Source organism: Pleurodeles waltl, chromosome 12, assembly GCF_031143425.1.
Source record: "Pleurodeles waltl isolate 20211129_DDA chromosome 12, aPleWal1.hap1.20221129, whole genome shotgun sequence".
NCBI classification, from domain to species: Eukaryota; Metazoa; Chordata; class Amphibia; order Caudata; family Salamandridae; genus Pleurodeles; species Pleurodeles waltl.
In genome coordinates, this window is record NC_090451.1 from 229,055,859 (window position 1) to 229,127,947 (window position 72,089).

The 72,089-nt window shown below is 48.5% G+C and overlaps 1 long non-coding RNA gene across 1 annotated transcript; it reads right to left on the bottom strand.

The window, feature by feature from the left end:
- Positions 1-8,960: 8,960 nt before the first annotated feature.
- Positions 8,961-57,968, bottom strand: LOC138267946 (uncharacterized). The gene is made up of 3 exons (XR_011199895.1): positions 57,674-57,968; positions 11,787-11,912; positions 8,961-10,741 (listed from the first exon to the last, which is right to left on the bottom strand). It is a non-coding gene; the product is annotated as an uncharacterized lncRNA (long non-coding RNA).
- Between the last annotated feature and the right edge of the window lie 14,121 nt (positions 57,969-72,089).

A 72,089-nucleotide genomic window follows, 5' to 3' on the forward strand; every position in this document is an offset into this window, starting at 1 on the left:
CTGTGGAGTGTGGGATTAGAGGCTGAGGCGGGGGACAGATGCAGTGCTTGATTGTCTTGAAGAGCATTCTGCTCTGTTGGCAGCTTCATTGATGGTGTTGGTATTAGGTGTGGGTGAAATATTCTGCTATGCCAGCGGAGTTCGAAGAATTCAGGAACTCTACGCTATGCGTGTAACACAAAGTCCCTGCTAAATTCTGCCATCTGGCGGGTAGTGGAATTTTATTTCCATTTGGACGGAGAGGAGTTGTTGTTTAGGTGCGCACTGGCAAGTGCAATGAGATTTGATGGCCAAAAGCGAGTGCACATGAGATTTGCTGGCCGCTCACAAGGCTTCCAGTCATCACTGAGCCTTTCGGTGCTATTTTGTGTCACACATGAGAGATTTTCTACTTACGAAGCAGCTAAATCTACTTGAAATGGCGTTTTCGAGTGAATTGTACTCCAACAGACCGTTCAGGTTGTTTTTTTACTGTGAAAAGCATTTTTAATACTTTATGAGTTTTTCAACAGGAAGGAAGTGACCCAGAGACTCCAAATTCCTGGTTATTATTTTGCATTTAATTTTCTACCCTTTGTAAGGGAAAAGGGTTGAACAGCTCAGTACATGTTCTCCATGTTTGTTAAATTTGCACCGTTGATTTATTTTACTCTGTGGACAAGTCTGCCCACAAGCTGTCAAGCTAGTACTAGCCATAGGTATGTGAAATAACTGTTTCTTAGGTATACGTTGTTTTAAAACATAATTTAGGCCACTGATGGCATTGGATTGAATTAAAAATTATGGATTAATTTTGAATTTTATGTTTTTTTCTCCAAAAAGTGTATGTTGGTGGGGTAATATTTGATGCTTCAAGAGGATGTATATTGTTGTAAAATTTGTATAGTTTACCTAATTTTCGTTTTTGATATTGCTGAATTAATGGTACTATTTTCTTCATTGTTATTACCATGCCCCCTTTGTCTGGCCAGTGTGTGTGTTTGCCATATGCCACTATTTGACTTTGTCTTTTCTCCATGCCATGTGACCACGGACTATTTAGTGTAGTCAGTGCCCCTAGGCCTACATGTGTTCATTGATATCCATGCACCCTTGTTTGTTGTTTGACCATGAGCCTAATGGCCATTTTGTATAGCCAGTCAGTGTGCTTTTGCCATAGAGCTGCATATATCCTTTGTTCTCTGATGACTCCTTGCTTTCTTTTGTTGTTGTTTGACCATGTGGATGGCGGCCAGTTTGTGCAGCCAGCTAGTGTGCTTTTAACATAGCCCTGCATGCGTTCTTTGTTTTCCATACCTCCTTGGTTGTTGTTGTTGTTTGACCATGCGACCAACAGCAATTTTGTGCAGCCAGCCAGCATGCTTTGCTTTTGCCATAGGCCTGCATGTGTACTTCTTTGTTGTCCATGCCTTCTTGCTTGTTGTTTGACCATGTGGCTGGTGGCTATTTTGTGCAGCCAGCCAGTGTGCTTTTGCCTTATGCCTGCATGTGTTCTTTTATATCAGCTTAATTAATATGCTTGAGGATCATTGTGGTATATGTCTGAACAATATTTAATAATGCATTTTTTCCATTGTTCGCATGCACCTCTTTGCCTCCTAAATCCCAGTGAGTCCCTCATATTCCCCTAGTACACCACAATTATTTTTTTATTTATTTATTTATGTTTATATATATTTTTTTTTATTTTGTAATTATTTGCTTTTTATTTATTTTTTTCATTTTCTCAAATGATCTTTCTTTTATTTTCCCTCCATCCAACCCCCTGCCTGCCATAGGGGCCTGTCGCACATCAGCATTCCTTTTTTAAAGATTGTCATTACTCATTTTCTCCTGGACTCCCTGCCTGCAGTAGGCGCACAGCCACACACACACCCACAATCATTTTTTAAGGATAATTCAATTTTCCCCTGGACCTCCCTGCCTGACATAGGCACACACCAGCATTTATTTTTTAAGGATTATTCCATCTTGCCCTGGGCCTCCTTGCCTGCCATAGGTGCACTGCCCACCAGCATTCATTTTTCAAAGATTGTTCCCCTGGAACCTCCTGCCTGCCACAGATGCCTCCACTTAGATGTACGTAAAAAAAAAAACATTACATCTGTATGTTGTTATCCTGATTGAAAATGAAATATGTTTTGGTGGTGTGGTTTGACTTAAATGGATACACTAACCACACTAAATTATATTGCCTGTACTATGAATAATAAAAAGAAAACTGCAAAAATGTCACGTTTCACTAAATGCTTTTATTGCTTGTTTGCTTTTGGGTGAACAAGACCCACAAAGTGCCCCCAGAAAGAAAACCGACACATAGTGATGTGACCACAACACGTGAATCCTTCAGTCTCTTCCGCTTGTGCAGCTAAGTTCCACTGTCAACTGACAGAACTTGAAGATGGCGTCAAAGAAAGGTGCTGCCAAGAAAGTGGCCAGTGAGGAAGAGAAGAAGAAGCTGATTTCCACCACTTGTGTGCCACCCCAAATCTTTTTCAGGAAATGTGTGCCTGCCGCACAGTCATCCAGCCAGCAAGCTGAGAGCAGCACTCCCTCATCAATGGTACCACCCCAATCTAAGCCCAAAGCCATGTCTCTCAGTGAGGCAGCCACTGCAATCATGGTGATCAGTGAGTCTGAATTAGAGTTGTCTCAACCGCAAATTAGTACCCAATCATCACAGGAAACTGAGCAAAGTGGACAAAAGGAGGAGGAGCAGCTAGCGATAATAGATCTTCCTGAAGTAGGAGTAGAACGGGAGGTTGAGCTTCCTGCTGAGCAGGATGTATCTGTTCTTGAACCATTGGCTTCCCGATCTCCAGCAAGAAAAAGAAACAGTACTCCTCCAACTTGTCTAATCCCCTCTTCTGATGATCATGACATGGATTGGACACAAACTGAGTGAGTCTCGCCGTGAGAGACAAGGGAAAAGTAAATTTATGAAAGTCTTAGAACTATGGAAGAGGAGTAAGAGGACTACGAGTCAGTCATTGTCATGGAAGGTGGCTCACGGGGCATCGACATTATGATTACACCTCCTATTCAACCTGTTCCAAGGGATGTGGAACTGGTACCACCACCACCACCTCCAGCTTCCATATTTTTAAGGCCCATCTGTAGGAAGGTAGCCTCTTTCTAGCCTTGTTACCCCCCACTTTTGGCCTGTTTGTGAGTATATGTCAGGGTGCTTTTACTGTCTCACTGGGATCCTGCTAGCCAGGGCCCAGTGCTCATAGTGAAAACCCTATGTTGCCAGTGTGTTTGATATGTGTCACTGGGATCCTGATAGCCAGGACCCCAGTGCTCATAAGTTTGTGGCCTATATGTGTTCCCTGTGTGGTGCCTAACTGTATCACTGAGGCTCTGCTAACCAGAACCTCAGTGTTTATTCTCTCTCTACTTTTAAAATTGTCACTGCAGGCTAGTGACTAATTTTACCAATTCTCTTTGGCACACTGGTACACCCTTATAATTCCCTTGTATATGGTACCTAGGTACCCAGGGTATTGGGGTTCCAGGAGATCCCTTTCGGCTGCAGCATTTCTTTTGCCACCCATAGAGAGCTCAGACAATTCTTACACAGGACTGCCACTGCAGCCTGAGTGAAATAACGTCCACGTTATTTCACAGCCATTTTACACTGCACTTAAATAACTTATAAGTCACCTATATGTCTAACCATCACTTGGTGAAGGTTAGGTGCAAAGTTACTTAGTGTGAGGGCACCCTGGCACTAGCCAAGGTGCCCCCACATTGTTCAGGGCAATTTTCTCGGACTCTGTGAGTGCAGGGACACCATTACACGTGTGCACTACATATAGGTCAATACCATGGTAACTCTGAACATGGCCATGTAACATGTCTAGGATCATGGAATTGTCATCCCAATACCATTCTGGTATTGGGACAATCCCATGCATCCACGGGTCGCCAGCATAGAGCCCGGGTACTGGCAAACTAACTTTCCGGGGTCTCCACTGCAGCTACTGCTGCTGCCAACCCATCAGACAGGTGCCCCCCTGGGGCCTGGGCAGCCTGGTCCCAGGAAGGCAGAACAAAGGATTTCCTCCGAGAGAGGGTGTTACACCCTCTCCCTTTGGAAATAGGTGTGAAGGGCCTGGGAGGAGTAGCCTCTCCTGGCCTCTGGAAATGCTTTGAAGGGCACAGATGGTGCCCTCCTTGCATAAGCCAGTCTACACCAGTTCAGGGATACCCCCAGCCCTGCTCCGGTGTGAAACTGGACAAACGGGAGCCCAGAGCTCCTCCAGTGTGTCCCAGACCTCTGCCATCTTGGATGCAGAGGTGTAAGGGCACAATGGACAGCTCTGAGTGGCCAGTGCCAGCAGGTGATGTCAGAGACCCCTCCTTATAGGTGCTTACCTTTCTCTGTAGCCAATCCTCCTCTGAGGGCTATTTAGGGTCTCTCCTGTGGGTATCTCACCAGATAACGAATGCAAGAGCTCACCAGAGTTCCTCTGCACTTCCCTCTTCGACTTCTGCCAAGGATCAACCGCTGACTGCTCCAGGACGCCTGCATAACCGCAACAAAGTAGCAAGAAGACTACCAGCAACATTGTAGTGCCTCATCCTGCCGGCTTTCTCGACTGTTTCCTTGTGGTGCATGCTCTGAGGGCTGTCTGCCTTCACCCTGCACTGGAAGCCACAAAGAAATCTCCCGTGGGTCGACGGAATCTTCCCCCTGCTAACGCAGGCACCAAACTTCTGCATCACCGGTCCTCTGGGTCCCCTCTCATCCTGACGAGCTGGGTCCAAGTGTCTTCGACAGTCCAGTGGCCCTTCTGTCCAATTTTGGTGGAGGTAAGTCCTTGCCTCCCCACGCCAGACAGTAATCCTGTGTACTGCGTGAACTGCAGCTGCTCGGGCTTCTGTGCACTTTTGCAAGACTTCCTTCGTGCACAACCTAGCCCAGGTCCCCAGCACTCCGTCCTGCATTGCCCAACTCGCTGAGTTGGACTCCGACGTCGTGGGACCCTCTTTTGTGACTCTGAGTTGACCGCTGTCCTCAGATCTTCTGAGTGCCTGTTCAGGTACTTCTGCGGGTGCTACCTGCTTCTGCATGGGCTCTCTGTGTTGCTGAGCGCCCCCTCTGTCTCCTCCTCCAAGGGGCGACACCCTGGTCCTTCCTGGTCCCCAGCAGCACCCAAAAACCTCAACTGCAACTCTTGCAGCTAGCAAGGCTTGTTTATGATCTTTCTGCTTGGAAACAACTCTGCATCCTTCAGCATGGCAAGGGACATCTTCTGACCAAAAGAGAAGTTCCTGGCACCTTCCGTTGTTGCAGAATCTTCGGCTTCTTCCACCCAGAGGCAGCCCTTTTGCACCTTCATCCGGGATTTAGTGGGCTCCTGCTCCCCCCTGGACACTTGCATGACTCTTGGACTTGGTCCCCTTCCTTTACAGGTCCTCAGGTCCTCAGGTCCAGGAATCCGTCTTCAGTGTTTTGCAGTCATTTGTTGTCCTTGCAGAATCCCCTATCTCTACTTTACTGTCTTTCTGGGGTAGTAGGGTAACTTTACTCCTACTTTTCAGGGTGTATATCCTCCGAGATACGTTTGGCATATTGACACTAAAATAAAGTACCTTTATTTTTTAGTAACTCTGAGTATTGTGTTTTCTTATGATATAGTGCTATATGATATAAGTGGTATAGTAGGAGCTTTGCATGTCTCCTAGTTCAGCCTATGCTGCTCTGCTATGGCTACCTCTATCAGCCTAAGCTGCTAGTACACCTCTAATCTACTAATAAGGGATAGCTGGTCCTGGCACAAGGTGTAAGTACCACAAGGTATCCACTATAAGCCAGGCCAGCCTCCTACACCATCTGAGACCTGCATCCATCACTACCTCAGCTGAAGTACGCACTGCAGAGAGGCAATTGTCAACACACCTACCTACCTCCAGTTCTGTGGGCATTGGCAGTGGTATCAGTGGCCCACTAAAAACGTTCTCCTACTCAGTTTGCAACATCTTTACGATTAGCAAGCAGGAGGATTACATTGCAAAATGCTCCATTTACCATGTGAGTTTTCATCGAGGTAAGCCTGGTTCACATTATATTACTGGAGGCCAAACAACCCATATGAAAAAAACATCACGCAATCCAGTCAGAAGAGCACCTTAGACAAATTGCTGCAGGTGGTGGTGGTGATGAGAGAGGGGAATCAGCTCTGATCACAATGGGAGGTGAAGGTGATGAGCAAGAAGAGGGTGACAGCTTTATGCAAAGCTGCCCTGACCCCAACAGTGCACCAGCAACCTCAAAATGGAGCATAGAGTGACAGTCTCAGGATGAACATTGAGTCTACCAACTCCTAGTTGTCTGAAGTCGCTTGCATCAGTGGCACCAGAAAATAAAAAATCTATGCTACTATTACAGGCATGTTTTTGGCAGGAGGGGTCCTACGAACGCAACCACCCAATGGCACAATTGTGCAATGGGAAGCTGGCTAAAGTGTTAGCGTTGGACCTCTTCCTTTTTTCTTTTGTGGTAGGAGTGGGATTTTTAGAATTTGTGGCAGTCATCTGCCCGAAATGGAAGGTTCCCAATCTGACCTATTTTGCCAGAGCTGCTGTTTCAGTGCTCCATCACGATGCGCTTCAATTGGTTGGACAAGCTTTGCAGCAGAGTGTCATTCACACTATCCACCTGATGACAGAGATGTGGACCAGATGTCAAGCAACTGATTACATGTGTATCACTGCACACTGGATCTCTTTTGTTGGGGTTAGGCAACAGCTTTCTACAGGTCTCAGCACTGAAGAAACTTTTAAGGGCACTTGCCATGGAGAAATCCCATACAGCTGCAAACATCTTGGTGTTTGAATGGCTGCAACCCAGAGGTTCCAAAATTGGATTCGTTGCCACAGTCAGTGGCTGTGATATACAGTTAAGGCCATGGCAGATTGTGGCTAATTCAGGGTCCTGTGTTTGGCACGTTCCATCAACCTGTTTGTGCAGGACTTTCTCAAAAGAAAAACATAGTCTGCAACATACTGACAATCTGCAGAAGAATCTGCACCCATTTCAGCCATTCGTTTAAAGCCTTGAAGCAGTTGAGGATCATTCCACATGCTAATAGAGTACCCGTTAAAGCCCTCATACAGGAGGTGCCAACACGTTGGAACTCGACCTATTACATGTTGTAACATCTGTTTCAGCAGTACACATCGACTATGCCATTCAAAGAGGAGGGGATGCAGTTGGGAAAAGCATGACCATGGATGTGGACAAATGGGGCCTAGCCAAATGCCTGACACAAATGCTACTTCCTTTTGAGGTTTTCACACAGGAAGTCAGCAAGGAAGATAGTACGATGGTCCAAGCTATCCCGTTGTTGCAGCCGCTACAGGACAAGTTACAAACGGTCTCACAATGATTTGCAGGTGTAAATGAGAACCCAGAAGAACATGCCTTGGTGAGAGCTTAATTCTGCACTTGGCTGAAATACAAGGCTGCAAAAAGACACTGTGTTGTCCAAAGAGTACAATTCTGCCACAATCTTTCCAAGAAGAATGCAGATGCACAACCAAATTTGGCAATACAGTATCATTTTTCTTTTAACAATTATAATATGTAGAACTGGGTGGGTTCACTTCACTCCTCCATAATTTGTATTTTTCAAACCTAGATAACAGAACATTTAGATATATCTAAAAATAACTTGGGGCTCAGGGGCTGAAGGACTGCTTGCAATTCATTTAAATGAATGGGGTCAGACTCATTCCTTCATTTTCTTCCACAACTCATTGGTGAGTATGTGCGGCTCATCGCCCTGATGAATATTGTGGTTGTGTTTGTCTTTGTCACATCTTTCCACAAATCTTGTTTCCCATCCACTTATCAAACCCCTAACCCTCTTCCCCTGGGCTATGTGATTTGTTGAGATGTGAATTAATTTACACCATAAATGGATCACACACTAGTTGGGGCGGATTTGGTGAAAGCGACACCAACTCACTGCAAGATCTTCTATTACCTGAACAGTAGCCCACACTCTCCCCACATACCCAACCACGCTTAAAAAGATCCATATTTTTGATGTAAAAGAGCATCATTCAGGCGCTTAATCTTGTCCACTCAAGACTTTGAGTCAATTTTCCTGACTCAAGGATTTCATAACTTTTGTTTTAATTGGATTCCAGGCTCCCAATTTCTCAGAAGTTACTATTGTTTGAATATCAGGTATTCTTTGTTGTGTCATGGTGGTAGTAGCCTGGTCTCAGTCTTTGTAAAGCTATGATATAGAACCTACTAACTGTGTTTTTCTTTCAATTTATTGCCTGTGATGGATAATCCTTATGATTAATCCTACAGTTGGAACTCACCTAGGCGAGAGTGGGAACTTGCTTGTAAAGCCTTCCCTGTTAGGGCACTATCACCACTATTAAGAAGGCACTTAGGAAAACCCTGCAGTAAGGTTTTGGAAGATTTAGAGAGGTAGCACCATCGCTTCATCTATTCATGCAAGAGATCATGGAGTGAAGTGAACTAGTTTAGTTAGTAAGTGTCTACCTTCTACTTCAGATAAGTAATTGTTTATCTAATTTGTTGTAGGCATTGTAGGCAATGGCAGCATACCCCCAATGGTCAATATAGTCATAGAAAGTAGTAGGACAAGGGTATAGTTAACTGGTATATACTTTGAGAAGCAGTTTAAAAAACAGGTTGCACGAAAAGGCAGGAGTGCAAAGTAAACATAAAATACATTAAAACTACTTCAGGCCTAAAGTATGATAGAATAATTTTTCCTTTACTTAACAACCTCTCCACCCTAAAACAGGCCCACCCCTCTCCCCAAACAATATTGCCCCAACCAATGTTCAAAGTAAATGTACAACAAAAATTCCAAAATAAGTCCAAAATGAACTGCCCTTCTCATTTCCCACCCTTTCCACCCACAACAAAAGTCCCTCTCACCAAAACAAAAAATAACAAGCATTTGGATTGCAACAGGGTCTCGCATTTCTCCGAGTTATAGCTATTAGCAGTTGTAAACTCCCAACCGGACTTTTCTTGCCACATTAAATGGAAACAAAGTGAGCGATTGCGCTGCTACAGTTCACTCGTAGTGAAACCTATCGGCATAAGTGCAATTATCTACGTAACCGGCAAATTACAATATAAAATACAAGTAAACATCAAGTTACCCACAGCAAACACAACCAAGAGGTCCTGAAACTACATTCTGCCATTTTACACACAGGATCGCCTCACCACGCCCCGGCGCTTTGTGACCCGATGAGCTGTCTCTTTGGCTGTTGTTTTTACGTTAACCAGCTTGCTATAGCGAGACTCGTGTTTATCTTTGAAGTGCTCAAATTAATGAGTACATGCTTTTCTTTTCTATAGAAGCCTTAATTTGTAAAAGCAGTAAAGTTGTTGTTATAATAATTACCCTTTGTCTGTTTGCACACCTTTGCAAATATGTGGTTAGCACAATCGGTTTCAAAAATACACAAAAACAAAATGCTGGTTTAAAAAAAAAAAAAAAATATCCTGAAGTCTTGCACCCCGGGAAATCTTTGTATTACGAAAAAGTAAAACAAAGTGTACATCGATCACGAAAGCCACATGTAAAACAAAATGCGTCACGGAATAACACAAGATTAGGAATCACACTATGTTCCTGGCATCACAAAAAAAGTTTAGCATTAGACACTTTCAACAAAGCTCTCTATTACTAAATCATAAAGGAATTTCGGGCTGCTTCAACTGGGCTCTCTGAAAGCCTGTCAGAGGTGCACTGAAAAGCCGGGAGCACAGCTTCTGGAGCGGAGGGAAAGGAAGGCACAGACAGCGGAGGAGTGGGCGGCAGAAGTGTAAGTATTCTTTTTTACATTTAGGACCGAAGGGCATGCTATGTTATATATGCCTAGCTCATTACTCCTCTGTCAATTTAACTAAGTATGAAAATGTTACCGAGTGCCGATCCCTTACGACCCCTCCCTGTATTGCCCTTAGTAGAAAAAAAATGGAAAAAAGAGCACGATTGCGCTGCTACAGTTAACTCATAGTGAAACCTATTGGCAAAAGTGTAATTATCTACGTAACCCGCAAAAGTGCAATTAACTATGTAACAGGGTTGATGTCATGCAAAGCGCTCGACTTCTGCCAAGCGAGATCGCGCTGTGAAAAAAAGATTAAAAGTAGTTCACAAACCTGATGGGAAACGGCGAGCCTCGCATGTTTTCAGTACTTGCTCGCTGCGCTCAAGGAGGGCTAACCACCGGAAAAGGCATGACGTATGCATGCCTTCCACTAATGAAAGCAAGCAGATTTCGAAAGACAAGCCCACGAACCAATGAAAGACACTGACGTGACATGGACAGGGCTCCAAGCCCTTTTCTAACTACTAAAGCGACGGAGGCTCAACCCTAAAAAAGGGCTCAAAAGAGGGCATTTTCAAGAAGGGTTTGCAGTTCTCGGTCCTGGGCCTGGAGGCATGCCATCTGAAAGCCCAGCTGTGCCAGCTTGCACAGCATTCAGCATTGGAACTGGCAGCCTGAATGGGGTGAAGAGGCAGCAGTGGTGGTATGGGTGGTTGCCCAGTGGTGCTGGTCATGTTGTTGTCTGGAGGATGGAGGCGCAGGCGGCTGGCTAGGGCAGCAACAAATGCCTCAGCTTCCTCCAGCCATTGATACTCAGCCTGGATGGCATCCAACCTCCTCCACCGCAGCTGGGCTGTTATCTCCTGATGTGTCAGTGGTGGTGAAGGAGTAGCTATATCAAGAAAGAAAAATAATAAAAAAGACTAATTATAAAACAATGCTCTGTGCAAACACTTGATTAAAATTATACAGTGGCACAGTAACAGCACATTGCTGGTCCTCTAGGGCCATTGGATTTTGATGTGATTAGGAGAGTCACAGGGCCATTCTTTACCCACACATGCCTCACAGAAAAGCATTGACTGGTTGAAAGGAATTAAGGCAGAATTACACCAGTTTAAAAAACTGTGTTTTTTTTCTTTTTAAGTATTTCCTGAAAAACTAAATAGACACTTGGGGCCTCATTATGAACATGGTGGTCCAGACCGCCAATGCCGGCGGCGGAAATTACCACCACCGGCATGGCGGTCTGGACCGCCATATAATGAACAAGGGAAGACCGCCACAGGCGGCCCTCCACCACCTCCAGGCTTCTGCCGACAGGCAGCTTGACGATGGTGGATTTCTCTATATGAAAGGGCAGAGCTGCAAGCAGCACCGCCCTCCGGATAGAGAACCCTTGTTCCTCCAGCCTTTCCCTGGCGGTTTCCCCCACCAGGGAAAGGCTGGCAGAAGGAGTGTTCTGGGGCCACCCTGGGGGCCCCTGCACTGCTCATGCACCTGGCATGGGCAGTGCAGGGGCTCCGTGCACAGCCCCGTCGCGCAGGTCACTGCCCGATTTACAGGCAGTGATATGGCCGACAGGTGCTGCTGCACCCACCGCACCGCAGCATTGACGACGGCTCCATGTGGAGCTGTCGGGAATGTCCAGCATTCTGCTGGGCCGGCTGGCAGAAACACTGTTTCCGCCCGCCGGCCCAGTGGAATGTACATTATGTGGCCGGCAGGGTCTTCTAGGGGCTGGCGGTCTATGTGTAGACTGCTAACATGAACACAGCAGGGAATCCTGCTGTGTTCATAATGAGCCCCTTTTTGTGGAAAAATATAAATAAATTACCTCTCATTAATGAGTAAGGTACCATCTACTATGGAGTAAAAGTATTCTTGTTCTGCTAAATTAATGGTAGGGAAATAATAATATTGACAGAACTACTTACTGGGGCCAGCAGATCCATCAGCCACAGGCGCTGGTGGTGGTGGTACTTCCACCTCCTGAAGCATTGCTGATGGCAGCCCCAGATTCACCTGGACTCCCCACCGATGACCTCATCTTGCCCTCGGTGCTGATGTAAGAAATAAAGAAAATAAGAAAAATAGATTAGTGACACAGTTAATCTCCCAGAAAATATTTGGGTAGGCAAAGGCAGTAACATTGTACTTTTCTAAATTAGATCGCCTATAGAGCTAGTATCAAGCTGATCTATTTCGGATTTCCTAAATGTAACCCCTATTCAAAATTTCCTAAATCTAAACTACATTTAGAACTACTAATGCATTGCAACAAATGATCTTTGCTTTTAACCCCCTTTGATGGGCCAACTCAGTCTCCCTTCTCAGTGCATAGATGCATACTATACGTCACTGGGAGATTGCTTGGGACTGTACGAGCTACATAAAGAAACACAGAAGACACAGAGAACGCTAACTCACTGGTATTACTACTCCCCCTATCTGCATAACAGAACAGAGGGGTCTGCATAATTCTTAAATAATCAGTCCAATCGAGTGCTGATGAGTAAAATTAGGTAGTGCCGAGCACCTGGTTTTCTCAAATTGGATCTCATATTATTTGTAACATTATGTAAACTTAACATACCTCTGAGTGTGCGCAGCATGCCACTTGAAAAAATATTAGCATTGTAGAACACAACAAATAAATAATAACTCACTGAGCCCCGCAACCTGGATGCCTAGCAGGCCAAGCAGGTTGTGCTCCTGGGATGTCGGCCCAGCGGTGCATCAACTGCTGCTGGGTGGGCTTCCCCTCCCAGTCCTCTGGTGCAAGCACCAGCTTACCTTCCGCCCCTGCAGCTGATGTTTTCACAGGGCATACTCACTCCCAGGCCTGCCGCCTGCTGCCAGTTTGGAGGGAAGGTGTTGCTGCACGTGAAAAATCAGTGCCACCCCCTCTGCCTCCAAACAAATGGAGTAGTACTGCCACCCTTGGCGGTGCTTGGGACTGCAAGGTGTGCGGCTGTCAGCCGCACTGGTGCCACCACTCCCTCTCACCCTGCCGAGCCATGGCTCTGGGTGCATTGGGTAGGAAAATAAAGAAATAAGAAAAGTAGGAAGGAATTAATAAAAGAAGAAAATAAAAAAGTGAGTAAGTAAAGGGAAAACCAAAAAACGGGACAAAAAGTCACAGAAAAAAAGAAACGTAAAATACACAAACACTGATAAAATAAAGGTAAATGAGGGGTGGATGAGTGGGATAGGGGAGGATTTCAGGGATTTAGAATAGATAGAAATCAGGCTCAGCACCATGCACAGAACAGAGAAAAGCAGGTAAAACAAAATGGCGGTGCACTAGCAATCACCTTTCGCACTCATTTTTCAATGTGGAACATGCTACTAGTATGAAAAAAGCAATGCAAAAGGGCAGCAGAGCATTAACTCTGACTAATCCCGGAGTTGTGCAGAACCTCACAGTTTTTTTGGAACCCCACTGAATTCCATGTAGCAAAACTCTGCAAGTTCCGCCCAGACCTAGTTGGTATAGTACTGATGTGATGAGTTGTCTGCAGGTAAACCGGAGTCTGTTTTCCTTCCATTTTCTTTGTTCTGTGGAAGGGATTTGTTGCTGATGAGCTCTTTGGAATGCCAGGCTGTTGAATGATTTGTCTTGCACTTGTCGTTTTAGTTGGAGCATCGATGTTCAAATGGTTTCCCAGAAACAATTGCTGAAGTCAATTAAAAGGATGTTGACGTTGGATGTGGAGCTTGCAGAATGAGAAATGAGTTCAAACTTTAGGTTCCCGAGAGAATTGTTCGAAACATCTGAAGGTTTAGTGTTCTTTTTGTGTTGACCTCGGTTTCATGGTTAGAAGCTGAACTGTGAGACAGGGATGATTAGAGTGTAGGTCTAGTCCAGAGGATTGGTCCTTGCCTAGAATGGAGTGTGCAATAGTTATCAAAAACCCTTACCATGCCGAAGGTCAATTAGGTACATTTACCTTCTTTTCCCCACCTTGCCCAGTGTAAGCAAAGCTCCGTTTAAATGGCCTGGGGCATCTCAAATATGGTCCACTCCCCAGTGCTCATTAACAAACACTGCTGCGGGGCAACTGTAAGCTGTCATAGGCACCCCCTTCTCTCTCAGTAAAATAATGGTGAAGATCAATCAGGAGGCTAACTTCCACCCTACGGCCCTGTTTGCATTTCTCGAACAGGGTAGCAGGGCAGTCATTCAGAGTGCAGCATGGCAGTTGTTAGATGCTACGGGATACTTACCTTGAGCCCTCGCATACATGGGCATAGGAAGAGCACAAATTAACCTCACACCAACCTATTGTGGAAAGTGGGGGTGTTGTTAAATGTTGTATCCTCTCCCTTGAGCAAGGAGTGGGAGGGTCTAAGGTGTACACCTGCCCTGTGGCAAGATAGTGGTATTGTCAAACCACCTCCCTTAGGCAAAGATGGGAGGAGGAACAAAGATGCACTCCCTTGTCCTAGGACAAAGTGGGAGGTCATCCCACTGAGTGAACTTTAGACTTTGGACATGGTAAGTGTGTGAGGTAATTCTAGTTCCTTTCACCATTAAGCAAAGTGGGAGGTGTTGTACATTACCCATCACACTTGACATAGCATGGGATGTAGGTGGGGGGGGCTAAAATCACCTCCCAACCTTTGACAAGGTGGAGAATGGTGAGGGTGATAACAAGCACCTTAGAACCCTTGTGAAAGGCTGGGAAATTTGTGTTCTCATAACCCCTTGCAGGAGGAGTAGAGCCTAAAAGTATGGTTGGGTGGCTATTACAGTTGGAGGGGGATTATGTGGAAGACAGCTAAAGTTAAGGTAGCCACTATTGCACCCCTGTCGACCCTAACTCAAGTTTAACTTAAATGTGTACAGGAAATATTTGTATATCTGGGAGTCAACAAGATGTGGGCTTGAATCTTTTATAAACACTGCACATATGCATCAGGTTTATTATCTTTGTGTGTAAATGCACCTCGGTGCGTGTCTGTGGTGCATACATACAAACATATCACACAACAACATACAGTAATTACAACAAAAACACAAAAGCAAAAAATCTGCCAAACAATTTTGTAGTCGTTATTGGTCACAATAAGCATGTTATTTAGGTCTGGGTAGACTTAAAACATGGCATGTGAATTCCAGGATGACTGTGAGATGTTCAGTGAGGCATGTGAACTTGAGGAAAGGGTTGCAGAGGAGGAGAGCTAAAATATATATATTTTTTTAATTGTTTATTTATGCATAGAAAAAAAACCACATAACTATGCACCACATTATAGCAGATTCCATTTAAGGGAAATTACAGTCAGCCGACTGGCCAATGTCAGTACCAGCTTGAGCCCCCAACCCGCGTCCACACATTGTGCTCTGACCTAGTAAACATAGAGAAATAAAACATTTATGGTACTAGACTAGGTCGAACCAACCACTGCATACTCAGTAGGTACATTGATTAGCGGCGACAACCACTACAAATTCAGTGCAGTGAATTTCAATACATTAACTATCGAACAAACAGAACACTGTGAGTATAGCGAGCACCAATAGAACAGAAGATAGTGCAACAAGTGCCCATACGACATCGAAGGCATCACACACACGCGAGCAAAGGGGGGGATCCACGGGGGTACAACTGGTTAACAGTCTATTTACAAGTCACGGACGAAGATGAGGAGGAGGTCCACTCATGACGATCCCCACATCAAAAGCCAACCCTGCAGACACACCCACCTTAAAACCCCAGAACCCACAGCTATCCCTCTATAACCCCCACTCATTCCTTGAATGACCTAACTATATCCTGAGTTCAGTAAGTGGAAGCGTCTGTTAAGGGGTCTTCCCCCTCACTCTCTTGCACACCAGATAACTCAATCATGGCATGCGAGAGCTCCAAGTCGCGATCAGCATGCTCATCCGCTCGAACCTTTCGTAGGCGACACTCCTCTGCGGTGGCCCAATCAGCCAAGTCACTCAGCCAAGCAGTGCGCAGCGGGGGATGCGGGCTAGCCCATCGGATCGCAATACGCCTCTTTCGCCAAGATAAGCCCCAGCTGTGCAAATCTATGTGCCATTTTACGACCCTTATTAGGGACAGGGAGCAGGCCCAGCAAACACTGTTTCATTGTTACATGCACTCGCACAGCCGTGACATCCCTCAGTGCCTACACTACCTGACGCCAAAAGGGTTGGACAGCGCTACAGACCCATGCCATATGATCAAATGAAGCTGGCGGCGCCCCACAGCGGCCACAGCTGTCAGGTCTTGAGGGGAGATATTCTATGCAAGCGCTGAGGTGTCAGGTATGCTCTATGCAAGTAATAGAAGTGCGTCAACTTAAATCGGGCATTGCTAGTCACATCCGGCACCAGTGAACAGGCTCTACTCCATTCCCCATCTGTGAACGCCACTCCCAGGTCAGCTTCCCAGCAGCCCCTGCTCCTATGCATCCCAGTTAGCCTGTCACCCTTGAGAGCTTTATAAGTTCGGGACAGGAGACCGCGGTCACCTCCAGGGTCATGAAGAGTCACCAGGAGGCGGAATTCAGCTGGCTCCTCCAGAAATGTCACCCAGATCCCTCTGGCCGTCCGCAAAATGTTCGCATACTGTAGGAACTGCCCCCAACCCACTCCAAACAGGGACTCCACTTCTTGCCTTGTAATAAACGTGCCATTGTGGTATAAGTCACCCGCATTATTACAACCCCCTGCGCGCCACTTTGCAAATCCATCACCTCAGCGGCCTTGACAAAGGGTCGGATCCACCATAATGGAAGCAGGTGTGCGTACGGGGCCCTGCGTAGAACCCGCACAACTGCACTAATAGGAGGCACCCTGCGAACCCTAGAGCCCCCCATTAGTGTATGCCGGAGACGGTCCACACAGAGAAAGCCAGTTAACAATTCCTTTTCCCAACTGGAATTTTCCTCACACCACCGGATTGCATACTGTAGTAACCCCGCTAGGTAATTTAGGTAGTGGCAGTCCTAGTCCCCCACTAGCCAGGTCCAACTTCAGGAGTTCCATGCGGACTCTACATCTTTTGCCCCCCAGACTAGAGATAATAGTAGTCTATCCAGCTGCCGGAGTAATGAAAGAGGAAGCTCACAGAGTGAATTCTGCATAACATACAGGCACCGGGGGAGAACGATCATTTTACTAAGTGCGATTCTACCCATAACCAATAATGGGAGAGAGGTCCAGAACTGAACAGAGGCACGGAGGTTCTCCAGTACACTTCCCATGTTTAAAGTAAATTGCAGTTGTGGGGAGTGCGACTCTTGAATGCCTAAATATGAAAAGGACTCAGTCTCCCAGGACAGGGTAACTCAGGCGCCGCCAACGTTGACAGACCTGCCATTGGGAATAATACAGTTTTGTGCCTATTGATTCGGAGGGCCGATACCTGCCCAAAAATGTCCATCATACCCAACAAGAGGGGGACCGCTCACTCCGGGTCTGTGACATACACTAGGGCATCTTCTGCATACAGTGATATTATATGCGTTCTTGTCCCCACACGGATGCCCCACCTATCCAGCCCAGACCGTAGTTGTATGGCCAGAGGCTCCATAGCCAACTTGAACAGCAGTGGCGACAAGGGGCACCCCTGCAGTGTGCCTCGTTCAATAGTAAAGGACTCTGACAGCTAAAAGATTTCTTAAGTGCTCTTGAAACAATCATCGGCAAGGCCAATGGGCCTCGATTTAATGTGCCAACTCACGTGAACCCAGACATGTATGGCTTATATGCGTTGCGGCTTGTATGCTGTTTATTACATTAATATTCTATGGTCTGATCCAATATGATCAGAGTAATCATAATAAACATGACAGTGGTCCTGTGGGACTAATTTAAATCATTACTCTGCCTCATGAATCGAAGGTAATGAAACATTAAAACGACTACTTGGTGCCAATTGTAATGACAATCATACAATGATTTCCTTAAAGAACATCAAAAACATCTTTTCTCCTTTAAGTAGGATTGCAACTCATATATCAAATATACTGGTGCAATAAATAAAGTGCAGACGATGCAAAACACATATATACAGAGTTGCGTAAACCGCTGAAACAACTCCCAGGAGTAATGTAAATGTTCTAGACAGTGTGGATCCTGCTACCAATTTCACAGGTTATTCCAGTAAGAGACAATCACAATTCAACCAACAATGGATTGTCGACTTTTCGATCTGGACAAGGTAATCTATCTAAAGCACCACAATCATTTTAAGGAGTAAATTCAATTCATAAAAGGTGTACTGAATACACCAACATCCTGGAGCGGAGACGCAGTGGAGAGTGATTACCATGTCTGTTTCAGAATTGGATTCTGGATTACGACTGGTGAATGTACAAAAACAGCACTTTGCCTTGCAGTTACATGGTAGCTATTTCCTTTTTTGTGATAAGGAGTACCTTGATGTCAGTGTATTCAGTGCAGAAAGGCTAAAATTACGCAATATCTTATCCACAAAAATTGAGTTTTTCGTGGAATGGTATTTATTATCAAGAGAAAGATAGGAAGGCAACATGGGGACGTGTAGAGGATGGGGCAAAATGTAGATGAAAAAGTGGAGGAGGCAATGGGGTGGATCTCCCCTTTTAAAATAATAAAGAATTTAATATTCAGTTGCTTTTTCAGTAATCATTTCTCTAGAATGGTTGTGTCAAACTGGTGAAAACCACGATAAAGAAAAATTCATCAAAAAAGATTAGACAAAAAAAGTTTCATCAGAACCACTTTTTTAAATAAGCATTTAATCAGAAAACACACAAATGGCAGAACCTTTTACATGTGAGAGGTTGGTAGACACCTCCCCTTGAAGGATATAGGTGAAGGGGACTGCAATCATGCTGCAAGCACTGGCAGACCCTCAAAACCTGGATAGAAAGGGTAGTCTCTCCTGAAGGTGTTTTTGGGTGTCCTTCTCAACTACAAATGCAAAAAGAACAGATGATGGACAGAATGCTGAAAAATGCAAACATTCACCCGCAGTCACAAAGATCTGGGTTTAATCCATTGTTTTTTTGCTCACCACTCCACCCCAGTTTGGACCCAGCCATGTGCAAATCAGTCTTGACCCTGTTACCCATGGGAACAGTCCAGTCTGAACTGCCAAGCCTGGTCCTCTCTGGACCGGAAACAAGCATCCTGGGACCGGTTTCAGGGTATCCCCCTTCATCAGCCAGGCTAGCTTGAATCCAGTGGTGCAGTAAGCATGGGACCCACGTCTGGGCATACCATTCCCACTTGGGGCGAAAAATGCAAAAAGAACAGATGATGGACGGAATGCTGAACAATGAAAACATTCACCCCCAGTCAAAAAGATCTGGGTTTAATCCATTTTTTTTTTCTCAACTAGAAGGCAACGCTATGAGTCCATATAGCAGAGAAGCTCCACAGTGATCTTGGCTAATTGTCAGGCTTGCTGGGAAGGGGAGGGGGGGAAATCAAAAACACAGCGACTGCACAAAGAAACAACTAACGGCAGGGTAGCATGTTCTTCAGAGCCATGTGAGAACTCCCCATCCAGGCACTGACATATCTATATCTTCTTAAGAATCTGTAGATCAACCATCAAGAAGCTATTAATTTAAATCTACCACACCTGCACGCACATAGAGTTGCTTCAAATCCACATGCTGGACAAAGATGCCTTAAAATATACCACTTGCATACGAGCAATGGATAACTATACATCCCAGCACGATGAAACAAATAGCAATGTACGTCAGTATCCCCATACATTCACACAACGCCCCTCACATATCTATAACAGGATCGAGATGGCCGCTATTCAATATATTTAATCACTAAACAATACATTGTACTCCGAATATGCTGACCACTATCCAGTATGACTGACCTCTAAACAACTGTAAACTTGGCTGCTATAAAAATGGTGGGAAGGTTCTTTACAAATTTACATTAAAATAATAAAATACCCCACTATGGCCCACATTACAAGTGGTCTCTTAATTCCAATGTGGCAGGTAACAAGAGTTGCTGACCCCATCAGAATTGTAAGTTTTTTACTTTGTTAGAAAGCTGCTTTGACCTTTTTCAATAACTTTGCTCTCCTTATGTATCTTATTGTGCATGGTCCGCCCTCATTCTAATTCCTCTTATTCAAAACGAATGACCCCTAGTTTAAATGTATCTTGTTAATGGTTTACCTCTCAACCCTTAGCGTATGATGTATTTTATGTTTTTAACCGGATATCCTAGCTAACATCCCACCAGCTATAGTGCATGAATTCACAAATCTTTTTCTTACTTGACTATGCTTGACTGCTATTAATACAACTTCAAATAAATGTATTTGAACACATGGATTTTTTTGAGAACAGCAGTCTAAAACCAATAACTGCTGAATTAACCACTAGCACCAGGTCCCGGAGAAGTGTGCTGCACACCACAAATTGCTACAGTGCCAGTAAGCGCTATTTAGATGCCCATCCAATAAAATCCAGTCCAATACAGAATAGTACGATACATTGTGAAACTGCAGCTCATGGGCTGTTACGGGATTGAGATGGGGTTAGTGTGTTATACTGGAAAAGCTCAGTGTCCGATCAGGGGTGGTGTACTGAATTTAGGTTAGTACAATTCATTGGAAAGCTGCGTTGTCCTATAGTGGTTATTGTGGTGTACTGAGTGGGTCAGGTAAGGGGTGCATAGCGCTAGGTATTCTGCGAGCCCACGAACGCAGATTGCATGTTTGAAGCGCAGCTGCTACTTCCTCGGTGTGCTTCCGGAAAGCGGGGCTCGGATGTTGAGCTCCATCTCGGAATACAAAGCAGGACGCTAATCTGGCCGCGCTCTTGCTCAGTTAGCAGGGGGCAGGCAAGGTTTGTGTGACAATAGGCAGAGCCAGGGTGTCGGGCACCCTCTATGACCCATTGACGGTGCAGCCACAAGGAGTCGCCCTTTCCCACTGCGAGCCTGGGCTCGAGAAGAGATAAAGCATTATAAAAAGGTTAAAATATGCCACTATTGTGTAAATTGTGGTTTGTGGAAGTGGAACGCTTTCAAGTAATGCGGGATCATCAGCAACAGGATGGAACAGCCTTAATATTATAGGCACGGTGAAGTGGGAGATTTCTGTACTTGACTATGCTTAACATTTCTGAAGCAGCAAATAAGGGCAGGCAAAGGGTGGACCAGGCTTAGAAACGTCTTCACCTTGAACAACAGAAATTGTAGTCCAATCCCTCGTCCCTACCATCTATCAAACAGCAGTGCACATGAAGACACTATTTAAAATTCTCTTGTTTACACAGTTAATGTAATTACTAAAAGTAGACTTACATTCTCCTCATTTAAATGTCTGGTTGTCCACCATCCACGCACAGGAATGTAGGCAATACACTTCCACTGTCTTGTAAGTTTTTCTTGGCACCATCTTATGCCATAACCCAATAAAGGGCCTCAAACATGGATCCATAACAACAAATGCAGAATCTCCTTTTTGGAGTCTGCATTATTTATCTTGTATAATCTCTGATGTTGCTATGATCAAGAGATGTCTGCTGTTGTTGTGCTCGGCCTAAACCTCTCAGTATTTTCCTATATTGCCTATATATGTGGATAGTCATCACTTTAAGCTATTCTTGCTGAAGCAGTGGTCTAGTCTAGCCTTTTAAGGGATTCAGGGTTTGCCTGATTCCACTGCTTAGCAAAAGTAATGCAAATAATGTGGTTTCCTTTTACAGTTTTGCTACTCCAGATTGCATGCAATATCAAGAGAGCCCCCTCTATATTTACAGGAGAATAAACCTTGCCTTAAAATTTTTAATTGTTGTGCAGCCTTTTCTTTCAAATGGCCTTCTACTTACTTTCCATCATCTGCATTCCTCCTCTCTATGAGCACAGCTTACTCTAAGTCACATTGATGTTTCCCTTAATTCCATTATTGTATTTCTGCAAATTGCCCACACTTTGTTTAAAAAATCACAAACTAGTCCTTAAAAAGCTGTACACCTGCAATCTACCAGTAGCTAGTCCCCTGCTGCTCATTGATTTGGACCACCAACCATATCTATGAATTGACACCCTCCCATGCTATGGGTTCTGCCCAACGCTCACTAGTGTACCAGTCCACAGGATTAAAACACCCATCACCAACTGGATAGTCATGGAATAACTGAAGAGATCTACCACATCCCTCTGGCAAATGGAGGACCTTTATTTAGTCCACCACTGCAGGTCCTGCGGAACCACACACTACAACCGCTTCTTTACACCTCACCAATCACAGTCGGAAATAGGATGATACTGCCGAGTCTTTCCCAGCAGATCTCTCCACTATTTCTTCCTCCGACCTATGGAAACTATAAACTGTGCTCCACTTTCACATTTGTTCATTCCTAACACTGCTAAGTGATCCATTCTGTAACAATAACCACAGCGTAGTGTTCATCACACACGACATCAAAACATTTCCCACCTTGGATCAAAAGAGAAACAAAATACTTCCAAACATTCACCCTGAAATTTGTAGGGTGCTACCATGTAGGCAAGCGCATCAGCATCCCCAGCATGCTATATTAATGTTACAATACAATGCAATACATGATATAGGATGAGTGAAATGTCTTATTGGGAGATGCTTGTAGTGTACTGAATGGAGCTGGGATCAGTACATTTAATGGGATATCTGCAGTGTCAGAAAGGGTGCTTTTTGTACTTTACTGAGCGGACCTGGGTTGGTACATATGATGGGAAAGCCGCAATGCCTGATCAGGGGCTGTATCTTGTGCACCTCGTAGAGCTGGGATTGTTACATACAATTGGAAAATAAGAATGCTCCAGTGTGTGATCAGGGGTTATTTGTAGTGTACCAAGAGGAGCTGGGTTGGTATATGTAATGGGAATGCTGCAGTGTGTGATAAGGGGCTGTTTGCAGTGTACTGAGAGGAGCTGGGTTGGTACTACAATGGGAATGCTGCAGTGTGTGATAAGGGGCTGTTTGCAGTGTACTGAGAGGAGCTGTGTTGGCACTACAATGGGAATGCTGCAGTGGGTTAATAAGGGGCTGTTTGTAGTGTACTGAGAGGAGCTGGGTTGGCACTACAATGGGAATGCTGCAGTGTGTAATCGGGTTATTTGTAGTGTACTGACGGGAGCTGGGTTGATACATATGGTAAGAATGCTGCAGTGTGTGATCAGGGGTTATTTGTAGTGTACAGAAAGGAGCTGGGTTGGGACACATAATAGGAATGCTGCAGTGCTTGATCAGGGGTTGTTTGTAGTGTACTGTGGGAGCAGGATTGACACCTGCAAGGGGAATGCTGCAGTGTCTGATAAGGGGTTATTTGTAGTGTACTAAGGGAGCTGAGCTCGCTACTTACCATGGTAATGCTGCAGTGTCTAGATTAGCTAGGGGTTGCGTGACGTCTCTTGTATGGAGCTGGGTTTGGTACATGGACTGGGATCTCTCTGGTATTTGAGCCTGATTGCGAGTTTTGAGTTTCATGATCTGATCATAAAACATACGCGTTGTGTAATCTCTAGGCGCTACGCACTACGATGTAACAGTTGCTCTGCGTAGGTCCGAATTAATGCAGAAACATAGTTTTTAATAGAGGTTTCAAAGAGCAGGTGTTTGTAATAAATGGTAAATAGCAGGTGGGTTGGGTCTGCCGCTCCCTTCCCACGTGACAGCATCGGGAATAGTGCCCTTTCGGGGAAAGCCGCAGAGAGCTCTTGGGACCTGGGCTTCGTCTTTCGGAGGAGCCGTGACCCGCTAAATGCCCCGAGGAAACTGCAGACTGGGCGCTTTTGTTATTTGAGCATCTATGAAGCAACACAAAACGCATGAATTATGAATCAGTTATTAGAGATTCGATACATAACTTTTTTTTTACAAGTTTCCGCAAAAAAGTATCACCCTCCCTATTCTCTTCCCCCCAATCATTAATGTCTGGCTGGAGATGCTGGGGTGATGGATGCGGCGACAGAAAGGGCCTCACACTGCTGACCCTGGTACAATGGCGCGGATCATGTCACGTAAAAGATCCACATGTGCAGTCCCCGCTGTAACTGGAGAGCATGAGATGAAGACATTTTTATTTAAAAAAAAAAAAACACATGAGATTGCACCATAAGCAAGACCTTCACAGGGCGGTGAGGAGAGATGGGAAGCCAAGCCCTGAGGAACATGAGAAAAAGGGGAGACCGAAATACACTCGAGCGAAAAAGCTAGTGTAGTGTGCGTTCAACACTGCTCAGAAAGAACCTGCAATTTCACCTTCACCTGCCTCTGTCTGCCGAACTGTATCTGCACTCAACCATTCGACCTGAAAATCATTCATGCATCCACGTACCTACCTCTTTATCAGTATACCCTTCTGCCTAGTTCCCCATGTACCTGTCTATCGCTTATGAATGAGTGGTTCATTAAGTTGTGGTCCCCTGAGCTTAAATAAAGTCCGACCCCTGGAGTTACATTTCGGTAGGACAAACCTACCAAAAGGTAACTTCCGGAAAGTGCCAGTAAAATATCAGGACATGCGGATTTTGGCGCTGAGGACCAGCATCAAACTCAGCATGTTATGTGCAGGGAGTGAAGTCGGAGCAGATCATTATCGTACTCGATTTTAACATGTGCGATAGCTACGTATCCCCCACCGAGCCGTTCCTAAAGACTGCTTCAACGCCTTCCTATACATCACCTATATATGTCGGGCCTTTCTCCGTCCCTTCTAATATGTCCTTGTCAATTACCCAGGTTGCTGTCTCATTAGTCGCATTTCTGCTTCACATTGTACGTTCGTATCTACAGCACTGGCTGTATCTCCTTAACTTCATTCTTTTCTTTCTCTCCCTTGATTCCTTCCTGTCTTCCTCCTTTCCTTCCTATTCTCTTCCATCCATCCTTCTTTTTCCCTCCGTCGTCCCTTTTCTTTTTTCTTTCTCTCCCGGTGCCTATCCCAACAGTCCTTTCTTCCATTGTATCTTCTTCACCATCGCCTCCCTCCCTTGCTCTAACCTTAAATCCATCTATTGCTTTTAAGATCCTTCCTTGATACCATCCGCTCATATTTATTTTCCTCTCCTCTTTATTGTTCTTCCTCCTGCGCCCTCCATTGTTTCTTAATTTTCTTCTGTCATTATCCCTTTCAAGCCGAATTTACTTACCTATGTGATGTAATATTAGGTTACATGTCATCTAGATCCAGAAGGGGAAGAATGGGACCAAGGAAGGCATTTCAAAACCATAAGATGGAAGAAAGGACCGTTGGTAGAGACACGAGGAGAGAACGAAAGGAAGCAAAAAGGACAAGGCAAGCAAAAGAAATATGATAGGATGGGACTAAGGAAGACATCTTGAAAGCAGTAGATGGACTGATGTTCCTTTATCCTTGCTGCAGCATCCTTATGTGGCATAGTTTCACAATTCTGTTTTAAGTTGATATTCTACACCGGAAGCACATTTTCCTATGACGTTATTTGTCTCCAAAGAGGACCCAGCCGCCGAGAGCGGGTCCGCTCTACACTTTTCAGGGCGCCCTCGGTTAATATTATGAAGTGGCAGCAAGTAGCTGCCGCAGAGAGCCCCCCCAGCCCCTCTTCCTGGAATCCCGCTCCCATCCCACGCAGTCCTGCGAGGCCCCGAGTGTGGAGCGGGTAAATATTTGATTTTTGTGCTGCAGTCGAACATTGCTGTGTCCCTGCATTAATGAAGCCCTCCCACCCCAGAGCTCAGCGCCTCAGCCATCTCAAATATTGTTTTTACAAGTCGATGGAGGTCGGATAGATATGGCTGGCCCGATCCTCTGGTGAATTCTCCTGTAGATAAAGATTACACACGCCAGATTGGCAGGGGTTTAAACAGACTCATTCTTTAACCAAACAAAGAGACGACAATGAAAATACCAGGTCATTTAACTTTTAAAAGAGGCCTGCCACTGTGAGTGAGGGACTCGGATATAAGGGGTCCCTTCTATGGATCTAGGTGGCCGTTCAATCAGGAACTCACATGACCATTTTTGCAACAGATGTGGGAAATGTTTTGAGAGGGAGGGCCATGGCGCAAACAGGGGGTTCCTGAACTCCAATAAGCTCAGGTGGGGATTTTTACCTCGGATGTTTGTGGCATCCTTAGTATTGGACAATAAAATGGAACACCAAGTACATCCCCCTAGCACTTTACATTGAGATTAGCTTCCCAGCGCTGTTCATGCTTTACTCAGAGAGCCCTTGTTTTTGTGACTCAGAACTTAATGCCGAGCCAACACTTTGAGACCCACTGACAAACTACACTACACTTTGTACTACATACACTAGTACTACAGTAATACTACTCATGTACTACAAAATGCTATTCACAAATCGCAGTGTAAGTGAGACCTCCACTTCCAGGTCGTCTACCTCGCATGGAGGCAGAGATCTATACATAAATAAGTCTTCGTTTTAGTAGTAAATGTGGGAGGGCAAGGTGGAGTGGCAGGGAAATGGGGAATGCTTATTCCTAAATGGGAGGGGGGTAGGGAAATTTAAGGAGGCACTTAGGGAGGGACAAGCTAAAACAGACACCCACAAAACAGTAAGTCCATGGCTAATCACAAATTACACTTCTAAAGTTACCTCCAGCACAAAAGTGTCAAAAGAGGTTTAAATGTCTACAGCCAAGCCTTGGCATAAGTCAAGCATAGAATATGGCCGCTCACCGGTCACACAGGACACTCCTATAGAATACATTGAAGGCAGGGAAATAAAATAACCCATAAAACAAATGTAAATTATTTTGAAATTTAAATTTTATAAATATATGTGTGTGTGGCAATATATACACATATATATTTATTACTATTTATGTTAATTTATATAATTATGATTCTAAAGCACCACATACATACTCTCCCTGCCTCATACCTAAAGAGCAAATATGTGATGCCTTGCATTTCGGGTACAGATGGAGGAAAGGATCTGGTTGAAAAGAAATGGAAGGTGGTTTTAATCTGGAAAGGTCAATAGACAACTCTCCCATTGAAGTAAACTGGTAAAAAGGCCCATTCTTTCAATTACAATCTGTTTCTGTCACCAGTGACAGTTCTTCTCAGGCAGGTGAGATGACAGTAGCCCCTCTCAGGAAAGTTTAATCCCCTTTATGTGCCCCTCCAGACCACAGTACCTCGTTTTGGGTCTCAGGCAACTTCACAGAAGGCCATCAGACTGGAGTATATGGTACGCAAGTAACTTCAATAAGTTGCCACCTTCTCAGAAGGAAAAGGCCAAAGCGTAAAAAACCTCCTTGCTGGATGAAGACTTGAGAGGATTGAAGAAAAACGGGAATCTGGAGCCCAATAGTGGAGTTCTTTAGGAGCGAGCAGTCAGAATCAGCAAGGTGAGAGAGTGAGGAAACAAATGAAGGAACACAAATTTGTTGTAATGCACCCTCCAACCAGAATGAGGCTTTTAAATAGTAAAAGATCAGGAAAAGGGAAATTAGACAAAAAAAACAACAAATAACAGGAAACATAATGGATTATAAAGACAGAAAAAACAGGGAGTAACACTCATGATGGAAACTGAAAAATGGAAGTGGACAAGCTGAGGAGTACCCTTAAAAGGCAGCTGCAAGCCCTCAGGCAGGTGATTTAAATGTTGGAGTTGAAGAGAGAAGTAGCAGTAGCCACGAGCGCAGGAGCATGAGAGGAAACAGGCCCAGATGAAATACTCTTCCATCCTGCAGTTGTGGGCTTCACACTGTGTTTTCTGAGACCCATGGTTCTCGGGCGCCTGGTGGCCGAGAAGCCTAAGATGCAAAACATGCAGCTGGACATTTCTGGGTCAACAGTGCTGTACCCCTTTGGGGTAATTTACAGATACAGGGACTTTCGGCCTGTTGCTTTCTTTAGTGTGCCACCTTGCATAACACAAGAAGACTCCCTTTACAATATTCTTCAAATGGCGTTCATTTTTGAGGAAATCACTTATGCCAAAACGATATATTTAATGACTCCTAATACCCAAATCATGACAAAGTTTCTTCTGTATTTTAATGGTAGTGCTTTGGTTATTGTTTCTGCCAGTTAATACGTTTTTAAAAATATTCGCCCTACAGTTGAAAAAGACAGTCCTGCTATGTCAGTTAGAGTTAGTGCCCCCTGGATGAGCAGGAGTACAAACAGGGATATAAATTATTCTATGCATCTTATTAAGGCAGCAGTCCAGGATACCATGCCACACACATCTAGGATGTTGCTCCTACTTGAAGTGAGAAAGGAAAGAGCCATTTGAAATGTGCCACTTTGAAATAGAATCCATAGGTGTCAGTGCCAGGAAGGATAAGGTCTCAGATTCTGAGTGTTCAGGTCTCCTCTTGCCAGACACTGGTTCTAAGCTGGCTACCACTCAAGCCCTTAAAACGACCGGTCAGCAGACTCCTCTCCTTTCCTCATAGGAGAAGGTAAGGTGGTATGGAAAGCTATAAATATTGAATAAACTATGTTTTTTATATATCATATTCTATTTATTCACGTTTTAAAACTAAAATATAGCACAGTGCATCAATCAAAAAGACCTTAAGCACTGATCTTACATGCCAGTATTTGGAAAATATTCAGTCTCTGTTTAGTCATTCTGATTGTCAAAGTACTCCCACCAATGTGCACAAACAACAAAACGTTTGGGGGTATACCGGGGCTTTGTAGATGAGTTCCTCAAACTTTGCTTATTTGGCCAAAGCTCCCAACCATTCTCCCAGCAGTGGTGTAGTTATTGACTTCCAGTGTTTAGCAATGTCTCACTTTGCCACCACATTCCCTACACTCACCAAGGTCTGTTCCGCCCTACTGTTCCAAAGTTGTCCATTATTCCTAGGAAGCCAATCTATAGTGACAGGGACACAGGACTGCCTAATTTCTTTGATACATCGGTGTGGCTTAATGATCAACACTCAATAAGCTATATAAAAGAAAGCCAAGGTGACGTTCCTCCAACTTCTGGACACAATGGAATTGTGTGTGTTCCTGTTCATAAAGGACATAGCCTGGGACTTTGGGTGCAATGTTTCTATCGGAGCACATCCAGGTCTGATTCACATATGGTTGCTCCCTGTCTGGAGTGTCAAAGTAGACTAAAATGATGTACTGGAATTTGTCTGGGCAATTTCCAGTGTCTAAGACTAATTCGAGCATCACAACCGTTTCTCTTTGGTTTTTCTCAATGTGATGCCCTGAATGCAGCATTGTAAGTTTGATCGGTGTGCACCGGTATGAGGTTAGCAATTCACTGGCCATACTACTCAAGCTGCACCTCAATGATGAGGGTCATCAAGGCTACAACTTGTCTGGGATTGCATGTGTTGTCTTTCAGAGCTAATATGGCCTGGCAGTCTGGGCTGGACTGTTGCTACTGTCTGCTATTTTGCATATAGTTAATCTGTGTCTGGAATGGCACAGTGGGTCAAAAAAAGCTTAACTGGAACATGGCCCAAAGTAACTACGAGTAGCTTAGATTAATTCCCGCTTTCCCCTCCATCAGTTTTTGACTCTCTCAGTTACTCCAGCCATTATTGTATCACCGCTATGTGCTACTGTTCCCATCCACCCTTACTCCTACAAACACAGTAGATGTCTGCATCGCATACAGGGTTGTTCTCCATAAGGTTGTACAGCCCTAATGTGCGCAATTCCCTATTAGCCTTGGGAAAGGAGTTTTTGGGGGTGCAAAGATTGTCCCTTTGAATTCCCATGACTCTAGATTTTAACATCACTTTAGGTGCACGCCAATGGAATAGGAAGGATGTATTCCTTAAGGCTTATTTCATGTATATGTGACAGCAACCCCCTTATCTAACTCTCATGTGCTAAAGGTGAAGCTGTGCGAAATTTGTGTCATTTACTTTTGTTTGGTTAGATGAAATTGCACAAACATTATGCAAAATTGCACAAAATGCAAAACCAGTATTTAATAATGTGTTTTAGCAAAAGTAAAAAACATAAGTGGTGTGAACAACAGCCAGTCATGTTCTGGTTTTCATTTTTCCCATCCTGTGGTGCAAATCTTTTTCACGAATGTGGTTTAATTACACTATGTGGCATAACATGAAATTCAAAAAAAGTATGCAAGATTATGCTGGTGAAATTTACTTGGGCCTAGTTAAAAGCACCTGGCCCAAGATCACCTTTTTCGTCTCTTCTGAGATGTGGTTAGTGCTTGTACCCTTTCCTAGACATAGGGGGTCATTATGAACTTGGCAGTCGAGACTGCCATGCCGGCGGAAATTTCTGCCACCGGCATGGCGGTCTCGACCGCCACAGGCGGCCCTCCACCACCGCCAAGCTACTGCCGCCAGGCAGCCGGACGATGGTGGAATTCTTCATCCGACAGGGCAGCACTGCAAGCAGCGCTGCCCTCCGGATAAAGAACCCATGTTTTGCCAGCCAAAGGCTGGCGGAAGGGGTGAACCGGGGCCCAACTGGGGACTCCTGCACTGTCCATGCATTTTGCATGGGCAGTGCAGGGACCCCGGTGCACAGCCCCGTCGCGCAGGTCACTGTCTGATTTACAGGCAGTGATTTGTGCGACGGGTGCTGCTGCACCTACCGAACTGCGGCACTGACGATGGCTCAGTGATGTGAACCTGACAGAGGCATAGTCCGATGATTGCTTTTGTTTGCTCTGTTAAATGTTTGGAATGCTTAGAAGGAAAGTGCACATTTTTGCTAATTATGTTTTAGTTTCTGGTAAAATAAGTGGCTGCATCAGATGAATCATAGGCTTTTCGGCGAAGGAAAGTCTATGCCACCAATACCAGAAGGTTCTAGCAAACTGCCAATTTCAGAACATCAGTATGAGAGAACACCATGGGTGCCACCAATAGCAGAAGGTTCTAGCAAACTGCCAATTTCAGAACACCAGTATGAGAGAAAACCATGGGTGTGTAGCTAGAGGGCAGCAATGATACTGAAATGTACAGAATGTGGGTTCTAGAACTAGGGCTCATTTTCCTCTTGCCTGAGACCTGGTTCGAAAAGAAAATGTCTCACAATGACTGTCAAACTGGACGTTTAAAACATCGGACTGTACTGTGCTAGTGAAGTTCACTCTAAGATTTTAGAAACCGTATACGCAACAGATTGAGTTTGTATAGCTTGTGCCTTTTGTACATTTGTTCAAACCTCCCGAATATTTTTCACACAGACCGTTAATGTGAAATTCACATAAATCCTGTTATTCTGCATTAAAAATGGAAGAAACGTGCGATTTCACCCATCCCTATTTATGACAGGATAGATAATTGTACAATAATGGGAAAGCCAACTTTTAACTACCCATGACCAGCTTATGCCTAAACCCACACACACATATAAAAAACAAAAATAGCTAAAGTGGTTTCCTTGCCTTTTCTTCCTTATGGGCGTTTGGTCGACTGATCCGCAGCAGCTTAGACAGACCGGGTATTAAGCAGTAAACCCTCCCATCACCAAGGCACCCACCTTTTGACAGACAAATCCCGCCTTTCTACAAGTGGTCTGTGTAATAACTCCTGTCATTTTGTGGAATTACCATTACTGGGGTTCTGGTAATTCCAGGGGTGGGGAAATAATGAAATCATGACTTTTTGGGAAATAGCATGAAGAAATTGCACTTGCCATGTAGATTTTGGCATGTCACCCCCTGCCCCCGTATTTCTGTCGGAGACTTCTAATCAGGCGCTGCCCGTCCTTTAGGGTGGAGGGGTCACCCCCCCCCCACCTTTTGCCCCTCATGAAGAGTGTCTGTTAGGCTGAACAAAGGTCAGCCTGACAGACACTCTTCATGTTCAGGTCAGGCAGCCAGGAGCAGACAAGGGCGATTTGTGCAGACTCCTGTCTGCCTGACCTGAACTTTGCTGGGCTGAGGAGGTCACAGCTCCTATGGGCTTGACCTCCTCGGCTCAGCAAAGGTGCCTTGAGGCCCTCCCCTGGGTGATGAGGAAAGCGTCAGCCATTGACTTCGACCTGGGTGCTTCAGGCTTAAGCCCTGAAGCGCCCAGGGCGAGTGTCAATCAGTGACACTTCGTCACAAAGTGGGGTGGGGTCAGCAGTCTCACTGACCCCATCACACTCTGTGACAAAGTTGGCAGCCAATGAGGGAAGGCAGCAGTCCCCGCCCTCCTGGGACCTCCGAGGCTGAAGGTAAGTGTGCATGTGTGAGATCTTTTAAAATGAATGTTTGGTGCGTACGTGCATGTTTGAATGTTATGAGTTAATGGATGTGCGTGCGTGCGTGTGTATGTGATCTTTTAAAATGAATGTTTGGTGTGTGTGTGTATGTTTGAATGTTATGGGTGTTGTTAATGGATGTGCGTGCGTGCGTGTGTGTCTGAAAGAATGAGTGTGTGATCTTTTAAAATGAATGTTTGGTGCGTGCCTGCATGTTAGAATGTTATGAGTCTTGTTAATGGATGTGCGTGTGTGTTTGAAAGAATGAGTGTGTGTGTGTGCTTGGCCCCCTCCCTCCTAAAGCTACCGGCCGCCACTGCTTCTAATCATTGCAACAGGTGGAATCTGCGGTTGAAACTCCACATGGCTTTAGGTGTTCCCATTACAAGAAGATGGGGTCGGTAACAGATTGATTGGACCAAGCTAATTAGAGACTGTGTGGCCAGAATTCCTTCTAGGGTTTGATTTGATTATTGGCTTATGCTGCGACTCTTGAAGGTGGGAATAATTGTGCAATAAGACTAGAGGAGAGGAGCAGATTTCCATGCTGAGCTACAGAGGCCCGCTACATGTGAGTGCTGTGCGCTGTTCACCACCAATTTTCTTTTCAGCTCATTAGTTGTGTGTTGGGGAGAATTGGTTTCGTGAAGCACTAATACTCTGTCATCCTTTTTTAGTTTTGAACAATGCGGTTTATGGTTGTTGAGGATTAAAAACAAGCATATTGTTTTCCTAGGTGTGTACTGGGACCGTTGACCTCAGTTTTCAAGGACATGTGGCTCATGCCCTGACTATCAGTTAACGGACCTCATGGTCCAAGGGGCAAGATGACGGATACATATTAGGCCATCTAAGATTAACAATTGCCCAAAAGAGCTGTGATCAGTTCTGTGAGCATGCACTGTCATCACTCACTAACACGGATCATGTTCCTTTATTTCTATCAGTAGGACTTTAACCCAGTGGAGTAACTCGAAATGATGGCCACCCCTGGAGAATGTGAAGAGGGGCTCCAAGTCTGACATATCTCTCATATTCATTGTCCTTGGGTTGAATAGGGCCCCTCTGAAGGGTTGGGTCCCTGAAGGGCCACAGAGGCTTTCATTACATCCTTTCATTAGCCCTGTCACCAGGACTGTGACTGGCCTCTGTCACTGCACTACACCATACTGTCAACACCTCGATCATCATAACCCTTACCATTATCACATGCAGGCACTGTCTCAAGCACTAGCACTAGTACTGTAGCTTCCATTGTAACTCTGGCTCTAACCAGTACTGCTAACCTTACAGACTTGTCACTCTAGATGTTGTGCTCGCTCACCACAGCACTGTGGTCACCAGCACTTTATCACCACCAGTGGTGCGGCAAGGATACCATGAGACCCCCATGCAAGCAAGACAACTACTGGCAAATGCAATAGGTCTGGCTTTAAAGTGCCAACGAGTGCAACATTCACAAGGAATGTTTAGATACGTTCCATGCAAGAATGCTTTTTACCTTGTTCAAGCCAGACTACTGGCTATGCCAATACAAGGCAAGTAGAAAAATGTATTACTGTCTGTAAAGAATGAATATAACAGAAAATAGAATGTGACGATCCTGGGCACTTTTCAGACGTTAATTTGTCCTTTATGCATTCCAAAAAAGCATATTCTAGAAGGTAGAATGATACAACCATCAGCCAATAGCATGTGGTGAGAGAATTACCACTCTTGTGGAGTCAAAGCCGACTCTGGGTGGAGCCAAAGCCCACACTATATATTTTAAGGAATGAGTAACAATAGGTAAATGGACAACTGAGCTCTTACGCCAGACCTAAAAAATGTCACCCAACCACCACTTCTCCAACCTAGCTCTGGTGGTAACATGTAGCCATACTTGGCCCCGGTGCCCTGCACTTTCTGCACTGTTGACAGCTACGTCCCTAATTTTCGCAAGGAATTCCATCACAAGCGCGCTGCTGGTTTGGCCGCAGTACCTCAGCGGGCTGGAAACACCCGCAGTGTCCCACTTCAGAAGCCACCGCATTATTGAAGCGACAACCTGAGTAAAGGACCCGTCCTCTAGGACATGTCTGGCTCAAACAGCGCTGTAGTGTCGTACCCGTGACGCAACGCTGTTGCGACCACTACCATGTGAGGTTCGTTCAGAGGGGTATCTCGTGATACCACCCCTAGTGCTGTATGTCAATAAAGTGACCCATGTGTCACGTGAGTACAAGTTAATAAAATGGGTGCGGCTGGCGGGCGTGGTTAAGTGTGTGCCTCCGGCCAGCAACACCAGAGCACGCCGGGGCCCTAAGTTAAAAATCACCCTCACGTGTCCGGCCTCTATTTAAAGCGCGCTACAATATAATGGAGCCAGTGCGCCCCTGACACCCTACAACACAACACTGGCAATGAGGGCGCCCTACCGTGTGTCTCCATGACGCGGCTGCCGCTTGCCTTGTCTCGTGGCTTGCGGTCCTCGTGCCCATCCATTGGAGCCGCTGGGCAAGTCTTGCCTCACGATCGACGTGCTGCCGGCACTGAAGTGATAGTGTGCCTCAGCGGTATGAAAGACGTACCCCAGCCTCCAGTAAGCAGCGCGTGTGCAGCGAAGGGCCGGTGAGTCAGATTAGGCCCCACCCACCCCTGTGAAGAAGCTTTTTAAAGGGCCAGCGTCCCAAAAGAATAGTGCTGCCGGTTCTCCATTGTAAAAATGCCCAGTATTGCACCCTGCTGTCCCTTGACTGGCCAGGATCAAGTGCAGAACACAACACAAACTATCTGAACTGTGCAATCAGCTGGTGAAGGGGAGAGAGCAGGTAGACTCTGAAGAAGTAGTGCAGAGCTGGGTCAAAAAAAAAGAAGAAAAAAAGAAGAAACACAAGATGAATACGATACCCCCCATAGAACCATTCATATGGGAGGGTGCCCCATCAGCACAGGCAGCGAGGTGGAAGGACTGGGTTGAGAGAATGCTGCTATTTTTCAAAGCCATGAAAATTGAAAATGCCCAAAAGAGGGCCATGTTACTGCATCTAGGAGGGGGAAGATATATATCGAATATTGAAAACGATTGGTAAAGCAACACCAAAAACACACCTGCCCCTCATCGCAGCCTTTAAAGCCCACTTTGAGCCCATGGTCAACGTCGACTACGAAAGATTCATATACAGGCAAGCCATTGACACGTTCTATATGAGACTCAAAGAACTGGCCATCACGTTCAACTTCCAAGATGAAAACGATAAACTCAGAGGGCACATTATTCAAGGGTGTGCCTCATCAAAATTATGGGAACAAATCATGGAGGAGTCAGGACGGTCCCTAGCGGACATCATGACAATGGGAAGAATAAAAGAACTGTTGAATGTTGAAAGCGAGAGCCTCACTGTTGGATATGGCCCTTTTTGCAGGGTTATCCCCAAACATTTTGCCTTCTTCCTCCTATTTTTTCAGGTCTGTTTTTGCTGGTTTATTGTCTCTGCGCACTTTACCACTGCTAATCAGTGCTAAAGTGCAAGTGCTCCCTATAGAAATTGCGCTGTTGATTGGTTTATCCATGATTGGCATATTTGAATTACTGGTAAGACCCTAGTAAAGTGCACTAGAGGTGCCCAGGGCCTGTACATCAAATCCTACTAGTGGGCCTGCAGCACTGGTTGTGCCACCCACATTAGTAGCCCTGTAAACATGGCTCAGACATGCCACTGCAGTGTCTATGTGTATAGTTTTAAACTGCCAATTCGACTTGGCAAGTGTACCCACTTGCCAGGCCTCAACCTTCCCATTTACTACATGTAAGGCACCCCTAGGTTAGGCCCTAAGTAGTCCCAGGGGCCACTTGCAGTGTATGTTTAAGGTAGGACATACACTAGTGTGTTTTATATGTCCTAACAATGAAATACTGGCAAATTCGGTTTTCACTGTGCAAGGCCTATCTCTCTCATAGGCTAACATGGGGGCTGCCTTAAATATCCTTAAAGTGCAGATTCCCTTTCAGAGTAGATACAAATGTGGAGTTTAGGGTCTCTGAACTCACAATTTAAAAATACATCTTTTAGTGAAGTTGGTTTTTAAATTGGCTGTTTGAAAATACCACTTTTAGAAAGTAGGCATTTTCATGCTTATACCATTCTCTGACTCTGCCTGTTTGTGGATTGTCTGTCTGGGTCAGTTTGACAGTTGGGCTGCTTTGCACCTCTCTAGACAGTGGCACAAAAGGGGGCGGAGGTGTAGCCTGCATCTCCTGATGAGCCATCTGAGCTAGAGAGGAGGTAGGAGTGGTCGTTCACACCTGAAAGGACTGTGCCGGCCCTCACACAATGCAGTCTCCGACCCTCTGGTATGCATCTGGGGCCTGGCCTGGACAAGAAGGATCTTGCAAACACTTGAGACTTTGCTTTGAAGTTTGCCAACTTCAAAGGCAGAACTGGGTATAAGAAGAAGACCCAAAACCCCAGACTTTTAGAATCTTTCTGGAATCAAGAGGAACCTCTGCCCAGGAGAAGAGCTGAAGGAGGACTACTGTCCCTTTGCTGTGTTGCTTTGCTGGACTGGCCTGCAGTTGCTGCTTCTGCCTGAAAAGAGTGCAAAGGGTGAACTTTGCTGTGTGTCCTGCTTGAGAAAATTCTCCAAGGGCTTGGAGTAGAGCTTGCCTCATGTTGGAAGTCTCAGGGACACCAAAGACTTCAGTTTCTTCGACCTGCAGCACTGGGAACTGTGTGTTTTGTGCTGTTTAAGAGGAGGAACCACTGCGATGCCGCTGGCCTGCATCGTGACCTGCCGACGCCACATGGAGTCGCATTGCCCCGCTTCGCACTGTGACCCTGTTCTTCCCGACGCAGTCATCGGACGATTTCACTGAGCCGCTGCTCGCACTGCGACCTGTGGGTCCCGCACTCCGGCATCGCCTGCTCACACTGCAGCCTGGGCATCCCCGATGACGGCGCTCCTGCTGACACCGGCACCACTGCCTGCACCGTGGCCTGTGGACACTGCTCATGAGGTACACGAAGCACCGTCCCATCCCGCACCGCAGCCCCGGTCCACCGACGCCAGCACCATCGACTCCTGTGTCATCACCAGGCATCCTGCCTGCACCGTAGCTTGTGGACACCGCTCATGAGGGTCACGAAGCAGCGTCCCGTCCCGCGCCGCTGGCTTGGGCCTACTGACGACATCGCTTCAGCAACGACGACGACGCTGCCTGCACCGTGACCTGTGGACACTGCACGTCGCACCGCCCCGCTTCACACCGCAGCCCTGGTCTCACCAATGCTGCTGGACGCCGTCACAGAGCCGCTGCCTGCACCGTGACCGGTGGACACCGCACGTCGCATCGTTACAGCTTCGCACTGCAGCCCCAACGCCATCCACGCTGGCGCACCTGACTTCATTAGCCTGGAGTTCGATCTGCAACGCGTGTGACCTCAAGGGCCTGACGACTCCTGCACCGACTCCAGACCCGACACAACGTCAGTGACGCCGCTCTCCGGAGCTCACCGTAAGGATCACGACGCCCTGCAAATCCAAGGTACTGTTTGCGGGTCTTCCTGACACCGTAGCTGGCCTGAACTGTTGGTTTTGTTGATCAGGACGCCGTGATAGCCCCAGTTGGAGCTATTGACTTCAAGGAATTGTAGTTTTGAGTAAATCTTGCAGAATTCATATTTTTCGTATAGTATATTGGATTTTTATCGTATTTGGTCTTGTTTTATATAGATAAATAGTGGCTATTTTTCTAAAACTAGTGTGGTGTCCTTTTGTGGTGTTTTCACTCATTACTGTGTATTATGTGCAAATGCTTTACACATTGCTTCTGAGATAAGCCTGACTGCTCGTGCCAAGCTACCAAGGGGGTGAGCAGGGGTTATCTGAGCAGGTATCTCCCTTATCCTGACTAGAGTGAGGGTCCCTACTTGGACAGGGTACAAACCGACTGCCAACTAGAGACCCCATTTCTAAAATTGGTTGTTAGCGATGAGGATAGGACTTGCATTTGCACTTGACATACAGTGATTGGTGTACACTACTACCATATCGCAGACCATTACGTGCCACATACACTTTTTTGTTTTGATTTTTTTCTCTTTGACCTATTTTTGCTCTTGAGTTCAAGTGAACCCCAACTACATCATGTCTCAATCAAGAGCATATTCAGTTACATCCCAGGATTTGTTTTTTGAGGAGGATAGGTTGGAAACCTATTCCATGAAGGAACTGAAGGCAGTTTGTAAAAACCTCAAAGTTCAGATCAGAGGCCTCACCAAAAAGGAGGAGCTACAGAAGGCGCTGAGGGCCTGGGTAGCAGCCAGAACTGCCAGTGGGCAGTCTGAGGATCCAAATGGAGAGTCTGCTGACACAAATGGAGAGTCTGCTGACAGAAATTCTAGGGAAAATGTACTGAGGGTGCAGGAGCTGCTGGCGGGGGAGGTACCCCCTGTGCCAAGCAGCAGTGGTGGATTAAAAGGACTGACTCCAGAAGAGTTGGAGGACAGGAGAGAAGCCAGGAGGCACCAGACTGAGTTGGAGAGATTAAAAATGGAGGCTCAGAGGGAGCAGAGAGCCATGGAGGAAAGAAAGATGCTTTTGGACCATGAGCTTAAAGTAAAAGACCTGGATGTGAGGAGCAGGTCCAGCCAGGATGGTGGCAGCAATTCCTCAGTGCAGTCAGGCAGAATTGTGCACATTCCTTAAAACATAGGGAGAGAGTACAAGAAGGGAGATGACATACAGAGGTGGTTTCAGGGATATGAGGCGTCCATCCACATGAATGGGGTCCCTGAGAAGAAATGGGGATCAGGTTTGTGGAACCACTTCACAGAGGAGGGGAGGGACACTTTGCTAGCTTTGGGTAAGGGGTACAACCTCACCTACGCTGACATGAAGGAGGCCCTTCTCACTTGGTATGGTCTCACTCCTGACAAGTACCGGGATTAGTTTAGGCAGAGTAAGAAAACTGAGTCCCAGATCTGGTTAGAGTGTGTACATTAGTTTTGCAGAGCACTGGATGGTTGGGTGAAGGGCAGTAATGTGACAGATTTTCAGGGGCTGTACAACTTAATTGCGTGGGAGCACTTGTCTAGTCTGTGTTTTGCAGAGCTGCGCCAGCACTTGACTGATAGTAAGCTGACTGACCTCAGGAAGCTTGCTATGGAGGCGGACCGCTGGGTGAGTACCAGGGTCCACAAGAAGGTTTATGGGGGAGACTCCGCCAAAGATGGGCAGGGTTCCCAGAAGAAGGAGAGGGGAGTCAAGGGAGACGCCGACAGGTCCCAGGATAAGGAGGGAGAAAAAGAGTCCCAGGCCCCTTCTGACAGGAAGGAGGGAGGTTCTGGTAGGCAGTGGCCCAGGGCACCCCATTTTCAACCCCAGTGCTTTGAGTGTTCTCAGTTAGGACACATAAAAGGGGACTCTGTCTGTCCTAAGACAACCCACATTGGTGGCCCCTCTACCGAGGTGGCTAACATGGCCTTAGGGAGAGGTAGCCCCCAGGGGCAGGTCATAGACCATGCCATGATATCCCTTAGTTGGGAGGTTGACTCAGAGGGTGAGTTGGTGATCCCTGAGGATGGGAGTCGTCACTTCAACCAGGTAACAGTGAATGGGGTCCCAGTCACTGCTCTGAGGGACAATGGGGCTAGCCATACAATGATGGTGGAAAGGCTTGTCTCCCCAGAACAGTACACCGGCCAGGTATGTAGGGTGACACCAGCCCATAGGCAGGACTTCTTCCATCCTATGGCCCTGATATCCCTAGAGTGGGGTGTGGAGGTGACCCAGAGGCGGGCCATAGTCAGTCCCCAGATGCCCACAGACTGCCTTCTAGGGAATTCGTTTCCCCAGGTGTCAGGGGAACTGGGCGTGGTGGCCCCCCAGAGGCACCCTCACAGTTCAGTTATCTGGGGGTACCACTCCAAGGTGGAGGGTACTGGATCCCAGCACGACAGACAGGAGGAGGGAGAGCCCACCCCTGTCCTCTGCTCAGCCTGAGGGTACAGGCCCAAGGGTGAGTGACCAGTCTCATGACACCACTCCTAAACTGGTGGGAAGGGAAGTGGAAAAGGGGTGCAAGTCATCTGGGGTTACTGCCTCCCACTTTTTAAAACCACAGAGGCTAGAGACCCTAACATGGCCTGGGTCCTGGCTCTTGACACTGACAGCTATCAGTGGCCTCTGTTGGTAGTTATCCTTGTGGTCAGAGTTTTCCCTGGGAGGGGGACTGAAGTCAGACCCCAGGGGTGGAATGGGCCACATCACACTGTTGGCCCTGGTCTTACAGTCTGCCTACTGGGATGCATCTGTGAGCAAGGTAAGGTTAGGTGCTGCACAGATGGAGTTCTCAGATGAGGAGAAGAGGTCCCCCAAGGTTAGTTCAGTGGGCCCTGAGAGTGTTGACCGAGGGATCAATCTGGGTTCAGAGAGGTGTAGAACTGTCAAGAGCAACTGCAGTAGTGGGCCATTGTTAAGGTTCTATCGCCCTGAGCAGGGAAGTACAGCAAGGTATTGATTGGCCTACCCTGGCTTTAGGCTGGGAGGGTGTTGTGTTGGAAATGGCCCTTTTTGCAGGGTTATCCCCAAACTGTTTGCCTTCTTCCTCCTATTTTTTCAGGTTTGTTTTTGCAGGTTTATTGTCTCTGCGCACTTTACCACTGCTAATCAGTGCTAAAGTGCAAGTGCTACCTGTAGAAATTGTGCTGTTGATTGGTTTATCCATGATTGGCATTTCTGAATTACTGGTAAGTCCCTAGTAAAGTGCACTAGAGGTGCCCAGGGCCTGTAAATCAAATGCTACTAGTGGGCCTGCAGCACTGGTTGTGCCACCCACATTAGTAGCCCTGTAAACATGGCTCAGAACTGCCTCTGCAGTGTCTGTGTGTGCAGTTTTAAACTGCCAATTCGACTTGCCAAGTGTGCCCACTTGCCAGGCCTCAACCTTCCCTTTTACTACATGTAAGGCACCCCTAAGTTAGGCCCTAGGTAGCCCGAGGGGCCGGGTGCACTCTATGTTTAAGGTAGGACATATACTAGTGTGTTTTATATGTCTTAACAGTGAAATACTGCCAAATTTGGTTTTCACTGTGCAAGGCCTATCTCTCTCATAGATTAACACGGGGCTGCCTTAAATATCCTTAGAGTGCAGATTCCCTTTGAGAGTAGATAAAAATGTGGAGTTTAGGGTCTCTGAACTCACAATTTAAATATACATTTTTTAGTGAAGTTGGATTTTAAATTGGCTGTTTGAAAATAACACTTTTAGCAAGTAGGCCTTTTCTTGCTTATACCATTCTGTGACTCAGCCTGTTTGTGGATTGTCTGTCTGGGTCAGTTTGACAGTTGGGCTGCTTTGCACCTCTCTAGACAGTGACACAAAAAGGGGCGGGGTGTAGCCTGCATTTCCTGGTGAGCCATCTGAGCTAGAGAGGAGGGAAGAGTTGTCGTTCACACCTGAAAGGACTGTGCTTGCCCTCACACAATGCAGTCTCCGACCCCCTGCTGTGCGTCTGGGGCCTGGCTTTGGACAAGGAAGGATCTTGCAAACACTTGAGACTTTGCTTTGAAGTTTGCCAACTTCAAAGGCAGAACTGGGTATAAGAAGAAGACCCAAAACCCCAGACTTTCGGAATCTTTCTGGAATCAAGAGGAACCTCTGCCCAGGAGAAGAGCTGAAGGAGGAGTACTATCCCTTTGCTGTGTTGCTTTGATGGACTGGCCTGCAGTTGCTGCTTCTGCCTGAAGAGTACAAAGGGTGAACTTTGCTGTGTGTCCTGCTTGAGAAAATTCTCCAATGGCGTGGAGTAGAGCTTGCCTCCTGTTGGAAGTCTCAGGGACACCAAAGACTTCAATTTCCTCGACCTGCAGCACTGGGAACTGTGTGTTTTGTGCTGTTTAAGAGGAGAAACCACTGCGACGCCACCAACGACGCTGTTGGCCTGCACCGTGACCTGCCAATGCCACACGGAGTCGCATTGCCCCGCTTCTCACCGCAACCCTGGTCTCCCTGACGCCGTCATCGGATGACTTCACTGAGCCGCTGCTCGCACTGCGACCTGTGGGCCCCGCACTCCGGCATCGCCTGCTCATACCGCAGCCTGGGCATCCCCAACGCTGCCGCTCCTGCTGACACTGGCGCCGCTGCCTGCACCGTGGCCTGTGGACACCGCTCGTGAGGTACACAAAGCACTGTCCTATCCTACACCGCAGCTCCGGTCCACCGACACCAGCACCATCGACTCCTGTGTTGTCAGCAGGCATCCTGCCTGCACTGTGGCCTCTGGACACCGCTTGTGAGGGTCACAAAGCCCCGTCCCATCCCGCACCGCTGACTTGGGCCTACCAACGACATGGCTTCGGCAATGACGCCGACGCTGCCTGCACTGTGACCTGTGGACACTGCACATCGCACCGCTCCGCTTCACAGCGCTGCCCTGGTCTCACCGACGCCGCCACCAAGCCGCTGCCTGCACCGTGACTTGCGGACACTGCACGTTGCATCGTCCCGCTTCGCACCGCAGCCCGGACGCCATCCACCCCGGCGCACCTGTCTTCATCAGCCTGGAGTTCGATCTGCAACGCGCGTGACCTCAAGGGCCCGACGACTCCTGCACCGACTCCAGAACCGACACTGCGACGTGGCTCTCCGGAGCTCACTGCGAGAATCACGACGTCCTGCAAATCCAAGGTACTGTTTGTGGGTCTTCCCAACACCGTAGCTGGCCCGCAATGCCGCGGCCGGCCTGAACTGTTGGTTTTGTTGATCACGACGCGGTGATAGCCCAAGGTGGAGCTATCAACTTCAAGGAACTGTAGTTTTGAGTAAATCTTGCAGAATTCATATTTTTCTTACTGTATGTTGGATTTTTATTGTATTTGGTCTTTATATAGATAAATATTGGCTATTTTTCTAAAACTGGTTTGATGTCCTTTCGTGGTGTTTTCACTTATTACTGTGTGTTATGTGCAAATGCTTTACACATTGCTTTTGAGATAAGCCTGACTGCTCGTGCCAAGCTACCAAGGGGGTGAGCAGGGATTATCTGAGCGGGTATCTCCCTTATCCTGACTAGAGTGAGGGTCCCTGCTTGGACAGGGTACAAACCGATTGCCAACTAGAGAACCCATTTCTAATACTCACACATGGAGGCAGCGCTCCAGTGCCCAGTTAAGGTAGAGCAACTTGCCGCAGTTACGCCCATGCCCTATAGATCCAAACCTAAGAAACAAACACTGTTGCAGAGAACATGCGGGCGATGCGGAGGACCGCCATACCCCTTGTCAGGCAGTCCAGCCAAAGGAAAGACGTGCGCAGGATGCGGAAATCAATCAATCAATCAATCAATCACTGCATTTGTAAAGCGCGCTACATACCCGCGAGGGTCTCAAGGCGCTGGGGAGGGGGATGCTACTGGTCGAAGAGCCAGGTCTTGAGGAGTCTTCTGAAGGCCAGCAGGTCCTGGGTCAGTCGTAGGATGGTGGGGAGAGTGTTCCAGGTCTTGGCGGCGAGGTAGGAGAAGGATCTGCTGTCGCCGGTGGTTTTTCGGATGCAGGGGACTGTGGCGAGGGCGAGGTTGGCTGAGCGGAGGCTTCGGGTGGGGGTGTGGAAGCTGAATCGGTTGTTGAGGTAGGTGGGTCCGGTGTTGTGCAGTGCTTTGTGTGCGTGGATCAGGAGCTTGAAGGTGATCCTTTAAGTTAAACCATTTTATTAAAGTATGCCGCCTGACGAAAAGTACACCAACCCAAACCACTGTAAACATAGCCCTCAAAGTTCAAACCCGGGGCAGTGACATGGACGACAATGAAGACGAAACACAAACAGTGCACTCAATCTTCATGGTCAGCGCTGCCGCACAGAAAAACGAGAGACTGCCCAAGTGCAAAGTACTCGTAGCAGGATGTCCGGTAGCTGCTATAGTAGACACTGGAGCATCCATCAATGTTATGGCAGATGCCACGTATTAAAGCTGGCAGACGCGACCATCCCCGACGCCGACCCATATGAGAGTGTTTGCCTATGGACAAGCTCAGCCACTCACCATGAGAGGAAGGTTCCGATCTCCCCTCTGTCATGGACCACACAAGATAGAGGCATATGTGTACATTGCGGAGGAGGGCCAGCGCACACTTCTGGGGTGTCACACGGCTGAAGCTCCAAGCATCGTGACTTTCACAATTGGTGTCTATGTTGAATATCTCAGTAACATTCTCGACTCTTTCCCGCAGGTATTTGAAGGAATAGGGTGCCTCAAAACCAAGGAAATCCCCCTACACATAGATCAGTTGGTTTAACCTGTGGCACAGACGGATTGCCTTCCACCTCAGGCCTCTCGTTGAAAGAGAACTGGAGAAACTGGTGGCTGCAGGCATTATCCAAAAGGTAAAGGGCCAAACGCCATGGGTGTCGCCAATTGTAGTGGCCAGGAAACCAAAACAACCAGGAGAAGTCAGAATCTGCATAGAAGTGAGGTTATCCAATGCCGCAATCAAGAGAGAACATTATTTGACTCCTACCGTTGATGACTTCATTGGGGAACCGAGCGAAGCCTGCTGGTTCTCAAAATTAGACCTTCGGTTGGGGGTATCACCAAGTAGTCTTAGCGGAAGAGTCGAGATACATCACAACTTTCTCAACTCATGTGGGACTTTGCCGCTACCGACGATTACATTTTGGAATTTCCAGCGCTGCAGAAGTCTTTCATAACACCATCCGCGAATTACTAATAGACTTACCTGGAGTCATCGTTAGTGATGACATTTTGATTTATGCCAAAACCATTCCAGAACACCACGCACAACTAAAAAAGGTCCTTCCGCGCATCCATGAATTTGGCCTGACTCTCCACAGAGAAAAATGTGAACTCCTAAAGAACAAACTGCCGTTTTTTGGCTAAGTATTTTCATCAGAGGAAGTTGCTCCTGACTCCGACAAAGTTGCAGACATCAAGAACGCTCCCCCACCCACCAGCGTAACAGAAGTCCGTAGCTTTCTAGGCATGGTGAACTACTGCGGGAGATTCATTAAGGACCTCACTTCCATCACGCAATCATTGAGGGACCTGACTAAAGCCACCACAGCATGGTCATGGGGTCCAGCCCAAGAGAGTGGGTTCCAGGCGACAAACGATGCCTTGTCTGCAGACACCACACGGTGATATTTTCACTCCCGGAGGGACACCAGTGTAGCAGTAGATGCCAGCCTGACAGGGCTAGGAGCAGTACTCCTGCAGAAGCTGCAAGAGGATGAGTGGGCTCCAGTGGCATACGCTAGCAGGTCACTAACGGGCACAGAAATAAGATACTCGCACATCGAACGAGAAGCGATTGCTATTCATTGGGGGTGCAAGCATTTTCATCTCAGTGTATATGGCCACCCGTTCACGGTCACAACTGACCACAAGCCACTGATCCCCCATTTAATGGCACCGCTTCCAAGCCACCCGCTCGCATTGAAAACTGGATGCTACAACTGCAGGAGTATAACTGTAAGGTGGAACATCACCCGAGCACGAGCAACCCAGCGGACCAGCTATCAAGGCATCCGAGGCCAGACACCCTAACTGAAGAAAGTGAGGCTCATGAAACAGAAGAATATGTTAAATGTGTAGTTGGGAGGTCTAGACCTCTGCCCATATCTGTCGAGGCCATCCAGCAAGCAACGGCCCAGGATGAAAACCTACAACGAGTCACGCGAGCAATGGAAACCCAGGCATGGCACACAATGCAGAAACAATGGAGTAGTCTCACCCCAGATGCACAGGCCACAATGGAAGCGCTATACCGTGTCCATCAAGAGTTGACTGTCAGTGGTGAAGGCTGCCTCCTTCGAGAACACCGGCTGGTGATCCCCACCAGCTTGGCCGACAGAGCGGTTCAACTAGTGCATGCTGGCCATCAAAGTATTGTAAAGACTAATAGTCGGATGAGGACTAAAGTCTGGTTCCCAATGATGGACTTGAAAGTTGAAGAGCTAGTACGCTCCTGCCATTGGTGTAAAGTGACCGTAGTGCAAAGTACACCAGTACCCACAGAAACAGAAGATAGACCTAAGAGACCTTGGGTCACAGCCAGCCTTGATTTTAGGAGCCTTCCTGATGGCAAACACATGATGGTACTAATTGATGATTTCTCCCGATATCAGGAGGTAGAGATCATCCAGTCTTTGACAGCACAGGAGGTACTACCGAAACTGGAAAAAATACTTGCCACTCAAGGAGTGCTCCAGGAGATCAGAACTGATAATGGCCCACCTTTTCAAGGAAAGGCATCAGACACCAGAAAATAACACCACGATGACTGCAAGCCAATGGAGAGGTAGAACGATTCATGCGAACGTTGAACACAGTGGTACGAATTGCTGTTGCAAAGAAGGAAATACCTGAACTAGCTGTATACTCTTTTCTGCAAGATTACCCTCAGACACCACACTCTACGACGGGGGTTGCCCCAAGTCACCTCTCCATGGGGCGGGTTGTTGCGAATGTCGTTTCTCATCATGAAACATGGACTCCTGAAATAGTTGATGAAGCTAAAGAATATCCCAAAAGAAAGTGATCCAATGTTCGGCGGCGGTCCTGTCTTTCAGACTTGAAGGCCGGAGATTGTGTCCTCCTAAAGGATAGGTTCCCAGGAAGCAAGTTCCGAGCACCATTCAATGATTGCCCATGGATCATAGCTCGGCGACAAGGATCCTTGGTAGTTGCGCAAAGGGGAACAGAACAGGTTGCAGGAAACATCTCATAGTTCAAAAGATTCTGTCCCCCGGTCTCTTCCACTGAGGTAGACACTGCGAGTAATCCCATCTCACCAGACGCTGAACACTTTTCAGATGATGACCGACTGGAGGAGCCTGTGTCCAGAAATAAACACGTGGGTGGCGTTCCTGAATTCCCTGATCAGGAGAGCAGTCCAGGTGCCAGTCGTGACAATGCCGTGTTGCCCGCCAGGTGAACAGTGGTGTCATAGTATGAGTTAAGAAGCAACCCTGCACCTTCGACTCGATTGCGAGATCACCTTGTATGAATGCCTATTGCTACACCTGTGCACAGTTTAAACCCTGTTACTTTGGGGGTCATTCTAACCCTGGCGGTCGGTGATAAAGCGGCGGCCAACCCGCCAACAGGCAGGCGGTCCAAAAAATGGAATTCTGACCCTGGCGGGAACCGCCAACACAGGCCGCCACTTTAACACCTGGACTGCCAGGCGGGACCGACAAACAGCGCGGCGGGCACCGGCAACAGGCAGGCGGCAGACAATGTACCGCCCACCCTATCACAACTCACCAATCCGCCACCTTTTCTGGGGCGGGAGCCCCGCCGATAAAAACACGGCGGAAACAGACTACGAACGGGAAAACGCTCACCTATACACACTCCACGAGGAAGGAGGACAGCATGGAGCCCGAATTACACATCCTACCGGCTATTGTCTACCTGCTCATCTACCAGGAGTACGAACGCCGGCGCAGATGACAACGGTGAGTACTGCACCTACGACACAGGGGAGGGGGGAGGAGGAAAGGTTACGTGCACACACATACGCGATACACCCACCCCCCCCAATACCTACACACCAATGCAGAGCAACAAGTCAGAGTGACACCCCCCAAACCCCCCGGAAGAATGCAAAGACATAATTCAAATGAAGTTTAAAATTTATGTATAAAATAGGTTCATTGAAGTCATGGTAAATATGCCATATGAAATATACAAAAGAAATAATGAACATAGTGCAAAGTATAAACATAGTCAATAAGCCCTGCACAGTCCGTTAAATCTCCATAGTCCGTGGGCCAATGTGTACAAACACATGGGCAAAGCCCACACAGGAGACCGGATACCATTGGAGAGAACACTGCAGGGGCATCAGATGATAAAACAACAGGCACCTCAGGGGGAAGGGAAAGGGGGGCACCTCAGCCACATGAGTCCACGACGCCAGATCCACGAGGGGCCTCCATGCCCACTGTACCATCCTGGGGAGTGCAAAGCCACAGTCCATCAGATGGATAACCGACTCCACTGGTATTAGAGGAGGCATGGTGCCCAGAGTGCTTCGTGAACACCTGCTCGACACAGAACCGGCACTGGCAATGGACCAGCGGTGCTTGAGACGGCGGTGCCCAGCGGAGTGGTGCTTGAGACGGCGGTGCCCAGCGGAGCGGTGCTTGAGAGGAAGGCCCCAGCGGAGCGGTGCTTGAGAGGAAGGGCCCAGCGGAGCGGTGCTTGAGAGGAAGGGCCCAGCGGAGCGGTGCTTGAGACGGCGGTGCCCAGCGGAGCGGTGCTTGAGATGAAGGGCCCAGCGGAGCGGTGCTTGAGACGGCGGTGCCCAGCGGAGCGGTGCTTGAGATGAAGGTGCCCAGCGGAGCGGTGCTTGAGATGAAGGGCCCAGCGGAGCGGTGCTTGAGATGAAGGGCCCAGCGGAGCGGTGCTTGAGATGAAGGGCCCAGCGGAGCGGTGCTTGAGACGGCGGTGCCCAGCGGAGCGGTGCTTGAGATGAAGGGCCCAGCGGAGCGGTGCTTGAGATGAAGGGCCCAGCGGAGCGGTGCATGAGATGAAGGGCCCAGCGGAGCGGTGCTTGAGACGGCGGTGCCCAGCGGAGCGGTGCTTGAGATGAAGGGCCCAGCGGAGCGGTGCTTGAGATGAAGGGCCCAGCGGAGCGGTGCTTGAGATGAAGGGCCCAGCGGAGCGGTGCTTGAGATGAAGGGCCCAGCGGAGCGGTGCTTGAGACGGCGGTGCCCAGCAGAGCGGTGCTTGAGATGAAGGCCCCAGCGGAGCGGTGCTTGAGACGGCGGTGCCCAGCGGAGCGGTGCTTGAGATGAAGGGCCCAGCGGAGTTGTGCTTGAGATGAAGGGCCCAGCGGAGTTGTGCTTGAGATGAAGGGCCCAGCGGAGCGGTGCTTGAGACGACGGTGCCCAGCGGAGCGGTGCTTGAGATGAAGGGCCCAGCGGAGTGGTGCTTGAGATGAAGGGCCCAGCGGAGCGGTGCTTGAGACGGCGGTGCCCAGCGGAGCGGTGCTTGAGATGAAGGGCCCAGCGGAGCGGTGCTTTAGAGGAAGGGCCCAGCGGAGCGGTGCTTGAGACGGCGGTGCCCAGCGGAGCGGTGCTTGAGACTGCGGTGCCCAGCGGAGCAGTGCTTGAGATGAAGGGCCCAGCGGAGCGGTGCTTGAGACGGCGGTGCCCTGTTCAGCGGTGCTCTTCACGGCGGGGCCCTGTTCAGCGGTGCCTGTCTTGGCGGGGCCCTCTTCAGCGGTGCTCTTCACGGCGGGGCCCTGTTCAGCGGTGCCTGTCTTGGCGGGGCCCTGTTCAGCAGTGCTTGTCCTGTCTTTCAAGGGAGCCAGACCTGGCCAAGACTCCCCGCTTAGTCGCCCTCCGACCTTGCGGTAGCGGGGCCCTCCTGTGATGGAGTCTTGTGCCCGTGGGTGTCGTCCCTCACACCCGGTATGGGGCTGGTGGGGCCCTCCTGGTGCGCTCGGCTGCTGCATGTCTTCTCCGCCCTGCTGCCCTTGCCCTCCTTCGCTGCAGCTCTCTGGCCCTTGCCTCCCTTAGATGATGTGGCAGGTGACGTGGCAAGGCCACTCTCCTTGGTGGCAGCCGTCTCAGGCTTTTCGCGCCGGCCCTTAATTTTTCTTGTCCTCTTCCCAGGGGGTGGGCTGGCTGTCCCCTTGCTGCTGGCCGATGTTCCTTCCCTAGGAGCTGGTGGACTCCAATAGCCCTGCACTATGGTGATACTAGATGCAGGGCTGCTGGTGGCTGAGGTGCTCTTTGGACTCTTACCAGATGGAGGGGGTGGGTCAGGTGATGCAAAGAGGTTAATTTTGGAGAGGAAAGGTTTTTTAGGAGCAATGGGAAGGGTAGGTGCGGTGGGTATGGGAGTGGAGGAAGAGGATGTGGTTGTAGGAGAGTCAAGTGTGCTGTCTTTGGGTGCAGGTGCTTGGGCTGGAGGCTGTCGTGAGGTGGATGGCTGTTGGGTGGGTGGCTGCCTGCGTTTGTGTGGTTTGGAAGAGGGGGTGACAGACACAGTGGGAGAGGACACAGGGGACGTGTAAATGGCAGTGGGGGTGGTGACTGCACGTGTGCTGACTGTAATGGAGGGTGTGCTGGTGATGGAAGTACTGGCTGATGGTGGTGTGCATGCAGGTGTGAGTGGAGACGTCACAGGGAGGGAGGAGGGAGACGAGGAGGAGGGGGACACAGAGGTGGTAGTGACTGTTGGCATGTCTGCATCTGGATGTTGTTTGTGTGAATGCTTGTGGGATCTGTGGTGCTTATGTCTGGATGAGCTGCCCTTGGGTGTTGAGGTGTGTGCAGGCTGGTCTGCTGGTGTGGATGGGATAGGCTGAGGAACAGGAGACTGGGACTGGGTGGAGGGAGTTAGAAGAGGGAGGCTGGAGACAAGGACAATGGCTGCCGTCAGTGCTGAGGCCAGAGCGTTGAACGATCGCTGATGGGCAGCCTGACCCAAATGAATGCCCTCCAGGTATGAATTGCTCCGATGCACCTCCCTTTCTACACCCTGGATGGCATTCAAAAGGGTAGACTGCCCAACAATGATGGTCTGGAGGAGGTCAATGACCTCCTCACTGAGGGCAGCAGGGGTAACTGGGGCAGGGCCTGAGGTGCCTGGGGCGAAGGAGATGCCCACCTTCCTGGGTGAGCGGGCACGGAGCGAAGGCTGAGGGGCTGCTGGGAGGGCGGGGCTGGTGCGCTGGGTGGCGGCTGTACCTGTTGTGGCGGTGGGCACGGATGTTGCCGCCACCGCAAGGGAGCTCCCTTCCGAGGACGTGTCGGTGTCGCTGACGTCTCCACGGGTCCCCGTTGTGGAGCTACCCTCGCCCTCCGTCTCACTGCTGAACTCGGAGTCGGTTGCATGGCCCTCTGGGGACATGTGAGATGCAGCTCCCTCGTGCGCCGATGCCACTTCTCCTCCGCCTGATGATGCTAATGCACACATGCACAGGAAGAAAAAGAAAATGGGTGGGGGGGAGAAATGAAGACAGGTTGAGTGCATGCATTGGCAACACCGTTGGCGGAGAGGACAGACACAGAAGCCCCCTGCACTACGCTGCGCAATCGGGGTACACTACTCAGTTCTTGTGACTAGGCCTACAGGTCTATGGACGACAAATGCACACATGGGTGATGCAGGACCATGGATAGCTGTACTTGGCACCCTACAGAGGTGGGGGGGTGGGGGCACAGGGTCATGCCTAACGGAGGGGACTAGCCTACCGAAAAAGCCCTGGCCTTGAGTTACCCACAGCCCTCCTCCCCAACCCAGACACCTCCACTGCGCGCAAAGATAGCAGAATGTGCTGATACTCACCCCCTTGTGTCTGCTGTGATGTCCTCACGCGCCCATCCAAATCGGGGTATGCCACCGCCAGGATCCGGGACATCAGGGGGGTCAATTGGCGGCTGGCACCCCTCCTACGTTGGGAGGCCATCCCCCAGCAGAGACTCGGCGGTCTTTCTGGTCCCGCGGCGGATGTCCTCCCACCTCTTTCGGCAGTGGGTGCCCTGTCTGTTGTGGACCCCCAGGGCCCGGACGTCCTTGGCGATGGCACGCCAAATGTCGATCTTCTGATGGGCGCTGACCTATCTGACATGTACAGGGTGGGAAAGGAAATATCATCACTTTTCTGCATGGTAGATGTGAGTGGCCCCCCTCCCCAACCTTGCCATGTGGCACATGTTCCCATCTGTCGTGCGTTGCACTCCTCATTCGCTGCCCTCCCCACCATCTTACATACACCCCACTCAACACAGGCATAGCCCATTCAGCGTGCACCCTGTGTACTAACCTGTTGGTCTGGAGGACCGTAGAGTAGCGCATACTGGGGGAGGACCCCATCAACAAGTTTCTCCAATTCTTCGGAAGTGAAGGCAGGGGCCCTTTCCCCAGTCGCAGCAGCCATTGTATCTCCCAGACCGAGGTCACAGCAGCACTTGCAGTATAGGTCCTCTCCTGTGGATGATCAGGTCTCGAGTGATTAATCAGATAGAAAATGGCGGTCACGCCCGCGGCGGTGCGTACCGCGACCGCCGGCGCACATCGTCATTGGCTCCTGAGACCCATAGGGTTCAATGTTAACCAATGCTGCTTTGCGCCGCGGTCTTCGACCGCCTACCGCCACGGTGTGATTTCTACTGCGTCACACAGGCCTAGGCCTTGCATTGCCACTCATACAAGCCGTTCCATGCATAGCGATTCGTGTACTGTGCAAGCTGTGCGAACGAACCTGTGGGTTGCTTGACTCTGTGCTCCATGTTGTCCTTCCTAGGCACCGTCCGCTGGGACTTGCGAGGAGAAGGATGAATCCTCCCGTGTACCGACCGCTGGTGGACCTGTCGACAATGGAAGAACGACATATCATACTTACATACCGGCTTGACAGAGCAACTATACATGAACTATGTGCCCAGCTGGAGCCAGACCTGATGTCCCCCATCCGCCAACCCACAGGGATTCCTCCTCTGGTGCAGGTTCTGTCAGTACTCCATTTTTTGGCAAGTGGGTCGTTTCAGACAACAGTGGCCATATCATCTGGGATGTCTCAGCCTATGTTTTCTAAGGTTTTGTCCAGAGTGTTGTCTGCCCTGATTAAATACATGCGGAGCTACATTATTTTCCCTGAGGTGGGCGAATTGGCTACAGTGAAGGGTGATTTCTATGCCCTTGGACATATCCCCAACATCATTGGGGCCATTGATGGGACCCATGTGGCTTTGGTTCCCCCCAAAGACAGTGAGCAGGTGTACCGAAACAGAAAAAGTTATCATTCGATGAATGTCCAGGTGGTCTGTTTGGCTGACCAGTACATCTCCCATGTAAATGCCAAGTTCCCTGGGTCAGTGCATGACGCGTATGTCATGCGAAATAGCAGCATCCCTTATGTGATGGAACAGCTACAGAGACACTGTGTGTGGCTAATTGGTGACTCTGGTTACCCCAACCTGTCGTGGCTACTGACCCCAGTGAGGAATCCCAGGACAAGGGCAGAGGAACGCTACAATGAGGCCCATGGGCGAACTAGGAGGATCATAGAAAGGACCTTCGGGGTCCTGAAGGCCAGGTTTAGGTGCCTGCATATGACAGGGGGATCCCTCATGTACTCACCAAAGAAGGTGTGCCAGATCATCTTGGCCTGCTGTATGCTTCACAATCTTGCATTGCGACGCCAGGTGCCTTTTCTGCAGGAGGATGGTCCAGATGGTGGTGTTGTTGCAGCTGTGCAGCCTGTGGAGAGTGAAGAGGAGGAAGACGACGGGGACGACACGGACAACAGGGATACAGTCATACAACAATACTTTCAGTAGCACACAGGTAAGAAACAGCCACCCCAATTTACATTTACTTAAGGCCTCATGCGTCTCCACTGTCTGTGTTTCCCCCCAGTTCCTGTTAACTGATTTGTGACTTTCCCTTCCCTTTTCAGAGCTGTATGACCCACTGCCTGACTTCAGCTTTGTTTGCCCATGGACTAAAGCTTATTGAAATTGGTATGTTGTCATCACAAAGTAACTGGACATTATTGAACCGTTATGTGTAATACATTTGTTAAGAATACAAGCAGACTCCTGTTTATTTAAGTGGAATAAGTGATTTATTTTAAGTGCTAGATATAGGTAAATGATTGGGAAGCGGGGATGGGTGGGGGTGGAGTAATGTCCATGGCAGAGTCCAGTTCTCAGTCGCACAGGTGCATTGTCCATATGCCTGTGGAAGGATGGAGCAGGGGCAGTTCAAGGTTGGACAGGGTGACAATGTGGGACAGTGGGATGACATCAGGGGGTATCTTAGGCTGGCGGGGGTCTTGCAATCCTACTCTGTCTTCTTGTGAGATCTCAGGTTCCGCTTGCGGGGTGGTTCTTCTTCTGCAGGAGGTGGGGTTCTGGTGGCCTGTCGTTGTGTGGAGGCCTCCTGTCCACTAGCGCCGGCGGAGGTGGTAGGCTGTTCCTGGCCTGGGCTAGTGACAGGGGCCCTTTGGGGTGCCACATGGTCCCGCAATGTGGTGACGATCTGGGTAAGGGCCAGGACGATGGTCCCCATTGCGGAACCGATGTTCCTCAGTTCCTCCCTGAACCCCATGTACCGTTCCTCCTGCAGTTCCTGGATCTCCTGGAACCGGGCCAGTACCGTTGCCATCGTCTCCTGGGAGCGGTGGTATGCTCCCATGATGGAGGAGAGGGCCTCTTGGAGAGTCGGTTCCCTGGGCCTGTCCCCCCCGTCGCACAGTAGCCCTCCCAGTTCCCCTGTGTTCCTGGGCCTCTTTCCCCTGGCCGGTGTGCCCACTACCACTGCCCCCAGGTCCCTGTTGTTGTTGGGGTGGTGGGTCAACCTGGGTGCCCTGTAGTGGTGGACACACCGCTGATTTACGTGCCCTGGAGACAGAGGCATGGGCCCGCTGGGTGGGAGCTGTGCTGGTGTTCCCAGAGGGGGTTGGGTCTGGTGTAGCCTGTGGCTGTCTGTGGGGAACCGACTGTCCAGAGGTCCCCGATGGGCCGGGCTGGTCGTCTGGCTCCAGGGAGACAGAGCTGCTGTCATCGCTGGGGGCCTATTCTGGGGGTGGGATGGACATCTCTGGACCCTCCGTGGCGGTGTGGTGGCGTTCGGGTCCTGCAGGGGTATAAAGGTATGGTTATTGCTTCTGTGTGTGGCATTTCGTGTGATGGGTGGGTGTCCGTGTACCCATGTGCAGGCATTTCCTTGTGGGGGCTTTTGTGAGGGTGGCTTGTGGGGGTGATGTGTGTGTGCAGTGGGCATGCTTTGGTGATGGGTGTCCATGCTTTGGGGTCGCATGCAGGGCTTGGTGTTGGGATGGATGGGTTGTGATGGTGAGGCTTTTGCTAGGGGTTGGTGTGATGGGGGAGGGGGTGAGGGTGGGGGTATGATTTGGCATTCAGGTGGGCTGGGGTTGGGAAGCAGTAGTGAAGATTTGCCTTACCAGAGTCCATTCCTCCGCCTACTCCAGCGAGGCCCTCAGGATGCAGGATATGCAAGACTTCCTCCTCCCACGCGGTAAATTCTGGGGGAGTAGGTGGGGGTCCGCCGCCAGTCTTCTGCACCGCTATGTTGTGCCTTGATACCATGGAACGCACCTTCCCCCGTAGGTCGTTCCATCTCTTCCTGATGTCCTCCCGATTGCGTGGATGCTGTCCCACCGCGTTGACCCTGTCCACTATCCTTTGCCATAGCTCCATCTTCCTGGCAATTGTGGTGTGCTGCACCTGTGCCCCGAAGAGCTGGGGCTCTACACAGACTATTTCCTCCACCATGACCCTGAGTTCGGCATCACTGAACCTGGGGTGTCTTTGGGGTGCCATGGGGTGGTGTGGTTGAGGTGTGGGGTGGCGTTTGTGGTGATGAGTGTGGTGCGTGTGGTGTTTGGTGCGTGGATTCTGTGTGGGTGATGGTGTTGTGTGCCTCTGTGTTGTGGGATTCTCTATTCTGTGCTTTGTCTCTAGCCTTCATCAATGATTTCGGGTCGTAGGGGCTTGTGGGTGATGTGGGTGTGTGTTTTATATTGTGTTGGGTGTGTGGGAGTGGTGTTAGTATGTGTATCAGGTGTATGGATTTCGAACTGACCAATGTGGCTGAGTTTTCTATGGGTGTGTGTATTTTGACCGTGGCGGTGTGTACCGCCAATGGAATACCGCGTTTGAAAGACCGCTGCGTGGATTTGTGGGTCGGAATGGTATGGGCGTATTTCTGTTGGCGTGACGGTGGAGGTTTGGTCATCGCCATTTTTTCGCTGACCTTTGGTGTGGCGGATTATTGAGGATGTCGGGTTTTCGGCGGTTTGGCAGTTGCGGGTCAGAATGACCGTGGCGGTTTACCGCGGCCGCGGCGGTGTTATGGCGGCCTTCTGGCCGGCGGTAAGCGCCATTTACCGCCGAGGTCAGAATGACCCCCTTTGTTTTGTGTTTTGGAGGGATGTAGTGTCGCGCCCGTGACGCAACGTCGTGACCACTACCATGTGGAGTTTGTTCGGAGGGGTATCTCGTGATACCACCCCAAGTGCTGTTCGTCAATTAAGTGACCCGTGGGTCACGTAAGTACGAGTTAATAAAATGGGCGCCGCCGGCGGGCGTAGTTAAGTGTATGCCTCCTGCCGGCAACACCGGAGCACGGGCCCTAACTTAAAAATCACCCACCCGTGTCTGGCCTTTATTTAATGCGCTACAACATAATGGAGCCAGCACGCCCCTGACACCCTACAACACAACAGGCGTCTTTCTTTTCAGTGGCCTCCTTTCAAATAAGGTCCGAGTCAGAGTTCATTGTTTCTTTATTTGAAAGCGAGACTGTTCTATGCCCCATGAACTAAGAATAGCTCCGAACAGAAGAAGAAAGGCTGTACCCAAATAATAGGGGAAAGAGGGAGAGAGAGTGCTCCACTCAGGCCAACCCCCAGTGAGAGACATCGTAACAGGCTTTCAGATACAATACACCTTCCGCTGAGGTTAGCATCTTATTCCCAGTGCTTAATTTGTGCTTGTTGTTTCCAGTTCTGAGCACCGGCACTTATTTTTAAGGGCCGGGGCTTATTCTTCTGTTTCAACCATTTGCTGCAAGCAAAACACCCATATGGGAAAGACGGAGGAAGGGGAAATCCGAAAAAGCGTCACAAAGGGAGAAAGTAGAAAGCTGCAGGAGTTAGCTGAAGGGGCAGGGAGTGGCTTTAAATGGATTGAAGAGGCCCGAGATGGTTTCAGGATTACGCCGCCTCAGTATACCGTGTTCCCCCATTTAATTGCAGCAGCCGCGTGTTAAGAGGCGGGCTTTGGGCATCGGCACGTTTATATTTACAAAGTAAGCACTGCTTATTTCAGCTATCATTCAGCAACTGCTATACGAACGCATACCTGGTCGGGGTTGTAAGCATCCTCCACGCCTCCTTTTTAAACACACTCCCCTCCAGCCCTCTCATAGGTCCGAGGTTGCCTTGTGAAACATTATCACAGATACCGGCTACGTTCAGCCATCGGTGCTCCTCGCGTGCACTTTGAGTAACCACCACTTTCATTCAGTTTCGTTACAAAACTTCGCACAGAAATTAAACTTCGCCCCAGTTATATTTTAGCAATTTAAACTGAAATTAACGTCTGGCCATAAACGGACAACCAACAGAAAATACATTCTATGATGTAATGATCTCCTAAAAATGAACACTGAAAAGACCCCAGCCTGATATAAGAACCATTTCATAATGAACCGAAGTAAAACGGGGTTTACAAAATGAGCCTCGCTCACTGTGAAAGCCTCAAGTACGAAGGGAAAACACATTCCCCGTTTATCTACAAATTAAGTGCGATCGTGTAATATTTGACGAAGGGTTCTTTGTGTTTTTTCTGCTTCAATGATCGAGAAATCTATTTTGAGAATAGGAGAGTGTGTGTCTCTTTCTATCTAGAGAAGATATAACGTTCATGATGTGGTATTTGTGGACTTGCCCAGGGAACGGGAATCACAACGATGATAACAAATCTAGTATTTCACACACGCTAAAACGAAAGAATACAAATTAGCACAGCGGCTGTTGATTTTTATTTTGCCGTTATGTCACTGTATTCAGTGATAACATTTTTCGGATTTGTTATAAAGCGCTGCTGCTACTTTCCGGTAGTCTCGAAGAGCTAACCCTGCTACACGCTGCAATTCTAATGCAGAAAGCCGCAGACCTTGCGTTTACACACCTCTTCTCTGGATGATGTTTGCAGCGACAGCCTTTCTGCCATGGAACATTAAGCAACGCATCACGGGGAGCTGCAGCGACGCTTAAGTCTTCATTATTCATCACGGCCAATCCCGGGCCCATGCTCTCCAAGTTAACTAATTAGAAAAGCTGCCTTTGAATTATAAAAATGAAAACATTCAAATGTTTGCATCTGTGGACATGGCATTTCTAAATCGGCGTGCATTTAGCGCAAAACGAATTTTGCAGCACAGAAGACTTTCAAGCGTGGCACATCAGCAGATGGACTGCGTTTTGTAGGGGCAATGTAGAGAAAAAGGGAAGGGCGGCACGTTAGTGTTTCTGCCTTGCTAAGGGACTTGAGTCTGTTGTCCATTTCTATTCTAGGGAAGGGCTTGTCCTTAGGAGGAGCCATGCTACTACTATTGGAATTTCACGGGATTAAGCTGGGTTATCGGGAACTAAAATACCATTAAGAAACGTTATAGACAGAGTAACGGGGCTGGGCAGCCTTAGTCTGTGCTTTAAAAAAATAAAATAATAATTTAGATTTTGGAGACTATTGATATCCTCTTTGTCTATGAAGCAACTTTTATGTACGTATCTGTCGATGGTTTCTTGTAATTGTGTTAATTTCACTACCTCTGCCCAACCACATGAAAGGGCAGTCTTTGTCTTATCTCCTGCTATCACCGTCTTTCTTCCTTCGCTCCGTCCTTACCTCTTTCTTTCCTTTCTCCCCTCTCTATCCTTCCTTTCTTCCGTCCTCGAATCCATCCGTCTTTTTTCTCTCCCGCCCTTTTCACTCCTGTCACTCTTTCTTTCACCTCGTCCTTTCTCATTTTTTCATCTACTTCTTTCCTTCATTTATTTCTTATTTCCTCCCTTCTGTCCTCCCATTAACTTATCCTTCTTTTCTTAATCCATTACTTTCCTCTTTTTATCCCACTCACCCTCTTTTTCTTTCCTCCTTTATTTTTGTTATGTTTAGAGCGGGCCGTACCAATGGCTCAGGGGTGTGGCAAACGCCGCTATGACTGCAATAGCGGTAACCCCTGGTTACAAGGGTTTAATGGTAGAGTCCTGACATCGGGACTCGGAGTAAATAAAATGCCTGGGCGGTTTGGCGCCTTTAGGGAGAATTATGCATCAACTCTCTGTGTCCGTGTTTTGATTTATCACTCCCCGACTCGAGGCCATTGAGGTGGGCCTGCACAATTGTTGCACCGATCCCCGGTGCACAACAAACTGGCGATGAGGCCGGAGAACCGACGACATACTCTCCGTGCCTCTGAATGGAAAAGCGGAGCTGCGGACGCGGCGCCGCTAAAACAACAAACACGGTGAGGGTGCGTTTCATGAGCGCGTGATTGCCGCTGAGGAGTAGACGCGCGCGAGGGTGCTGCCCCGTAGAGCACCTCACGGACCTGACCACATAGCGGCACCATCGGGCTAATTGGAGGAGGCTGCACTCTGAATTAAAAAAAAAACAAAAAAAACAGAGAGGAAGCTACCAGGAACACGAGTGCGGCGCGCTTGTGACAATGAACACAGAGGGGTGTGGCCGGCAATAAAAGGAAGCCCAGGGGACACATGCAAGAAAAATTTGCCACGTTATCAGTAAACACACCATAGTCACAGAGGCCAGTGTGTGTGGATTAAGAAAAAAAAAAACATCACCAACAGCACAGCATATAACATAGCCCTGGCAACCAGCAGATCCCTAAAGAAAAAAAAAGGTACAAGGAAATAATAAACAGGAAATACAGCATCATGGCCACATTCCCAGCATTAGAACCTTTTGTAATGGAATGGCCTCCATCAGCTCAAGCAGCGAAGTGGAAATCATGGGTGGAGCGCCTAGAGAACTACTTTGCAGCAATGGCGCTAGACCCAGAGAGACAGAGACCGATGCTCCTACACATGGGGGGAGCAATGATACACAGGATCAGCAAAACAGTAACAGAAGAGGGACCTCCATTCAATTACCGAACTCTAAAAAGGGCAATTACGGCATATTTTGAACCAATGGCGAACCCAGATTACAAACGTTTCCTTCTCCGACAGGCCAGACAACAACCAGAGGAATCGGTGGATGCTTATTATGCAAGACTAAGGGAACTGGCCAGCACGTGTACACTACAAGATCCTGAGGACGAAATAAGAGCTCAATTTATTCAAGGATGCCACTCTACAAAACTGAGGGAGCACATTCTACAAATCCCGGGGATGGCGATGGCGGACATGCTAACAATGGGCAGGTCAAAAGAACTATCCAAAGTGAGAGTGGCACACATGCAGTCAGCACTTACGCAGGCACTTAAAACAGAGCCGGTAAATGCCATCAGCTCAGTGTCCACAACAAACAAAAAGGACAAGTCAAGATCAGCAACCAATCACCGACAATGCTATATGTGCGGAGGGGTTTTCCTACACCAAGGCAAATGTCCTGCCCTAGGGAAACAATGCACGAACTGTCAAAAATTAAATCTCTTTGCAAAAGTATGTCGTTCCACAGCTAGGCCCAAGACAGAGAGACAGAGAGTTAGTCATACTGCGAAAGCCATCCAACAACCAGACTTAATTCCGGACATGGACGATGATGATGAACCGGATGGGACAGTGTATGTAATACATGCCACAGGACCAGGTAGTCAGGCAGGAAAAAAGATCCCCAAATGCGAAGTAAAAGTGGCAGGCCACCAAGTAACTGCGCTGATCGACACAGGAGCCTCAATAAACATTCTAACTCAATCAGTATTTAATCAACTGCAACAACCTCCCACACTTCGCCACACATCAGTGCAAGTATTTGCATTTGGGTCAACCACGCCACTCCCCTTGGCAGGAGTGTTTACGACGGACATCAATCACGAAGAGGCCACAGTGCAAGCTAAAATATACGTTGCCAAAATAGGGACAGGAATGCTACTCACCTGCCGCACAGCGGAAGAGCTAAAGCTGGTGACATTTGCGTTCAGCATACACCTAGGAACACTAGACACCCTGCAGGAAGAATACACGGGTCTGTTCAGAGGGATTGGCTGTCTGAAAGACCGTCAAGTGAGACTGCACATCGACAAATCCATAGAGCCACTGGCCCTTCAACACAGACGGATAGCGTTTTTACCTCAGACCATAGGTGGAGGCCGAATTACGGAAGTTAGAGGAAGCTGACATTATCGAAAAGGTGGAAGGGCCCACACCGTGGGTGTCACCCATTGTGGTTACAAAAAAACCAAAACAGCCCGGAGAGGTGCGAATATGCGTGGACATGCGCCTCCCCAATGTGGCCATCAGGAGAGAACGCCACCTCACACCCACAGTGGATGACATTGTAGCCGAGGTCAGTGGCTCGAAATGGTTCTCCAAAATGGACTTGCGGGCAGGATATCATCAACTAATGCTAGCCCCGGAATCGAGAGCAATAACAACATTTTCCACCCATGTAGGGCTGAGGAGATACAAACGACTGAGCTTCGGGATTGCCAGTGCGGCAGAAGTGTTCCAAGACACAATATGAGGAGTACTAGCTGGGTTAGTAGGGGTGATCAATGTAAGTGATGACATTCTGGTACATGCCCCCACGATAGAGACACATTTAAAAAGACTCAGGGCTGTCTTCTAACGACTACGCGTGAATGGATTAACTCTACACCGAGAAAAGTGTGAGTTTTTAAGACAGGACATTTCATTCTTTGGGTACCACTTTTCAGAACGGGGTGTTCGACCTGACCCAGAAAAAGTGGCAGACATACAGTCGGCGCCTGCCCCTACATCAGTCACTGGTGTTCGAAGTTTCCTAGGAATGGTAACTAACTGCGGGAGATTCATCCCAAATCTCACATCACTCACAGCCCCGCTGAGAGAACTCACGAAGGCCAACACTCCCTGGGAATGGAGTCAGACACAGTGGGTAGCATTTCAGGCAACAAAACAAGCACTCTTCTCAGAGACCACACTAGTATACTTTGACCCCGAAAGAGAAACAGAGCTGTCAGTAGATGTAAGCCCAGTGGGTCTGGGGGCTATGTTGCCACAACGAGGGAAGGATGGTGAGTGGGCACCAGTGGCATATGCCAGTAGAGCGTTGACCATGACGGAACAAAGATATTCCCACAGTGAAAAAGAAGCACAAGCAGTAAATTGGGGATGTCATCACTATCACTTAAATCTCTACGGTCATCCATTCCTAGTTTACACAGACCACAAACCTCTTATACCATTATTCAACGAGATAACATCACAGCCTCCCCCAAGAATAGAGAAATGGATCCTACAACTGCAAGGATATCAGTTTTCAATGGTATATCGGCCAGGCACCCAGAATCCGGCCAATTACTTATCACGCCATTCCCGGCCTGTCTCAGAAAAGGAAAGAGACGAAACAGAGGACATCGAGGAGTACGTGCAGCTAGTGGTGGCGAGATCGAGACCACTCCCGATGTCGGTGAGAGAGATCCAGGAAGCTACCCAAAAGGCCGAATTTTTGCAATTAGCCATGTCATGTGTTCAAGACGGGAAGTGGCATTGTTTGAAACAAAATCTGGCACTTCGGACAGCTGATGCAAGTATGGCACTGCAGGTGCTATTCCGTGTTCGACACGAGTTGGCAGTATCCTCAGAAGAGTGTCTGTTGCGAGGCAGTCACCTTGTCAGCCCGGAGAGTTTGCAACAACGAACAGTTGATCTAGCGCACGCTGCTCATCAAGGGATGATGAAGACAAAAGCCAGACTACGAAGCAAAGTGTGGTTTCCGGATATGGACTCTCGAGGGGAACAAACAATACAGCGGTGTCATGTATGCCAAATGGTGGGGCCTGCAGATCCTCCCTCCCCTATTATTACAGAACCAATTCCATCCACTCCGTGGCAGAGGGCAAGTGCAGACTTAGGTAGTCTACTGGATGGCCGGCACATGATGGTGGTCATTGATGATTTTTCAAAATATCCCGAGGTAGAGTTACTGGAAGCTACGACCACAGAAAAGGTAATACCGTGCCTGGAGAAGATAATGGCCACCCACGGAATCATGCAAGAATTAAGGACGGATAATGGTCCCCCGTTTTCAAGCCATGATTTTTCCCGATATCTGGATTCGCACTCCATCCATCACCGAAAAATCACCCCTCGATGGCCGCAGGCCAATGGGGAAGCAGAAAGATTTATGCAAACTCTCAATAAAGTAATACGAATAGCAGTAGCCCAAGGAAGAAACCTAGACTGCGCAACCTTTGAATTTCTAAGAGAATACCGTTTGACGCCACACAGCACGACTGGAATGGCACCTAGCGCCGTTTGCATGAGAAGAGACGTGAGAGACACCATCGCTCAGGTCTGGGTGCCAACTAGAATCCATGATCAGGTGGAAAGGAAGCTAAGGAACAGACAAAAGAAGAACGACCAGATGTCAAAGAAAAGGTGGGCTCGTGTGAAGGACAGGCGAGTCGGAGACCTGGTGTTGATAAAGAATCGACATCCTGGAGGGAAGTTCAAGACTCCGTTTGAGCCCCATCCATGGGCAGTCGTTGGAGTGAAAGGGACTCTCATGACTGTCAAGAGAAACGGGGAGATCGTCACTCGGAACATTTCATGGTTCAAGCAGTATCACTGTGCTGAAGAGGGACCTAAGGTAGTGGGCATGACTGAGGATACCTGTGAAGAGCAGGAGACAATTGTGATGCCTGGCTCGCACAGAGAGATCTGTCCCCCAGTGGGTCCTCGCTGCAGACCAGAGGATCGCGAATGTACGGAAACAGTGGGAACTGGTGAGTTGAGCCACGAGGGTGGCGTAGGAGAGTCCGACAAGCTACCTGAAGCCGTGGTGCCGGATGGTACCCTGCCAAGAGGTGGGGCCCAATACAATTTGAGACCTCGTATACATGCACCCCTGAAACTTAAAGACTATGAGTGTTAATAGTAGAACTATATTTCAGGTGAAATAGTTGCAGTCTGAATAATGTTCTTATTCATAGTTGTCAAGTAAAATGTTATGTTTCTATTTTGAGTTGAGGAGGAATGTTATGTTTAGAGCGGGCCGTACCAATGGCTCAGGGGTGTGGCAAACGCCGCTATGACTGCAATAGCGGTAACCCCTGGTTACAAGGTTTTAATGGTAGAGTCCTGACGTCGGGACTCAGAGTAAATAAAATGCCCGGGCGGTTTGGCGCCTTTAGGGAGAATTATGCATCAACTCTCTGTGTCCGTGTTTTGATTTATCACTCCCCAACTCAAGGCCATTGAGGTGGGCCTGCACAAATGTTGCACCGATCCCCAGTGCACAACAATTTTCTTTCCGTTCTCCCAGCGCACTGTTCTGCCTTTTTTTTCTATTTTGCCCTCCCTTCCACTCTCCCTCCTCCCCCCTCCCCCTACCCAGATATTCATAAAGGCCTATCTTTGCTTCCATAAGATGGACCTTCTTATTTAAAATAAATAACAAGCCCTCTCTGTCCCATTACAGCCAAGTCGCCTGGCCGTCACTGGGCCATTTCTGAGACCGTATGCCACAAAGACTACGAGCAGTCACCCTCTTCAGAGGTGATACAGTCCAATAACAGCAGCAGTCCACAGCCGCCTACTCTTGGGGATATCTTAGCCTCGTCGGGGCTAGTAAGCGCTATACAAATACAATTTATTACCAGATGCAAATACTGACAGGTGCAAATAAGGGTTGTTTTTTGTTTCTGTGCCCGATTAACAAATTGTGTTTAAAACTGGGTGGGAGACATGTTTCCTGTGGTCCTAGGTCAGTTAGCGGTTACCGTACTCTAGTTGAAAACAATGGAGCCATCTACTAGCGGTGTCCTCCGTCCGCAGTATTATTGAACTCCAAATTGGACAGCCAATTCTTCGCTTTAAGTTCTTGACCCCCTCAGGAACGTGAGGCAGAGCAGTCCAGGACTGTCTCGGGGAGGTGATGTGGGTAGACCCTCAAACTACAGCGTGACTCTTTAATACCCCTGGCAAAGCCAAAAGGCCTCGTCTTTCAAATGCGTTAACTGATATTTTTTCGCTTTGCCAGTGCTTGATGCCAATGCTTAACGTCATTGACAAAAAGAAAAAAAAAACACAATAGCTGGCTCCAGCATAATGAGGCAAATGTGTGCATGTGCACATGCAGCCGCCGTTTTGGTTTTGGCCCCAACATGGGTACATGATCAAGGCACACCCATCTTGGTGCAATGATTTAAAAACATATAAAAAGTGCATGAAAGCGTATTTAGTGAAAATAGCAGCTGCCAATTGAAACTAATGGGCCATCCAAAAAAGTTTTAAAAAACTACTTAAAAAAAATTGGTCGAGGAGAGGCCAAGGGAGCAGTGGAGGATGAAGAGCAGTGAACACGGGGAGGAAGCAGAGGCGCAATGAACGATCAGTGGAGTGTATAAAAACCAAGCCAGCCGAGCTAGACAGTGAGGGTTGGGGGAAGGAAGGCAGGAGCTTGAAGTGAGGGAACAACATGGAGATCTGGGGGTGGGGGGTCGGGCTAGGGATGTGAATTGTGAGAAGCAACCAAATGAGACTTCCAAGAAAGCCAACCAGTAATACATATCTGCCAAGGTTTCAGATTGCTATGTGTGACATATTCATAATTTCAGTGTAATTATGAGTGACATTTCAACAGCTATGAGTGACTTTGTTGCAAGCAAAATCAAGCGATGAAGACGAGGGAACCATATAAATATCATATGTCGAAAATCCTACACCTTCCGTTGTAAACCAGCTCCACCTTGTGGCCTTTGATAAACACTACTTGGAGCTTAGCTAGCAAAGTGAGAAACTGGAACAAGATCTCAAGCATTGCAATAATGTGAAAAATGACCAGAAATGCGTTACTCTAACGCAAGATGCGTGACACTTGGCAGGGCTGGTAAAAAACACTAAGCTGACCTAAACCCCTACTTAAGTATTAGTACTGTAAACAAAAAGTCTTTTGACGAAGAGATGCTGATGGTAGGGAAGACCTTAAAAGACACTATGCAGAAAATGAGGATCAACAAAGAAAACCACGTTATCTCCTTCCAAGAGACCAATATGAACTCCCTATTATAGTGCTTAAGCAATAAGCACTGTAAGAATGTTTACATGGGGGCTTATGGCCAATGTTAGTTAATACACGGTGTCCCGTGAGCCAGACAACTTACAAATTCAGAACGCAAGCAACCAAATGTACAGGAACCTAAATCTCTGTTTAACAGTTCAAAGCCTATAAATGTGATAGAGATTTCTAGCTGCAAATTCCTTACCTTTGAATATCTCCAGGCATCAGACTAGAGCCAGAAGATTTTCGAGCAGAACCCCTGCACACTTGAAGATGGCATCTTTTGGCTCTGCGTTTGCATCGACCTCGTCAGAAAGGACGTGCATGGTACCTATATAGGCACCACCTTGTGCGCTGACCTCAGTTCTTTCCTTTCACACCAGATAGCACTGATCCGGATTGAGCAATCCCTCAGTGCTTTTGGGAGCATGTGAACAAGCTTAGGAACCGTAAAGTCTTGAGAGAATGGTGTACCAGAGGCTGCCTGGCCCATCCACGTCACAAATCTATACATGAATAACCTGTCAGATTCAGGTATGATCGACAAGTGGAATGAGAAAACCTTGAATTCCCCTCCCCTGTTTAAAGTGCCCATCGGGGAGGGATAGAGGCTAAAGTAGCCCCTGGGCCTGAGCAGTCAGATGCTCCTGACAAATTAAAACATGCAAGTCTCAACCATATTACCCCTATGAAGATTGAAAACTCCATTTCGGGCCTATCTTCCTAAGTGGCAAATCCAGGAATTCAGGCTATGCAACTAATGTTTCAACCTCTATCCTAGATTTCAATGAGACTGCCTCTGAGATGGTTGGGCCTCATGACCTCCTGCATCCTGCTGGTGACACATGCTGGCTGGCATATACCACCTCTCAAGTGGGATCTGAACGCCCAATGGGTGTAGCACCAGGGAAATCTCTCCGACATGGTCCAGATCTCGAAGGGAACTGCAAAAGACCTGCAGTGCTGGTTAGAGAACTGTGACTAGGGCAGTGTAGACTCCCTCTTCCTTCCCCAGGAGATCAGACGGTGCTGGTCACTCCTGGGCTGGGGTGGCAATCTGGGAGAGGTGGAGATCAGAGTACTCTGATCTCCGTCAGAGTCAGAGCTTCACATATACCTGTCGGAACTTCGGGCGATCCGCTTGGCTTTGAAAGCCTTTCTTCCTTCTATCAAGGGAAGACCGGTGCAGGTGTTTATAGACAACACCACGTCCATGTGGTCCTACAACAAACATGGTAGGATGGGGCTGTGGATCCTGTTTCAAAAGGCTCTGCACCTCTAGACATGGCTGGAATGTCATGGGATTTCCCTGGTGGTGCAACACCTGAACTCCAGAGCTCACAAACTCAACCGAAGATGCCTAGTGGATCACAAATAGCATCGCAACCTGGAGGTGGTGCAAAGTCTCTTTCAGCAGTAGAGATCTGTTTGCCGCAGGCAAGTGTAGACTCCCTCTTCTTTCCCCAGGAGATCAAATGGTGCTGATCACTCCTGGGCTGGGGTGGCAATCTGGGAGAGGTGGAGATCAGAGTACTCTGATCTCCGTCAGAGCTTCACATATACCTGTTGGAACTTCGGGCGATTCGCTTGGCTTTGAAAGCCTTTCTTCCTTCTATCAAGGGAAGACTGGTGCAGGTGTTTATAGACAACATCACGGCCATGTGGTGCTACAACAAACATGGTAGGATGGGGCTGTGGATCCTGTTTCAAAAGGCTCTGCACCTCTAGACATGGCTGGAATGTCATGGGATTTCCCTGGTGGTGCAGCATCTGAACTCCAGAGCTCACAAACTCAACCGAAGATGCCTAGTGGATCACAAATAGTATCTCTACCTGGAGGTGGTGCAAGGTCTCTTTCAGCAGTAGAGATCTGTTTGCCGCAGCCAAGAACACACAATGTTAGCAGTTCTGGGCACTGGAGTTTTCAAGGTGACTCTCACCCAGAGACAATTTTCGTCTCAGGTAGAACTCTGACCTGTTGTATGCCTTTCCACTAATAACACTCCCGGCCAGAGTTCTCAAGAAGATCCAGAACACACGTGCCCAAGTCATTCTTGTGGCTCCGGATTGGGCACAGAGAGTGTGGTATCTTGAGTTGTTGAGCATGGTCATGGGTCCTCCAGCCAGGTTGCCTCTTCAAAATGATTTTCTGTAACAGCAGCAGGGCAGGGTTCTGCACCCAGACTTGCAGACCCTTCATCTACATGCCTGTGGATTGAGCAGGGAAGGTTGACAGCTTTCAATCTTCCTCCCGAGGCCTGTGATGTTATTCTGGCAGCCAGGCGTCCCTCCACCAAGTCTATACGCCTACTGTTGGGATAATTTTGTGTCATGGTGTGCTTCCCACAACAATGACCCCCTATCTGCACCTCTCTCATGAGTTCCCCTGTTTGGGTTATATTTGGCCCAGCAAGGCTCTGCATTTGGGCACAGTTAAGGTTATCTGTCCACCATCTTGGCATTCTTGCTGTTGCTGGACCAACCTGGCAAGGTTCCTTAAACCTTTGCAACATATGTTCCCATCTATGCCCTTCATCATGCCTTAGTGGGACATCAACCTTTCTTGTGTGTGCACCATTTGAGCCTCTGCATAGTTGCCCTCTTAAGCTATAGACCATAAAAAGTTATTTTTTAGTGGCCCTAACATCGATCCGGAGGGTCAGTGAACTGCAAGCTCTCTATGTGCACCTTCACCTTTTAACCAGACAAGCTGGTTCTCCGGACGCCTGCCTCCTTCCTTCCAAAGGTTGTGACTCCATTCCATGTAGGCTAAAACATCACCCTGTCTACTTTCTTCGCTCCAACTCATCCCTCCAAAGTAGAGGAGAGACTCCTCTGCCTGGACCCAAAAAGAGTGTTGTCATTCTACCTTGACTGCAAAAGAGAGTTCTGGGCAGACGATCAACTCTTCGTAGACTTGTGGAAGCAAAAAAGGGAAAGCTGTACAGAAGAGAGCCAGCTCATGTTGGATTGTCCTGTGCATTAAGATTTGCTATGCACTGGCCAGGAAACAGCAGCTAGGGGCTTGTGGGCTCCCTCTACTGGAGCCAAGGCTGTGACCACTGCGTTAGCACGCAGCGTTCCTCTCCCGCACATGGCAGCGACGTGGGCATTACCGTACATGTTCACAAAACATTAATGCCAGGACAGTCAGGTCTGTCGTGACAGACACTTCACCTGTTCAGTCCTGCAGGAATTTTTATTTTATCAAGTTTGCAGACCCATCTCCAGGGATATATTGCTTGGGTATCTATTCAGAGGTTTGGAATCTGCGGCTAGGAGTCTCTATTAGATGAACAAGTTACTTACCTTTGGTCTGTAGAGACTGTGGGGGTCATTCTGACCTCGGCGGTAAAAGGCTCTTACCGCCGGTCAGAAGTCCGCCATTCTACCGCCGCGGTAAACCGCCACGGTCATTCTGACCCACAACTGCCAAACCGCCAAAAACCCGACATCCACGGAAGGCCACCTCATCAGCGGTCAGCGATAAACTGGAGATGACCAAACCTCCACCGTAACGCCAACACAAACACGCCCATGCCATTACGACCCACGAATCCACGTGGCGGTCTTTCAACCGCGGTATTCCATTGGCGGTACACACCGCCGCGGTCAAAATACACACACCTTTACAAAACACAGCCACATTGGACAATTCCAAATACACACACCTGATACACATACACACACCACACCCACACATCCAATCAACTATAAAACACACACCCACATCACCCACAAACCCCCACTACTAGAAATTCAGAGAGAAGGCGAGAGAGAGAGAGAGAGCACAGCTATTGAAAACTCCAACACACAGAGGAACACAACATCATCACCCACACTACATCCACGCACAAAACACCACACACCACACTCATCACCACAAACACCACCCCACACCACCCCATGGCACCCCAAAGACACCCCAGGTTCTCGGACCAAGAACTCAGGGTCATGGTGGAGGAAATAATTAGGGTAGAGCCCCAGCTATTCGGCACACAGGTGCAGCACACCACAATAGCCAGGAAGGCGGAGCTATGGCAAAGGATCGTCGACAGGGTCAACGCTGTGGGACAGCATCCCAGAAACCGGGAAGACATACAAAAGTGCTGGAACGACCTACGGGGGAAGGTGCGGTCGATGGTGTCAAGACACAACATCGCTGTGCAGAAGACTGGCGGCGGACCCCCACCCACTCCACCCGAATTCACAGCATGGGAGCAAGAGGTCTTGAACATCCTGCATCCTGAGGGCCTCGCTGGAGTAGGCGGAGGAATGGACTCTGGTAAGTCTAATCCCAACTACTTCACCCCCCCCAACCACCAGCATGCCAACCCACACCCCCACCCTCACCCCCAACCCCCCAGCACACATCCTCCCTGCCAATGTCTCACCAGCACAACCCACCCAACACAACACCAATCCCTGAATGCCAACACAAACCATGGACACCCATCACCCAAGCATGACCACTGCACATATCCATCCCCCCCCCACAAACCACCCTCACAACTCCTCCCACAAGGGAATGCCAGCACTGGGGGACAAGAGCACCCACAAATCGCACGCCATGGCACACACAGAAGCAATAACCATACTCTTTTACCCCTGCAGGGCCCGAACGCCAACACACCGGCCAGGAGGGTCCAGATTTGTCCATCCCGCCCCAGAACAGGCCCCCAGTGATGACAGCAGCTCTGTCGACCTAGAACCTGATGACCAGCCCGGACCATCGGGGACATCTGGACAGTCGGTTCCCCACACACAGACACAGGCCACAGCAGACCCAACCCCCTCTGGGAATACCAGCACAGCTCCCACCCAGCGGGCCCATGCCCCTGTCTCCAGGAAGCGTCAATCAGTGGTGTGTCCGCCACTACAGGGCACCCAGGCTGACCCACTACCCCAACAACAACAGGGACCTGGGGGCAGTGGTAGTGGGCACACCGTCCAGGGGACAGAGGCCCGGGGAAACAGGGGAACTGGGAGGGCTGCTGTGCGAGAGGGGGTTGACCGGCCCAGGGAACCCACTCTCCAAGAGGCCCTCACTACCATCATGGGAGCATACCACCACTCCCAGGAGACGATGGCGACGGTACTGGCCAGGTTCCAGGAGATCCAGGCACAGCAGGAGGAACGGTACATGGGGTTCAGAGACGAACTCAGGAACATCGGTACCGCAATGGGGACCATCGTCCTGGCCCTCAACCAGATAGTCACCACATTGCGGGACCATGTGGCACCCCAAAGGGCCCCTATCACCAGCCCGGACGACGAACAGCCTACCACCTTCGCCGGTGCTAGTGCACAGGAGGCCCCCACACAACGACAGGCCACCAGAACCCACCTCCTGCTGAAGATCAACCACCCGCAAGCGGAACCTGAGATCACACAAGAAGACAGAGTAGGATGCCAAGACCCCCGCCAGCAAATGATACCCCCTGATGTCATCCCACTGTCCCACATTGTCACCCTGTCCAACCTTGAACTGCCCCTGCTCCATCCTTCCACAGGCATATGGGCAATGCACCTGTGCTACTGAGAACTGGACTCTGCCATGGACATTACTCCACCCCCACCCATCACCGTTTTACTATCATGGACCTATACGCAGCACTTAAAATAAATCACCAATTGCACTTCAAATGTCAGGAGTCTGCTTGTATTCTTTACAAATGTATTACACATAACGATGCAATAATGTTCATTTACATTGTGATGACAACATACCAGTGTCAATAAGCATTAGTCCATGGGCAAACAAAGCAGAAGTCACGCTGTGGGTCATACAGCTCTGAAAAGGGAAGGGAAAGTCAAAAATCAGTGAAAAGGAACTGGGGGGAAACACAGAAAGTAGAGATGCAGGAGGCCAGAAGTAAATGTAAAATGGCGTGGGTGATTCTTACCTGTGTGCTACTGAAAATACTGTTGTATAACTGTGTCCCTGTTGTCCGTGTCGTCCCCGTCGTCTTCCTCCTCTTCACTCTCCACAGGCTCCACAGCTGCTACAACACCACCATCTGGACCATCCTCCTGCAGGAAAGGCACCTGGCGTCGCAATGCAAGATTGTGAAGCATACAGCAGGCCACGATGATATGACACACCTTCTTTGGTGAGTACATGAGGGATCCCCCTGTCATATGCAGGCACCTAAACCTGGCCTTCAGGACCCCGAAGGTCCGTTCTATAATCCTCCTAGTTCGCCCATGTGCCTCATTGTACCGTTGCTCTGCCCTGGTCCGGGGATTCCTCACTGGGGTCAATAGCCAAGGCAGGTTGGGGTAACCAGAGTCACCTATTAGCCACACACGGTGTCTCTGTAGCTGTTCCATCACATAAGGGATGCTGCTATTTCGCATGACATACGCGTCA